The 71,875-nt window shown below is 44.0% G+C and overlaps 4 long non-coding RNA genes across 7 annotated transcripts; 2 read left to right on the top strand and 2 right to left on the bottom strand.

The window, feature by feature from the left end:
• The first annotated feature begins 26,541 nt into the window (after window positions 1-26,541).
• LOC113609572 (uncharacterized) lies at window positions 26,542-37,002 on the top strand. The gene is made up of 4 exons (XR_003428689.1): window positions 26,542-27,137; window positions 33,243-35,469; window positions 35,758-35,803; window positions 36,896-37,002. It is a non-coding gene; the product is annotated as an uncharacterized LOC113609572 (long non-coding RNA).
• LOC113609573 (uncharacterized) lies at window positions 28,131-33,137 on the bottom strand. 2 transcript variants are annotated; one of them, XR_003428690.1, is made up of 3 exons: window positions 32,394-33,137; window positions 31,396-31,506; window positions 28,131-28,462 (listed from the first exon to the last, which is right to left on the bottom strand). It is a non-coding gene; the product is annotated as an uncharacterized LOC113609573 (long non-coding RNA). The 2 variants fall into 2 exon arrangements; XR_003428691.1 differs by lacking the exon at window positions 28,131-28,462 and adding an exon at window positions 30,260-30,528.
• LOC113609571 (uncharacterized) lies at window positions 35,465-39,979 on the bottom strand. 3 transcript variants are annotated; one of them, XR_003428688.1, is made up of 4 exons: window positions 39,500-39,979; window positions 36,330-39,031; window positions 35,871-35,949; window positions 35,465-35,580 (listed from the first exon to the last, which is right to left on the bottom strand). It is a non-coding gene; the product is annotated as an uncharacterized LOC113609571 (long non-coding RNA). The 3 variants fall into 3 exon arrangements; XR_003428687.1 differs by having other exon boundaries at window positions 35,871-39,031; window positions 39,500-39,614; window positions 39,695-39,979; XR_003428686.1 differs by having other exon boundaries at window positions 35,871-39,031.
• A 28,440-nt stretch (window positions 39,980-68,419) lies between these two features.
• Window positions 68,420-71,395, top strand: LOC113609570 (uncharacterized). The gene is made up of 3 exons (XR_003428685.1): window positions 68,420-69,168; window positions 69,933-70,036; window positions 70,679-71,395. It is a non-coding gene; the product is annotated as an uncharacterized LOC113609570 (long non-coding RNA).
• Window positions 71,396-71,875: the final 480 nt, after the last annotated feature.

Below are 71,875 nucleotides of genomic sequence, written 5' to 3'. Positions count from 1 at the left end.
AAAAATAATAGTAATATGTACTCATGGTCAAAAATTTTAAACAGAAGTGTAAAGTGAGACCTAAAAGTGATCTGAACACTCATCACCTGCATTCCAGCTCCACTTCCTGGAAGTAAAAATTGCGCACAGTTTCTAATGTACATAGGAATGTCCTACACTCAAATTACATATATATATTAGTCTGTAAGCATATGTGCATATTTGGGATGTATTTACATTTTTGATACATAGTACCAAACTGGAAGATAGTCTTTCTTCTGTTGATGTTTAGTTTTTCTAAATAATAATGAACAATATCAGCTGAACACTATGTACATGCATTGCATGTTTTATATACGCATATATAAAAATTTATACATATATTGCATATACTCACCTATAAATGTCTGTCCCATTTATTTTGCACAAATGGAATTGTACAATATATACGCACAGGTGACCTGCTTCGCTGGCTGTCTTTAATGTCTACACTTTAGAGCCAACAGTTCTGTGCCTTTTTTTCTTTTTGGCCACACCCCCTCCGCACGTGGGATCTTAACCACTGCACCACCAGGGAAGTCCCCGGCCGTTCTTTCTTATAAGGCTGCATGATATTCAATAGGAGGGACATGCCACAATTTATTTAATGAGCCTCCTATTATGAAGCACTTAGGTTGCTTTCAGATTTGTGCTGCACACACACACACACACACACACACACACACACACACACACACACACACACACAAACAACATGCAAAGAAGCAAATGAAACAGGGAAACATCCTTGAGCTGGTGGTGGTGGTGAAGGTGGTGGTGATGGTGGTGGTGGTGCAGCTTCAAAGTAGCCCTGTTGGCCGGACCAATCGGAAGGCAGCAGGCAGTGGGACCCTTTGTTGACCCTTTAGTTTCTGGATCCTGGGACGCCCCAGATGGTTCCAGGGAGAGGCCAAGGCAGCCTGGGTGGTGGATTGATGGGCCTGAGGAAGCAGCTGTTGACCATCTGGTATGGAAACCCTCCTGTATTTTAACGTCAATACGCTTCTCCTGGTCTTCCTTGTTGGCTATTGTCCCTGTTTGAATATATCCACAGATTTCTAACCCTGGAACTCCTGGGTCAAATGGTACGAACACTTCACCTCAATTACGCTATTATCAGAATGTTCTTTGGAATCTTTTTTTGGGGGGGAATTAAAAAATAATATTAATAGATGATATTTATAAGAGCTAGGCACCCACTAAGCGCTTTATACATCTGATAGCCTGCAATCCTCCCAAGAACGCTGTGGGGCTGGTATTTTCACCACCCCCATTTTACAGGTGGGAAAACTGAGACTCCGAGGCTGACTTGAGTCACATAACAAGTCACAGGTGGTGCTGGGATTCAAACCTATTTCCATAGGGGCCTGCAGCAGCTGCTTGATTGACTTTCTATCAGTAAATCCTAATGAGACGTGAAGAGAATGAGAGGGATGCCCACAGTTCCCGCCTGAGGGGGTCACAAGCTCATGCACATATATGCACACATACGCATCCAGGTGACAAAGAGACAAAAGAACAAGACAGGTGTCAGGTTCCTATCAACAGCAATTTGTGGTGTTATGAGAGGAACTCCCAACAAGTGGCTACACGGACTTGACTTTTCCGAGCCTCAGGTTCTTCATCAGGAAATGGGAACCATAACCCAATCCAGCGGAGCTGCTGAAGGGAACTGAGTTAACCCACATGAATGCCTGTGGCCTGGCAGTTACTCTTAGGTCTGTGTGTGAGTCCAAGGGCCCCTTCAAACTTTCGAGAACACAGCTCTGTGATATCAGAACCAAAGGGGGAAGACTGTCCTTTAAGGGCTGACCATTCCTCCCAACAATGTCCTAGCCCTGCTCCCAAGTACACTAAAAATAAAAAATTTCCCCAATTCTATAAATGTCTGATTTACCATATGAAAATCGGAAAATATGATTAAGTTTTAAAAGACAAAAATAAAAATCACCTGCAGGGCTTCCCTGGTGGTGCAGTGGTTGAGAGTCCGCCTGCCAATGCAGGGGACACGGGTTCGTGCCCCGGTGCGGGAAGATCCCACATGCCGCGGAGCGGCTGGGCCCGTGAGCCACGGCCGCTGAGCCTGCGCGTCCAGAGCCTGTGCTCCGCAATGGGCGAGGTGACAACCGTGAGAGGCCCGCGTAGCACACACACACACCAAAGAATTACCTGCGATGCAGTCTACTGCTAACATTTGGCATTTATGTTGATATACGTTTATATTCACATACTTTAAACTGACCCCAAATATTCCATCACAATGTACTATGCCTCCCTCCAGTCTGGTCTTTGCACTGTGGCCTGTGTGGCTTTTCTGGGACACAACGGGGACCACTTCATGCCTTGGATGGAACCCTTTCAGTGGCTCTCACTGCTCTCGCTGTCCACGCTCTTTCACTGAAATATAAAGTCCGCACGTTCTGGAGGGTTTCTTTTCCCGCTGTCTTCTCTCTATATTCCCTTTCTCCCAGACTCAGTGTCTCTGCTTGTCACTGAAGAGCTGAGCCCACTTTCCCTGTTGAACCCAGTCATACAAGGGAAATCCAGTTTCACCTTCTTTGGGAATCCTTCCCAGCTCCCTTCCTGGGGGTCTGCCCCTGCTCCCCTAACCCTCGTCGTCCCAGTGATCCCTGATCACACTTCATTGTTCTGCCTGGTTATCTGTCCCCATCACAGTCTATGAAGGCAGCCAGCCATGTTTTGCGAACCAAACTATATCCCCAATGTCTAGCATGAGTGCTTGGCACTGATGTCCTCATTATGCACTTAGCAAAGTGATAAGCAAACCTGGGAAGCTTTCACTTAATACAGCAGGACAGACTGAGGGCAGCATGTGTATGTCTTCATACTCCATGACAAGGGGTGAGGTGGGGCAGTAAAGGAGGGACCCCCAGGTTATCTCTGACACCGGCTGTAGACACTCTCCCAGGAGTCACGCAATGCCCAACCTTACTGTGACTCACTCCCAGCATCGTGAGTGCTGGCTCCACCCCTGGAGTTCATGCCAAAAAAGATCTAGAGAAACAGGAATATTACTGATTAATGTTGCACTGCCCTCCCCATAAGGTACCCAGATCCTACAAGTGTTTCACCCAGTTGCTGGTGCACAGAAACCACAGTTTCAACCACATTGCTCTGCACACAGGTTTCTTCTTAAGTTCTCACCACTACTTTTAGCTTAACAGGTGTGCACACAGGTGTCTTGTTTTATTTTTCTAATATATGATGCCCCGTGGGACACTGACATCGGCACCAATGGACTCAGTAGGCAGAGACCATCAAGAAAGCTGTGCGTGTGAGAGCGTATGGGTGAGAGTGAGCAAAGGCATTCAAAGTGGTTGAGCGGATGTGTGTTCACTTCCAAAAGAGGGGACGAAGCCCCGAGACAAACCTGGTTTGGGAAAAGCTCCTCGGCATCTCCCGTGGGTGTCAGGGTGTTCTCATGTTTGAACATGGGAGTGAGCAAATGTGTTTGGAGGGACTGAAAAGGTAGAAAGAAGAGGCCGTATCAGAGCTGAGCTCTTGGAAAGAAGGACAGTACCGTTCTCACCACCCAGAGTTAACCGGCAATAGCATGGTGGTGTACTTTCTTTAGAATTGTTCTGTGTGTGCGTGTGTGTGTGTGTGCGCGTGCGTGCGCGCCATACCATGTTGTACACACCACTTTCCCACGGTTTAGTCAAGGACATTATGAGCATCTTTTCATGCCACTAAACATACTTTTATACCTTAGTTCTGAGGACTATCGAATATTCTATTTTCTATTTCATGACGGGACTATATTATTCCCTCATTGTGAAATATTTAGGCTTCTAACGGCAAAGCCCATTAACAACTCCTGGGAAATAAAAACACAATCTGGGTAATAAAATAAAGTCTAACCTTTTTTTTCCTTTTTCCTTTGTGCTTGGTCTAGTTTCACTGGCTGGCAGGAGACCACGTGCAGACGTCTTGCATCTGGAACTTCAGGTTTCCTACCGTGAAATGGCTGCTCAGGCGCCTTCAGTGGAGCTGCGCATGCGTAAGCACTGCACACGGCACTGCAATTCAAGATGGCGGCGGCGGGCCGTGTGCAGTGGCTGCGCAGGGCGCTTGGATCCAGAGCATCGCCAGCCGCACAGCTACGCTCATCCCGCGAGAACTCCGCCCCCTCCCCGCTGACACTATAAAGCAGTCCTGCGCACCGCCCGTTGGGAGAGTGTGTGCTCTGGAGCGAAGAGCCGGGCTGTTGTATCTTTTGTCAAAGAATGAAGCTTTCCTTTACTTCTGAATCCACCTCGGTCTCCTTCAATTGGCTCCAAGGACGGCAGGCCGGAGGACGCTTCTTCGCGCCCCACTCCAAAGGTGGGTAACAGGTTATTTTCTATTTGTCACTGTATTACAGTAAAGTTTGGCATTTAAAAATATCTGTTTATCAAATGGAATGGCGTTGGGGAAAGGCTTAGTGAATATTCAAGTTTTTTAATTTTTGCTATTTTCATTGTCCTCGTTGACTCATCGGGTGTGTTACTCTCTTGGCCCCGACCACATGGGAAGTGTTCTGAGGGCAAAGACTGATCCTCATTCCGCCCTTGAGGTCTCCAGACCCCAGCACAACACAGAGCATGTGGTGGGAGCCCAGGAGAAGTCAAGTGTGACTTGGTCACTGATAGGCGGCAGCTGACCACTGCAGAGACTTGAACACATACGTCACAGTTTGTAGTTTTTTTAATTAAGAAGTAGATCATTGAGAGAATTTTCTATTATGCATAGGTACATTTTAAAATGTGTATATATCGTAAACGTACAGCTCAATGGAATTTCACCCACTGAACAACAGGTCTGTGTGAACAGCCACCAGATAGAGACATAGAATATTCCAGCACCCCAGAAACTCTTCTCGTACCCCCCTTACGCTCCATGCATTAGTTTGTTTTGCTTTGTGGTCGTTGTAGGTGCCTTTTTTCCCCCTTTTCTTTTTCAGATTCAACCTTAGCAAATGGAATCTTGTCTATAGCCTTGGGAGAGCAAGCCCTCATTGTCTGTTGCTCTGGGCCCGTAAGGGGGGCTGTTGATGGAAATGCAGAAAGACAGCATTTTAATAACAAAAAATTAAGGCATTTAGAAGAGCTGATGAGATACAGTTGGAGGCTAAGAACATTTACAAGAATATCGTCCTACTAACCTCTTAATACAGACCTCCACGGGAGAAAATTTATACTCATTACCTGGTCCTGTGTTTAGTAGTCAATCATACATTCATTTCATCTTCATTCTTCATTCATTCCATCCAGCAAATATTTTGATTGATTGCCTGCTGCAGGTTTTAGACCAATTGTGTGTGCTGGAGAGAGAGCAGGAATCAGAATCAATAAAGCCCCTGCCCTCAGGGACAGACAAACAAATAAGCAAAGCATACTGCCTGTCAAATGGGTGTGGTGCTGCCTAGAGGGGACAGGGAACACCAGCAAGTGGCCCTGTTTTCTGCAGGCAGGCAGAGGAGGATCTCCTACGAGGAAAGCCTTTAGAAGAGCCATACATGGGAAGAGCATTCCAGGAAGAGGCCCCAGCAAGGGCAAAGGCTCCGAGCCTCGCTCGGGCTACCCGGCATATCTGAGGAGTGGGAATGAGACCCAAATGGCTGGAGCCAGAGGGCCAAGAGGAGGAGACTGGACGTGAGGTTAGGTTGTTTTCTTCTTTTGTTTTTGTGTTTTGTATTGGGTCTATTTTATGGCTGGGATTTCTCCTTCTACGGGGCGGGGAGGGGGCGGGAAATTTGACATCAGGATGTGTTAGGTATGCCTTAAATGTGAAAGCGCAAAGAGGAGTGACTGGGCTTCATTTTGGGAGGCATAAGTATGTTTCACCAGGTGGGTGGAGAAGCACAGTGTGGAGGGCCCCCTAGAGATTGTTGTTGTTTACTGGGGGAAATGGGAAGCCATGGGAGGGTTGGGAGCCTAAGATGTACGTGACCTAGACTAAAGATCACTCGGACTGCTATTGAGATATTTATAGGGGGCAAGAACGGAATCAGGAAAACAAGTTCGGAGGCTAGTCCAACACTCCAGAGCAGACAAGATTTTTTTCTCCCAGTTTCTATTGTTTAACAAACCACCCCAAAATTTGTGGCTTAAAACATCAGTAGTTTATTATTTCTCATGGTTCTGTGGGCTGCCTGGGCAGTTCTTTTGCTTCACAAGTATCAGCTGGGTCCTATTTTCCTCCATCTTTGCAGGCCTAGTTTTTTTTTGTTTTTTTTTTTAATGTTTGCCCATATGTATTTGACCTTGTTGGCTGTGGGGTGTTTTTATGTTTCCATGAATATTTCCAAGCTTTGTTCTGGAATGCAGTTAAAGGACCTGGAAATGGTTTGATTCTTTCAGGTCTCGCTTTTAAGATTTGTTTGGCAGGATCAAAGCAGCGTTCAGCGTCCAAGGCTAATTATTCTCTGCTACTGAGGCCAGACAGTGTTCTGCCCATTGCCCGGGAATTGTGAGGTTGTCCAGCTGGGCTGTGTGAGCTCCAGTGTGGCTTGCTCGAATCCGGGGTGGTTGTCTCCAAAGCCTCGAAGTTTCTTGAGTGTGTGCTGATCCATAGTCAGCTGAAGACCTCACGTGGGCCCTTGCCTGTCTCTGGAGTTCTCTCTCTCCACCCCACTCCTCCCTCTGGTACCCTGCCCTCTGAACTCAGCTGACTCAGTCTCCCCAGCCTCTCAGCTCCATCTCTTCAGCTCAGAGTCCATCTTGCTTCTCCTGGGTTCTCCCTCCCCAAACATATTGACTTTGAGATGCCTTTTAACCATCCCACTGGAGATTCCTTGAAATGTTTTCTGGAAGAATCCCTTCTGACACCCCAGACTTCTCGTGTTCAAGGTGAGTCAAAGACTCAGGTGCACCTCCTACGCAACCTAACATTGCCTATCAAGTGATTGCCTTGGCATTTGGAATCTGACTCTGGACTCAGTCTGGCAGCTGTAACTCCTTAGATTATTTCACGCACTAGGTCTTTGATATGGTTGACGAGCCTCAAAACTTTAGCTTTGCTTCTTCCCTGATCAGGTAAAGGAAAACAACACATTGGTGATTCTGGTTATCCCTTATTTTAAATATACACGGAAGAGACTTTGCTTTTGACTAATGGGCTGCAGTGCTCTTTGTTAGTAGTAGCAGCTAAAGTCCTGGCATTGGTGAATGACGTAGTCTTAAAAATATTAGTTAGAAAGTAAGGTATTCTTATAATAATATCACTCTCACTCGCCAGCTTCTGTATTAGCCAAGACTCTTGCTGGCAAGTCGTGGAAGTCCACCTCAGATTAGCTTAAGCAAAAGTCCTAGAAGAAATCCCCTTACATAAGTGGAATTTATAGGCTCCTATAGCTCAAAAGCTTAAGAGGTGGGAAGGCAGAGCCTGATTCAAACAGTCTTCAGACCCCTCTCCCTCTCTGTCTCTCTCCCTCTTAGTTCTCAATCTGGTGGGACCAAGTTTTTGTTGGCCTTAAGGTTTTGACCTGAGAGAGAAATAGAGAACACTCTTCCCAATATCTCCGGCAAAAGTCCCGTGGGCAAGGGGATCCCAGTTGGCCAGGCTTGGGTCCCCTGTCGGTCCTTGGTGCAGGGTCAGGAGGAGGTCAGGCCCACAGGGTGATAGGACCGGAGCAGCACTGATCTTCTGGGCCCTAGAATTCTTTGCTGTGGGGGCTGACCTTTGCATCCTAAGACATGTAACCACACCCTTGGCCTCTACCCACTAGATGCCAGTATTAACCTCCCTCCACCCACCGTGACCAGGAAAATAACTCCAGATATTGTCACATGTCCCCTGCTGGGCAGAATCACCCCCGTTGAGAACCAGTTCTATGGAGCGAGAGTAGTTTTCTACGGGAAGAGATGCCGGCTGGGAAAATAGGCCTGTGACCTATTCCAGTGTGTTTTCTGAGCAGAACAGAAGGAGGTGGACCAATTGTTGGGATCTGTTAATGTACAATGAACCACTGACGGGTACAGTTTAGTGCAGTGCTTTAATTCTTACAAAATAATTTTGTGACAGCGTACATAAAAATTGGGGGATACCTGTGAACGTGTTCGAGATGTTATAAGTGTTATAGCAGGACCAGAAAATTCTCTGGTGTCATGATAAAAACCAGAAACTAAGATTGATATACCAAGGTTAGTTTTTTTTTTTTTTTTTTTTTTTTGGGCTGTGCTGTGCAACTTTCAGGATCTTAGTTCCCTGACCAGGGATTGAACCTGGATCCCCACGAGTGGAAGCACGGAGTCCTAACCACTGGACAGCCAGGGAATTCCCGTACCAAGGTCTGTTTTGGCTCAATCTTGTACTAGGTGCATGATCTTTCTTAAATTATTTAATCTCCTTTAATCCTCGACTTTCTTCAATATACAAAATGATTAGTGATGTCAGACAAAACAATAATATATGTGAAAGTCCTGGGTAAATGGCATTCAAATTGGAGGTATTATTTAAACTTTTCAATTAATTGAACATGGACGCTACTTCGGTGACAGTATTCTGAGTTTTTAGAATAGTGCATTCAGGTGTGTTTGGGTTGTTTATTCTGTGACTGTGGAGCATGGTATTCTGTTTCTTATTCTCTCCTTTTCCTTCTCTCCCCTTTTTGGTTAACATAGCGATGTCAGTGTTATAAGAAAGAAGATGGTTATTTTTACTTTCTAGTATGTTCCAAGAGGCAAAAGAATTGCTCACCTGAGAATTATCAGTCTCTTCTGTTCCTCCTGTTTAAAAAAAAAATAATAAGAAAAAAAACATTTCCAGTTCATCTAGCTAACTGGTGGGTGAGAGTCCTAGGAATGATCCTGTCCTCAGGAAGGCAGACATTATGTTCCAACAGCGCATGGTGTATATGTTTTCAGCTTTCTGGCTCTGTTCCACCTTGGTAATAACCCACCCGGTTAATTCAGTGGGATTTAAGCTTCTTGTCTTTGTCTGAACAAATCAGAGATTGCCAGAAAACGTTTGAACAAATCGTGGAACCCAGTCATATTCAAGCATAGAATATATCCCAGAAACAAACAAATGACCTAATCCCATGTCAGATGCAGGGGCTAAATGATTCGTCTCCTAAAAGAGTCTTATAGTCAGTGTTTACTTCCCAAGTGAAAGAGAAAATTTGCGTCTTGATCTAAACCAGTTGTAGGAACATTCTCAGAGTGTCACCTTTTGGAGCAAACGTTGTTTGACTTTTGGATTAGATTTGTGATTTTTTACGCAAGACTGTCTTTAGAGTTTTGGGTTAAGAATGCTGTGTTTTCCTTTTCTGTTTGTAGAGACAGGCTTTCCTGGGTGACATCTCTTGTTGTTATCACTATTAGTGGATCATTTTTCATATTCTTGTTTCAAATCTAACAATTGCTGAAATGAACACATACATTTCTCAACCAGTGAAATATCTCCTAAAAGGTGCTTTCTTCTCAGCAGGAGGCTTTGGTAACTTCCGGAGAAATTCAGCATTCTTTAAGTCAGAGACGACACTAATAATCACGATTTACATGTGAACATATAAACTACAGGAAATCAGAGAGGGAGAAGAAAATTTTATTATGTGCTTGGCTAGGAGTCTTTGAATGTTTATAGTCTGGGAACGGATACTGCGCAAGTCTTTCTGGGATTGACATATATACACTAATATGTATAAAGTGGATAACTAATAAGAACCTGCTGTATAAAAAAATTAATTAAAAAAAAAAGTCTTTTCTGTTGTTAGGGAGGGCCCACGTTCCCACCCCACAGCCCCAATCCTCAGCCTTGGTTTTGGAGTCAAAACAGCACTCTTCTTACACTTGATAGTGTTAGGGGAGATGTTTTTTTTTCCCCTTGGCATATTTCTACAGCTGGAAACTAGGGAAGCAAGGAGGCTGATCAATCGCTTTCTAGCTAAGCACATTAATACTATCCTCTTGGCATCTTCCGACAGTTTGTTTTATTTTGTCGTAAGGACCTATTTCCTTTCTAATGAAATTTTGGTGCAACCTTCTTGTGTGAATGCTTCTTTCTGGGCCCTTTGGGGTTTCCTTTACCAGTATTGGTATTTCCACCAGAGAGCTAATATCTGTGGACTGCTGCAGGCACTTGAATCGTGTGTGAGTTAGAGATGAGAGGTATGCAAGCGTGTGGGGTGGGGGAAAGGAGGAGTCAACCTCTGCTCTTCCGAATATGTCCTCAAATACACGTAGCTCTCCTTTCATGGTATATGATGACTTGGTCATTCCAGCTGCTGTTAAGTTTTTTTTTAATTTTTATTTATTTATTTTATTTTTGGCTGTGTTGGGTCTTCGTTTCTGTGCGAGGGCTTTCTCTAGTTGTGGTGAGCGGGGGCCACTCTTCATTGCGGTGCGTGGGCCTCTCACTGTCATGGCCTCTCTTGTTGCGGAGCACAAGCTCCAGACGCACAGGCTCAGTAGTTGTGGCTCACGGGCCTAGTTGCTCCGTGGCATGTGGGACCTTCCCAGACCAGGGCTCGAACCCGTGTCCCCTGCATTGGCAGGGAGACTCTCAACCACTGCGCCACCAGGGAAGCCCTGCTGTTAAGTTTTGAAGGGCCAGTCAACAGAAATAATAATCAAATGATTCTTCTTCTTCAAGGGTGTCTGAGAACTCTGGCCAGAACCTAGTTTTTAAAAACATAACATATTAGTGATTAGGACAGAATTCTTTCCCAGGGCTCTTCTAGATAATGCCTCCCTAAATGATGGCTCAGATGTATGAGTCAGTCTCAGGAGCTGACCATTAAGCCACTGGCCAAGCTTCTATTTTTAAGAATCGCTAGGAAAAACTGGAAGCAATTTTAGAAAATAAAGGAAATACTCTTTGTCCTTTCTTTTTTTTTTTCCTTGTGGGGAATGAGAAGAGACAGAGTCTTTGATTCATGTACAGCCAAGATCTAGGAATAAAACAAATACAGTAGAACCCTTTCCTAAGTGGTAGGCACAGTTCTAATTCCCGCAATTTAGAGATCTGTTGTACATCAGGGTTTTAGTGTATGGGGCTTGTTGTCAACCACACAGTATGATCTGCGATATACCTAGGGTTCCCTGAATATGAAAGCAAAACTTTGCAATAATTTATTTTATTGGATTTGAACCCACTAAACATAGCTCTTGAGTTGTGTACACAGTCTCATTGTTCTAATAGTAAACATTGTGTCCATTGTCAAGTTTAATTAAAATGCAGTGAACCTGTGGCAACTGTGGACAATGGAATCCATGAACTGATAAATAGCTCTGAGATTGTACACACCTGACGTTTTAAGGGCTTTCTGATGATCAAAGTTCAAGCACATTTAATAGTTTCAGCAGTTGCACTGCTTCGATTTGTGTTTATTTTCATTTCCCCTGGGCAGAACTCTCTAATCTGGGCTTAACTTTTCATACCATACTTTTGAGAGGGGCTTAAATTACCCTATTCTCGTAATAGCAATACTCTTAATATGGAAGACTTTAAAAGTGTCTCTGCCCACTTAAAACAGAATTTCCACTACTGTGCATTTATTCTGTAGATACAGGAAACCCAATTATTGCTTGGAATCGAACTAGGCCTTGAGGAATGTGAAACTCTCGTTTTCTCCTCCGCCCCCTACCCATCATCAGACATGGGTTTTATTTTATCAGAATTAAATAAAAATGGATGATGTGAGTGCAAATAGCTACAGGGAAGGGAAAATCTATTTCTAAGATCTTTACTACTTGTGCCTAAATAAGATTGTTCTCTGATTATTTGCTGGCTGTTTATAAGAGAAAATCATTATTCCTGGCTCCTAAGTCTGGAAGTCATTCATACAAGGAGGCACAAAATATTTCAACCGTTTTTATTCCCTCAGTTTTCCTGTGAGTATTCATTCAATATTTTGGCTGATAATACAGTGAAAGAACAGGCTCTAGGCAGTTTTTCTAGAAACCAAGATTTATCTACTTCTTTGGATAATCAAATATTCCTTGCTCAGAATGTCCTTCCAAGAACAACCTTTATGAAATACTGCTAGAGCCCTCACCTCCCATCTCTCTCCGTTTTCTTGCCCTGCTTTACTTTTTCTTCAAAGCATTCATCAATACAGGTTATTTATTAACACCCGTATTTATCTGCTAGCTTATAAACCTCTAGAACAGCGCCACCCGACAGAAATCCAGTGCAAGCCACATAGGACATTAAAAACGTTCTAGGAAACACATTCTAAAGGTGAAAAGAAATAGGTGAAATTAATTATAATAGTGTTACCGACCCAGGCCCTTAGACTCTTTAATCAATAGAAATTGATGAGAGGCCAGATGAGAATTCCAGGCAAACCTTTATTGGGGCTCAGGCTACAGCACGAGGGAGTGAGAACAAGAAACAGGTGCCTCTGCACTCTCCCTGAGAGGAGCTGCTTAAGTCCTTAAATGGGGTAATGACGGAGGGGGGGCGGGTCTGTGGGGTGGGTAGGTGGCTAGCTTAGGTGGTCTGCCCACCCCCTCAGTGGTGCTGCATTCAGGGATCACACACAATCCCCTGTTTTTGCTCCCAGCACTGCAGAAATGGCAGTTGGTTTGTGGCCTTTTTGTATCCTGTTGTTCATAATTGCCCCAAATGCCCATTCTTGCAGTTATTTTAGTCCTTTATAGTTTCTTTGTATTCTGTTGCCCAGAGAGATGTTAGCCCAAGTGCAAGCACTCTGGTAGAGGGTCCCAGGTCCCAGCCTATCTCAACAGTATGTTTTATTAAACTTAATACATCCATAATATTATCACTTGAGCATCAAATCAGTGTAAAATGATTGCTAATGTGATTTCATTTTCATTTTTTGGACTAAGTCTTCAGAATCTGGTGTCTATTTTATACTCCCAGCACCTCTTAATCCCAACTGGCCACCTTTCAAGGGCCACATGTGACTTGTTGCTGCCATGTTGGACAGCATGGCTCTAGGATGTAATCTCCACATGGTTAGTGGCTTTGCTTTGTTCACTAGAGAAAATAAATACTAAGCACGTCCTAAGTGCATAGTAAATAGTCAGTGAAATAGCAAATGAATATTAAAATTATAATGACCACACTGTTTAGCCAAAGGTCTGTGTATTACATGTCATCTAGCATGCTGCAATGCCTCTAGTTTTCTCTTCTTCCTAACATTTCCCTCTTGCCTACTACTCTAAGAATATCAAAATGTAAGAAAGTCACTGTGATCATTTATTCTGCCATTGACCTACTTTTGCTGGGAAAAGCCAAAGGCTATATCCTGTGGTGACTCTTCCGCCCTCCCACCCCTCAGAACGGACCCATTCGAGTCTTGTTTCTGCTGTTGCCCCTCCTCTTAGTTCTGTGCTCCCTCCCTTTGATCAGTTCTCAAGCTCCCTAATCAGCAGTGGCTCATACCATTTTTTTAAAACATCATATATCCCTTAATATCTGGGCAACACCTCCTTCCCTTCTCTTCCTCCTGTCAAGTCCAGTAAATAAAGAATGCATTTGGCACCTTCCTTGTGCCAGATACCATGGAAGTAGGCACTGCACGTACACCTCAGGGCAGTGTAGACACTGGCCCTGCTTTTGAAGCACTTTCAGTCCAGTGGCTGAGAAAGACAAACAGTCATTACAGTGACGACACAGGAGAGTGTCATGGCAAAGGCACAGGCTCTGGGAAAAACAGGGTTCAAACCTTGGCACTGCCACTTACTAAGTATATGGGCTTGAGCTGATCACAGTATATCTCTATGCCTTAGTTTTCTCATCTGTAAAATGGAGCTAATAAAAGTGTGTACCACATAGTGTTGTTGTAAGGATTAAATTATAGGCAGGTCGGGTGGGGTGGGGAGAAAACAAATTATCTGCGGCATACCTTGTTTTTTTTACACTTTGCTTTATTGTGCTTCACAGATATTGCGTTTTTTACAAATTGAAGGTTTGGGGCAACCCTGTGTCGCGCAAGTCTGTTGTTGCCATTTTTCTAACGGCATCGGCTCACTTCATGTCTCTGTGTCACATTTTGGTAGTCCTTGCGCTATTTTTTTTTAATATAAATTTATTTTTATTTTTGGCAGCATTGGGTCTTCATTGCTGCGCACGGGTTTTCTCTAGTTTCGGCGAGCGGGGGCTACTGTTCGTTGCGGTGCGAGGGCTTCTCATTGCGGTGGCTTCTGTTGTGGAGCACGGGCTCTAGGCGCGCGGGCTTCAGTAGCTGTGGCTCGCGGACTCCAGAGTGCAGGCTCAGTAGCTGTGGCGCATGGGCTTAGCTGCTCCACGGCATGTGAGATCTTCCCGGACCAGGTCTTGAACCCGTGTCCCCTGCATTGGCAGGCAGATTCTTAACCACTGTGCCACCAGGGAAGCCTTCCTTGCACTATTTCAAACTTTTTTATTATTATACTTGTTACAGTGATCTGTGACCAGTGATCTTTGACGTTACTACTACGACTTGTTGAAGGCTCAGATGATGATTGGCATTTTTTTTAAGCAATGAAGTATTTTATTTTTTACGTATTTTTAAATTAGGGTATACGCATTGTTTTTTTAGACATAATGCTATTGCACGCTTAACAGTGTAAGCATAACTTTTACACGCACTGGGAAAACAAAAAATTCACATGACTCACTTATTGCCATATTTGTTTTATTCCAGCGATCTGGAACTGAATTGGCAATATTTCCAAGGTGCCTGTGTATATCACCATTATACTCTTGTAAAGAGATGACCTTGGATCATTGCCAACTGTGGTTAAGAGACATGCATATCTAATGTATATACACTTACTAGAAGAGTGTCTGGCATTAACATATTTCTAAGTGTTAGATATTTTTATTATTATCCATGTTGGAAGAAGATGGCCCTTTGGGAGAATTCAGGGGGCACAGCAGCCCAGATAGTGAAGGGTCAGGTGACATTTCCTGGAGGAAACCCCATCACCAGTGAAGCCTGATGAGGAGTTTAAGGGGGAGGAACAACATTTATAAAGACCTGGAAGCAAGAGCTCTTACGGCAGTTTGAGGAACTGAAAAAAGTTAAAACTGCCTAAAACGCAAGCCCAAAGGCCTCTGGGGACCAGGTAGAACATATGAAACTGTTGATATTCGACACTTTTCAAACTATAAAAATGGAGGTTATTTATGGTTTAGCCTTAGTATGGCTAATGTGAGCTGTGTAAAAAAACCAAAACAAAACAAAACAAGAGCGAGCTCCTTAATACACCGTGTGTCATGGGACATTGGGTCTCACTGGGACACTGGGTCTCACCAGGACACCTGCTGCCCTTCGGCTGGGAGGGCTTGTGAGGAAGAGAAGACCTGGGCCCAGGTGGCCTGAGTGCATGGCCGGCTGCAGGTGCCCTGTGGGACTGAATATACTCAGCTGTGCCCATTTTAAAAGTCCAAAGGGTGAATTTTATAGGTTTTTTTATTTTTAAAATGTTAGCCCAGATTTTGGGGAGTGGGGCACAGGAGGGACCAAAGCGTTTGTCAGCCAGACATGGCTGCTTAACTACTAGTTGGTAATCTGCAGCCTGAGTTTAGACCTGGGGGCTGGGGGGTGGGGGCAGGAATGAGGCTGGACTTACGAGTGCAAGATATTTTTTTTTAGGAGTGAAATACTGAATATATTCCCCACTTTCTCTGGCCCTGCCTGCTGCCATCACTGTTCAAAGTCATTTCCTTCTGAAGCCCTCCAGTATCTTCGCACCACACTTAGAATCACATTCAGACTCTACACCCCAGTTTATAACTCCACCCGATCTGCCCCGGCCACTCCCAACCCTGCATGGTGTTCCTACTACACTCAATTTTTTTATTCCTGAAACCCACCAAGCTCATTTTGCCCTCGGGGCTTTTGCACCAGCTATTCTGTCTGCTTGAAATACTTGTCTTTCAGATAGTCCTAAGCCTGGCTCTTTCATTCAGGGGTTGGCTCAAATGTCACATCCTCAGACAGGCTGTGTTGGAGGTCTCCAAAACCACTTCTGGATTTAAGGATTTGCTAGGAGGACTCCAGGAAGCAGCATGGCCATGATTTTTACAGAGAAAGGACACAAAGGAAAATGGGCAGTCAGCGAATATCCAGTGGATGGATGGATGGATGGAGGATTTTACCTGTCCTGTTGCTCAAGGGCAATGCTTGCTCCCCCATCTGTACTGTCCTAAGACTTCTCTTTCAGGCCCTTCCCTTTGGCCTGTAGATACCAACATGTGTACCCGACGTGTGCCCAGCTGAGAGGCTGATTTCATGAGTGAGAACAGTTGGATTTTATCCCGTCCCTGACCAGACTTCAACTTTGCAGACTGCAGTGTTTTCGGTTTATCTCGTAGCTGTGTCCTAGCATCCCCCTGCCCCTCAGCCTCCCTCTCCTCCCTCATCCCTTTGATCAATGGCATTATCCTTCTCTGGCTGAACTGTTTACACACACACACACACACACACACACACACACACACACACACATTTTATAAGCACTGAAGCAGTGAAAAAGCAGAACTCTGACCCATACTCTATATTTCATGGGAAACCTTTCCAAAGAGATTCAGCTGAAAGAGTTTCTAAGAAACTCCTTCCTCCCTCCCTTCCTTCCCTCCTTCCCTCCTTCCCTTTATCCACTTTTTTTTTCACTCTTTCATAAAACTCTGAGCCAGGCACTTTGTCAGGCATGGGAGACAGGTGTGAACAAGACAAACACCTGTGGTTTTTATCCTTAAAATCTGGCTTTTAGATGCTGCGGGCATGGACACTAGTAGGTAAGGAAACAGCAAGCAGCAATCATTTTGTAAAAGGTCCCAGAGGTGAGGAAGCCGCTGAGGTTATAACTGTTGGCTGCCCTACTCTGCACTGAAAGTAAGGCCACGGGTGCCAGGACTGGCCGTGTGAGGAAGTAAAAAAAAACACCACCTCTTTGCAGCTAAGAAACTTAAAGGAGCACCGCTGTGTCCAGCCCTGCTGGTTCAGCCTGTGTCTGGAGCTCAGTTTCTCCACCTGAGGATGGCGCTCTCCCAGGCTGTGTGGCTATGGGGTGTGTTTTCTACTTTTTTGAGTGGTTGCCCTAGAATTTGCAGTATACACTTACGTACCTGTGCATTTACTCACATTTATAATTGATCCAAGTCCACTGTACCACTTCACAGGTAACACCAGTACCTTCAAAAACAATCCTTATTCGTCCACCATCCCTTGCATCATCGCTGTCATTCTCTTCACTTAGGCATAAGCATACACACACACACACACACACACACACACACACACACACACACGTGCACGCGCAGGCATACATAACTGAATACATTGTTGCTATTATTATTTTGAACAAGCTGCATCTGTTAGATCAGTAAAGAATAAGGAAAATAAAGGTTTTTATTCCACCTTCACTTTTTCCTTCTCTGTTGCTCTTCTTTATGTAGATCCGAGTTTCTGATTTTTTTTCCTTCTCTCTAAAGAACTTCTTTTAGTATGTCTTAGAAGGCTGGTCTGCTGGCAGCAGATCTTCTCGGTTTTTCTTGGTCTCAGAACATCTTCATTTCTCCTTCACTTTTGAAGGATAATTTGCCTGGAACAGAATTCTCAGTCGGTCAGTTTTTTTCTCAATGCTTTAAGTATTTCCCTCCACTCCTTTTGTGTGTTGGTTTCTGGCAAGTCAGGTGTCATTATCTTTGCCCATCAGTAAGGCAGTTTCCCTTTCCTTCATGAGTTTTTCCTTTATTTTTGATTTTCTGCCATTTAAATATGATATGCCTAGATGTAGTTATACGATATGAAGAAATAAGATATAGCCTAGACCTAGGCATTTATCCTGCCTGGTGTCTCTGAGCTTCCTGGATCTGTGGTTTAGTGTCTGACATTCATTTAAGGGAAATTCCCAGTTATTAGTGCTTCAAATATTCTGTTGCTTGCTTTCTTCTCCTTCTGGTATTCCCCTTATACATATGTTATACCTTTTGTGGTTCTCCCACAGCCCTTGGAAATTCCATTCTGTTTTTTCTTTTTTCAGTCTTCATCGTCTATGCGTCTTGGCTTATGAGGATTCTATTGATACGTTGTCAAGCTCAAAGATGCTTTCCTCAGCTGTGTCCAGTCTACTAGCAAACCAATTAAAGACAATATTTCTGTTACAGTGCTTTTTATCTGTAGCATTTCCTTTTCATTCTTTCTTAGAATTTCTCTGACTCTCTGCTTACATTGCCCATCTGCTTCTACATGCTGTCTACCCAGTAGAGTCCTTAGCATCTTAATCATAGTTGTTTTAAATTCCCAGTCTGAGAATTCCAATATCGTTGCCACATCTGAGTCTGGTTCTGATGCTTGCTCTCTCTCCAAACTGTGTTTTTTGCTCTTTGGTATGCCTTATAATTTTTTGCTGATAGCCTGACATGATGTACCCAGTAACAGGAACTGCTATAGGTTTTTAGTAAGGTGGTGATGAGGTGGGAGGGGAGGGGAAGCGTTTTGTAGTCCTGTGTTTAGCTCTCAGTCTTTTAGCGAGACTGTGCCTCTGGACTGTGAACCCCCCGATGCTTCTCAGTTCGTCTTCCTCACCCCCTAAGGTGGGACAGGTGGCTAGAGTGGGCTGAAGCCGGGTATTTCCCTTCCTCCACGTGGAGAGCTATAGGGGCCTGGAGTTAGGTATTTTCCTTCTCCTAAATCAGTTAAGTTCTTATAAAATCCCAGCAGGTGAAGTCCTGGTTAAGTAGTTTCTCCTGAGGGCAGACCTTGTTAAGAGGTACAGAGTGGTCTGGCCTATTTCAGAATGCTTCCTTTTCCCCTCCCCTGCTGGAAGAATGAGGGGACTTTTCTCAGATATTCACTGTGAGTACCTGGTCCAGTAAAACAGTGTGGGGAACCCCCCCATGACTGGGTACCCCTGGAGTTTTTGACTCTCAGATCTGTCCACAGCAGCCTCCAGCAATTCATCAATTTCAGCACCGGTTTCCCTATGCTGGCACTGGCTCCCGCCAAGGTTGATGGTCCAATAAGTGGTGATTTTCTGTATTCAACTGTCTGTCTCCCCGATTTGGGGGCAGTGGTTTGCCCTGTGACCTCATTTCTTTTACTGATCTAAGAAGAGCTGTTAATTGTTTTCAGTTTGTTCAGCTTTTTGCCTGTTTCTATGATGGAGAGGTGACTTCTAAGCTTCTTACATGATGGACTAGAAACCGGAAGTCTGCCCACCAGTTTTAAGAACCAAAGAAGTGACGGATTGAGAATGTCAAGAATTTTTTTTTCGGGGTGGGGGGGATTTATTGGGTTAGAAATGGAAATTTTAGGCTTCTGTTGGAAGTTTCAAAGGTGCCTGAAAGAGAAAGTTTTGACCGATATTCTGGCCACGTGCAGGAAATGGTGATATTGCAAAGCACATGAGTCCGGGGACCAGCGAAAGGGGAGCTTGAAATCTGCTTCTCTCAACACCCTGTTGTGTGCCCCAGGTCAGTCACTTCCCTTTTCTGAGATTCCTTATCTAAAACTGGGTGTTGGGACATTTACCGGAAGCTTTTGAAGGGATTAGAGGTAATTTGTATAAAGTACATAGTAGAAGGTATATTTCCTGTTGTTTTGTACATAATAGAATAGAAACATTATAGATCATTATAGACATAAAGTTTTTTCTTCCTTTTACTATGGAAAAAAAAAACCTGAATGTTCACTTAGCTCTCCAAGGACACAGGAAGAGATTCAAGGTTAACACAGTGCAAACCAAACTAGAGAATGGTATGTGGAAAAGCGAATTTGAGCAACGTAGAAAACACAATTCATTATTCAGATCTGTCCGAAGATTCTGGGCACATGTGGCAAAGTGTAAGATGGTGAACTTTTCCCCTCGCAGCCTTGTCTTCACTGCGAAGTTTCTCCCTTGAGGGAGTCACTTTATGATATAGTAATTGAGTAGGAAGAGAGAAATCTCTTGCTAAAAGAAGTAAGTGACTGGGTAGCAAATCAGTTATCAGAAGCATCATTAAAAAAAAAAAGTCTACTAAGCACCAGGGTATTCTTTTGTGGCTGGGAGAGTAAACTTATATAAAGCACAAAGGTACCCCCTCCCACTTTGAAAAATCTCCAACTTCTGTTTCCTCTCCACTTTGAGGGAAGTGATACACTAAAATTAAGCGGTGGCTTCTCATCGCGGTTAGCAGCCTACACTTGGAGCCAGTCTGTCCTGGGTTTGCAGCCGGGCTGGCCACCGCATGTCCTCATGGAACCTGGGGTAAATTAACCGACTTCTCCAAGCCTCCATTTCTCACCTGTAAAATGGCAGTTGTTGCAAAAATGAAATGTTGATAATCCCTGAAAAGAACTTAGCTCAGTGCTTGTGAAGGTTAGTCATCATGATTTCTAGAAAAGGGCGGCTTCAGGACGTTTTTGGACTCAAAATCCTCTGCAAACAGTGACTCAGAAAGACTTTTGAAATTAAAGGAACAATTCAGAACAGGTTTTAAAAGTTGGGAAAAGATGGCAGTGGGGACGATCAGGAGTAATCTTGCCTGCCATCTGGAAGAGAAGCCAACATCCTCCTGTGGTTTTGCTTTCCTAGAATCACTTCTGCTTCTAGCCTGGAAGTGGACAAGGATGGAGAGAGATTGGAGATGAGCAAAATGAAAGCAAAGCAAAGTGTTCCATCTTCCAGAAGGGTCCCCAGAGTTACGCAGCTTCCCAGTTCTGGGTGGAACCCAGAAACTATTGCCTCTGAGCAGAGGGCTGGATGAGTCGATGCATGTGAAGCCCTTAACAACAGTGTCGGGCACCAGGTAAGCCCCGTTTCATACTGTGCTGCTGGGTTTGCTCCCCCTGACACCCACGTTCCCAAGGGGCACAGAGCTGCCCTCCAGGGGATCACACTGTTTCTCGATTTCTCAAAAATCATACTCTTTATAGATAAAGCACAGAAATATGCACAGTGCATGAACAGATGTATAGTGTATATGTGATATTAACTTATCGTGGGGTAATTACAAAAAACAGTCTAAAAATATTCCTTATGGGGGGATGCAAATGAGAAACATGTTAAAGAACACTGGCTAACCCTGATATAACGGGCTGGGGGGGACATGGACGGGGCAGGTACCCAATATAAGACTAAAAATGGCGGGATCTCAGATGGCAGGAAGGTGGTGGGGGATGGGAGGAGGGATTTCATGTGTGCAGGAAGCACGTTAAAGTGAGAAAGTTCCCCTGAGTGAGCAACATCCTCCTCCTTGCTGCTGCTCCTACTTCCTAGTTGGGAAGGCAGTATTGTGTAAGGAGGAGAGAAGGAACGTCTTGGGAATTCTGGCTCTGCCATTCATTTGCTGTGTGGTCTTGGGCAAACCACTGACCTCTCTGAGCCACATCTATAATGTGGGCCTAGCAATACGAGAGTCCAAGTGAAATACCTGAGGAACAGCAGATGTTTAGGAAATGTGATGTCATTTTTACACCGTCCTCTTTGTCCTGTAAAATGGCAGATGACCCAGGAGTGTTTGAAATTTTCAGGAAGGGAAGTCACTTCCTTTGAGGTGAACTCCTATCCATTGACATTTTATTCAAATTCTAGTCCCTCTGTCTTCTTTTTAACCCTCTCTTCCAAAGCTCTGGTTCTTAATTTTCTTTTGAAATTTCCAATAACACATGTATTAGGGATGCATTATTTGCCAAGTATCAAACACACATTATTTTATTTAATCCTCACAACAGTCCTATGAAGCCAGCACTTGATATGTTTTTTTTTTTAATTCAGCTATTCTAAATAGGTTTGTAGTGGTCTCTCATTTTGGTGACTAAAGATGTTGAACATTTTTTCATTTGCTTATTTGTCGTCAGTATATATTTTATTTGTGCCTGTTCAAATCTTTTGCCCACTTAAAAATATTGGGTGGTTTGTTTTCTTATTATTGTAGTTTGAAAGTTTTTAAACACATATTCTGGATACGAATCCTTTGTCAGATATATGATTGGCCAACATTTCCTTCTAGTGTGCGGCTCATCTTTTCATTTTCTCAACAGTGTCTTTCACAGAGCAAATGTTTTCAATTTCGATGATGTCCAGTGTATCAACATTTTTTTCTGTGGATGAAGGTTTTGGTGTTGTAGCTAATTATTTTAAACACCGTGAGCCAGTCAAAATGCATCTGTGGGCCACGTGCATCCTGCACAATGGGGTGGGATTTTTAGACTAGAAGGAACCTCAGGGGATGTGGAAGCCATGACAATGTGCTTCTCGGGTCTCCCGCAGCAGGGCCTGTAATTGACCGAGGGTCCGGATGCCCTGCTCTGAAATCCACCTTTGTGCCAAGACCACATTTCCCCCAGGTTTCTCCTTACCAGTGACTGCCTGCAACAGGGGTACTAAAGCAGGCTCGTTTCTGGGAAACACGTGGCTTTGCCAGAACTTTCTTAGAATTGTGCCACAGACTCAGACTACTCCTACCCACCTGTTGGTTCTTCTTTTCTCCTCTGAGGGGGTTAGACGAGCGTTGTGGTCTAACTCTTCTCCCAGCCTCCTCTGGCTCCTTTCTCGTGTTCCCATCCTATGGGTCCCCCCCATGAAAAGTCTTGTATGTCTTTTCCCAGCTTGGCATCTGCTAGTACTGTGCCTGGCAGGTCATATAAATGGCTAAAGTGGTTCAGGTGAGGCCTGAGGTGAGTTAAAACCCCACCCCTGTTTCACCAGGACAGCTTGTATCTAATTCTGATTGTTGCCAAGGAGAGAGTGAACCCAGGGCAGAACATCACTAGTTTTTAAGGAGAAAAACTACAAAAAATTATAATCCTTAATTCACCCCTCTCCTATGACAGAAGAAATTGAGGCAAGGAAGGGAAATGCCTTTTCTAAGATCACTCGTGTAGTAGGTGGCAGAATGTGGCCAGAATCCAGAGATACTAGATCCTGATCCAACTCTTTCCCTTCTTCCTGTTTATTGAGTAGGTGGGTCCGTATTCGTTATCTATGGCTGTGTAACAAATCTCTCTCACACACACACACACACACACACACAGACACACACACACACCTCTGCGCCAAATGGCAGCTTATAACAAGGCACACTTACTGTCTCACAGTTTCTGTGGATTGGAATCTGGACTCTGCTTAGCTGGGTCTCTCACAAGTCTGCATTCAAAGTGTCAGTTTAGGCCAGGGTCTCATCTGAAGGCTCAGTTGAAGAATCTGCCTCCAAGCTCATGTGGCTGTTGGTAGGACTCATTCCCTCAAGGGCTGTTGGACTGAGGACTACAGGTCTTTTCTTGCTGTCTGTCAAAGGCCACCCTCAGCTCCTTGCTGCGTGGAGCTTCCCAACATGACAGCTTGCTTCATCAGTGTACAAGCTGAGCAGGGACAGAGCGTCTGCTGGCAGAGGTGGAAGTCACAGTCCTCTGTAACCTAATCACGAAGTGCTATCCTCCCATGTTTATTGTATTCTATTTGGTAGACAGTCACTAGGCCAGCCTACACTCCAAGGGACATGAATACAGGGGGCCATGTTCGAATACTGCCTTGGAAATTAGGACACCCCCAGTTGTGTTGCATCTTTCCCCTGTAAACCAAGACACTACTTTCGTGGGGAGAGGTCGGGGATCTATTATATTAAAATGAAAACAAGTGCTGATGTAACTGCAGGACAAGATTGTGGAGGGAGAACTAGATCAATGTGGACAAGAAGGGAAGCGGTGGTAGGGGATAGAGCGGGGGTAGAAAAAGAACCTCCAAGCCAGGGCAGCAAAACCCTGTTTTCCCCACCAGACACCCTCACCGTGTTCTATCTTCATTTTGTTCTGTGCCATGGGCACGGAAAACGTTGTTAGCAAAATTCAGGACATTGCTTTTGCAGAGATCCTTTGCTCTCAGATTACTACATATTCCTTCTAGTACTGAGAGTGCTCATAATTGTCGAGGAGAAATACAAGGATCAAAACTGTCTCCTTTGTATATAGGGAGGAAGTATGGGACAATAATTAAAATAATGATAACCATTAATATTTGTCAAGGGCTAGCTGGACAGCCTGCCTGGAGCCCAGCAGCTTTGCCCCATTGAGTCCTCAGAACAGTTCTGTGAGGTTGTATTAATATTCTCTCCATTTTACAGAGGAAGAAACTGAGGCTTAGAGAGATTGGGAGAGTTACCTAATGTCACAGCTAGATGGGGCTAGAGCAGGAATTGACCCATGTTTTATTTCACTTCAATATCTACCACTAGAGTATTTCCCAAATTTTATTCATTCACGTATAAACTGTCAGAGTTGCTGCCATATCCAATATCATTTATTCTGCTCTCTCATACGGGATACATTTTACTACTCTCCCCCTAACTTGCAATGATGCAGGCTCTGGGCTATGGCAGAACTGAGTTTAACCCTGCTCCTATCACCTCTCTGAGCTGCAATTTTCTCATCTCTAAAAGAGGAGCACGGGCTCAACTTGTCTGACAGAGAAACAGATCATGGGAGTAAATTAGGAGGCACATTGTAGGTGCCCTAGAAATATTTTGTTGAAGGGACCCTCAAGGAATAGGATCTATTTTTATTAACTCTTCTAAAAGATATATACATGGTTAGTATATTTTCAACGTCATCATCAATATTAAGGAATTCCTCAGCACTTTCCATGACCTCCGAGAAATTTGCAATTAAGTGTTAAGATCGGCGTGTAGATTTAGTGTCCTGGAGTCGGAGGCAACATTAAATAGTCTTGTTACTCTATTTGGAGCACATACATTTGCTCTAGCGTTTTTGCTTACTTGAGGGAACCATAATGACAGTATAACATCGTGATTAAGGGTATGGATTTTAAGGTCAATCAGATCTGGTTTTGCTTTCTGATCTCTCCATCCACTGGCTTTGTGACCTTGGCTATCTAAACGTTCTCTGCTTCAGTTTCATTAAATCAGTTGGGAATGCTTTCAGCTGTAAGTAGCAACCACCATACCAAAAAGCCTACAGAGACTTAGGTTGTTTTTCCCCTCACTTAAAAGGAAGTCCAGAGCAGGAAGTTGTTATGTTTCAATGGCTCCAGAATGTCAGAGCTTTGCGATTCTCTCTTCATGCTTGCAGGATGCCTAACCGCTTTACTCACAAGTTAGGGAAAAGGAAGGCAAGTAGAACCAAGGACATCTTTTCCTTTTTGAGACAACAAACCTGCCCAGAAAACTCCCAGCGATCTCCTTCACCGGCCTGAACTGTGTCACATGGCCAAGTTGCAAGGGAGACCAGGGAAGGCTCCAGAATGGAGGTGGGTGAGGGAGAGGGGGCTGTGGTGGGGATTATGTCAGATAATGTATGTAACTGCAACAGGGAAATGGAGGCTTCATTCCAGTGTCCTGCAGTGAGGGAGCGTCACATCAGAGACAGGGCAAAAACCTGGTTTTCTACCAGACTGGAAGCTCCATGCAGGGAGGGTTTTCTGTCTTTCTCGTTTATTATTCTAGCTTGATGCCTAGAACACAGATAACCATATGGTGCTTCTCAGTAAATATTTGATAAATAAATGAATGGGTAATAATCTGATACATTTATTTGATTTACTGTCGTTCATCATCTCCTCAAACAACATTTATTCATTGCCCCTAAACAAACATCGGAATGTAAGAATCATGAAAACAGGACTTTTGGTGGTGTATTATTTATCTCTTGCTGTGTAACAAACTACCCCAAAACTCAGCAGCTGAAAATAACAAACATGTCTTATCTCACACCGTTTCTGAGGTCAGGAATCACTGAGATTCTGGACAGGTGGCTGTGGCTCAAGGTTTCTTGTAAGTAGTCACGATATAGTCAGGATGTTGGTCGAGGCCGCCAACATCTAAAGGCTTGACTGGAGTTGGAGGATCTGCTTCTCAGATGGAGCTCACAGGGCTGCTGGCTGGAGGCCTCAGTTCCTCCCCATGTGGACTTTTCCATAATGCTGCTTGAATATTCTGCCTTTTGAAGGGGGAGTGTCACAGAATATTTTCCCCCAATGTGTTTACACTTAAAAAATTTTTTTTATTGAAGTACGGTTGATGTACAGTGTTTCAGGTGTAGAGCAGAGTGATTCAGTTAGACATATATGTATTCTTTTTCAGATTCTTGTAGACATTTTAAAACCACCAGTGTCTGTTCCATTCAATGTTACATTTCTAGCATCTAGAGATGCCTGGCTCCTATAATAGATGCTTAATCAGAGCTGTTCCAGGTTGGTAGCCTTGAAGGTTATAAAATTGGGGGCTTTAAGAGAAAGGATGTAGAAAAGTTATGAAAAATGTTATAAAAGTTAGTATTTATTTAGAATAAAAGAATATACTACAAATTACCCAATTTTTAAAGCTGAAAATAGCACTGACATCACAAAACCCTCCAAATAACATCTTTATATTTTATTAACTACCTGACTTTCCCTGTAATGTGCGTTTCCTGTGTATTTTGGCTGCACGCTCTTGGATTACCTGTTAATATGACAGTGATCTTGGATTATCATTTTCTTTAGAGAGACTACTAGAAAGAAGATTTAATCTTTCCACCATCAGGATTGATCAAAATTTGTTGTTGTCAATTTAGAAAAGTTTCTTTTGGCTTTGCAACACATTACCTGGTTAGGTGATGTAAATTTTTAGGACTGTTGTGTCAGATTTGGGAAAACATCTGTCCAGTTGTTTATAATATGACCTGTAAGATTTTAGGCAATTTGAGCTTTCCAGGGCAGTGATGAATCTCAAATACGCTTTGAATGATGACACCCATTAACTAGTTTGTAACGATGGAGCGTTTCTTTTGCGTTATCTTTGTCAGTGCCAATACTTCTTCTTCCTGGGTGACCATTATCGTGTGCTCCTCTTCAGCAGACTGTAATGGTTAATTTTGTGTGTCAGCTTGACTGGATCATGGGTTGCCCAGATGTTGGTTAAATGTTATTTCTGGGAATGGCTGTGAAGGTGTTTCCTGATGAAATTAGCATTTGAATCAGTGGACTCTGTAAAGCAGTGCGCCCTCCCCAGTGTGGGTGGGCGTCATCCAGTCCATTGAGAGCCTGAATAGAACAAAAAAGCAGAGGAAGGAAGAATTCAGCCCTTCCTGACTCACTGCTCGAGTGGGGACATGGATTTTCTTACCCTAGGTACTCCTGTTTCTTAGGCCTTTGGACTCAGACTGGAACTACACCCCTGGGTCTCCTGGGCTGCCTGATTATAGACAGAAAATTGTGCAACTTCTCAGCCTCCGTAATGGCGTGAGTCAGTTTCCTAATAATCTCTTCCTATACTTACATATCCTATTCTGTTTTTCTGGAGAATCGTGATTAGTAGAATGATTTTAAAAACCCAGTTATTAGTTAAAAACCTAGTTATTAGTTTTATTCAAAATTATGTTTTACTGGTATCACTTATACTTTGATAGAGAACTCACCAGAGTTCCAAGCTCAAGGTGTATCAAATGTAAGTTCCCTGATATATGAGAAATGCACCACATTTGACTATCCTGTGTGTCTTCACACACATACTTGCTGTTTATGGAACTGTCACACTGAAATTTAAATTTCAGTGTCCATATATACAGTTCTATTGGAACTTAGACATGCTCATCCATTTACTTACCGTGTACAGCTGCTTTCATGCTGCAGCATCAGAGTTGAGTAATTGAGACGGAGCCCACAGAGCCGACAAAGCTTAAGGTATTTAGTATTTGGTGCTTTACAAAAAATCTGTTGACCAACCCCTGTCCTATGGAGATGAGCAAGAGACACACTCACCTTCTTGGCCTCCTGAAGCAATGGCCATTTTTCAGTCCCTAAAATATACCAGTCTGTGTACTGACTCAAGACTAACCTGTCCGTTCTTCTCTCTGGAGAACAATCTTCTCTCAGCCATTTTTGGTCTGATCATATTCATCCTTCAAGCAATTTCCCCTACCTAGAGAAGACTTCTCTGGCAACCTGTCTAAAACAGTTTCTATTATTCTTTTTTTTTTTTTTAAATTTTTGGCTGTGTTGGGTCTTTGTTGCTGCACGCGGGCTTTCTCTAGTTGTGGTGAACGGCGGCTACTCTTCGTTGCGGTGCGCCAGCTTCTTATTGCGGTGGCTTCTCTCATTGTGGAGCACGGGCTCTAGGCGCGTGGGCTTCAGTAGCTGTGCCTCGTGGGCTCTGTAGTTGTGGCTCGCGGGCTCTAGTGCGCAGGCTCAGTAGTTGTGGTGCACGGGCTTTGTTGCTCCGTGGCTTGTGGGATCTTCCTGGACCAGGGCTTGAACCGGTGTCCCCTGCATTGGCAGGCAGATTCTTAACCACTGTGCCACCAGGGAAGGCCAGTTTCTATTATTCTTAACCCTTGTTTCCTGTTCTTTTCAATCATAGTCCTGCCCATGGTTTGTAATTATTGACTTGACTTGTTCGTTAAGGTTGCTGCCCCTTTTACTCTGCAAATTCCCTGTCAACATCCCAGGGTGGGTAAGAGTGTGAGCTCTGAAACCAGACAGCCTAGGTTTGAATCCCAGCTTTGTCACTTACAAATTGTGGAAGCTTGGGTAAGTCACTTATCTTCTTGCTTCTTCCATTTTCTCATCTGCAACATAGGGATAATCATAGTAACTACACAGTAAACATAGTAAGTACTACATTCAGTTTTGAGGATTAAATAAGTTGTAGATAAAGCATTAAGAAGGAAGCAGCAAAGGAAGCCATAAACAAACGGAAAAGACAACCTACGGGCTGGGAGAATATATTCGCCAACAATGCGACCGACAAGGGCTTAATTTCCAAAATATACAAACAGCTCATACAACTCAATATCAAAACAAACAACCCAATCAAAAAATGGGCAGAAGACCTAAATAGACATTTCTCCAAAGAAGACATACCGATGGCCAACAGGCACATGAAAAGATGCTTAACATTGCTAATTATCAGAGAAATGCAAATCAAAGCCACAGTGAGGTATCACCTCACACGGTCAGTATGGCCACATCAAAAAGTCTACAAATAATAAATGCTAGAGAGGATGTGGAGAAAAGGGAACCCTCCTACACTGTTGGTAAGAATGTAAATTGGTGCAGCCACTGGAAAAGAGTTTGGAGGTTCCTTAAAAAAACTAAAAATAGAGTTACTATATGATCCAGCAGTCTCACTCCTAGGCATACATCAGAAAAAGATGAAGACTCTAATTCAAAAAGATAATGCACCCCAACGTTCATAGCAGTACTATTTGCAATAGCAAAGACATGGAAGCGACCAAAGTGTCCACTGACAGATGAATGGATAAAGAAGATGTGGCATATATATATATATACACACACACACACACACACACACACACAATGGATTATTCAGCTATCAAAAAGAATGAAATAATGCCATTTGCAGCAGTGTGGTGGACTTAGAGATTATCATACTAAGTGAAGTAAGTCAGAAAGACAAATACCATCTATCACGTATATGTGAAATCTAAAAAAAATGATATAAATGAACTTATTACGAAACAGAAATAGACTCACAGACATAAAAAAACAATCTTATGGTTGCCAAAGGGGAAAGGGAGGGGAAGAAGGATAAATTAGGAGTTTGGGATTAACAGATACGCACTACTATATATAAAATAAACAAGGACCTACTGTATAGCACAGGGAACTATATTCAACATCTTGTAATAACCTATAATGGAAAAGAATCTGAAAAATGTGTGTGTGTATATATATATATGTGTGTGTATATATATATTTCTGAATCACTTTGCTGTACACCTGAAACTAACACAACATTGTAAATCAATTATACTTCCAAAAAAATACTAGTAAAAAACCAAAAAACGAAACCCAGTACCTGGTAAGCAATTGATAAGGGTTAGCTATTAATACTTAGTACTGTATCTTCAGGGTTGAACACAAGAGTACAACCAGTATCTCTTTGAGTGAAAAATGTTTTTGGAATGAAGCATTTGTCGAAATGAAGGCTTTCATCTGGTGCCTCATACCTCTTTTATTTTTTAACCATATGCTGTTTCATTTAAACATTATGGACCTAAAGTTTCATTTAGTCCATGAAAGGCTATAACTGATCTTGATTTACATAACAAATCAGTAAGACAAGTGTTTGAAGCTTTTTTTTTTTTTTTTTTTTTTTTTTTTCTGGCGGTACGTTGGCCTCTCACTGTTGTGGCCTCTCCTGTTGCGGAGCACAGGCTCCGGACGCGCAGGCTCAGCGGCCATGGCTCATGGGCCCAGCCGCTCCGCGGCATGTGGGATCTTCCTGGACCGGGGCACGAACCCGTGTCCCCTGCATCAGCAGGTGGACTCTCAACCACTGCGCCACCAGGGAAGCCCTGAAGCATTTTTTTTTAATTACTTTTTTTGGGGGGGGTGGGTAATTTAGTATCTGTCACGGTATGCCCACGGACAGATTAAGACCTATAAGTATTATGAGGCCTACATCAGTCAGCTATTGCCATGCTAATGTCATGTAACAAATCACCCAAAGCTCAGTGGCTTAAAACAATAATTATTTAATCTCATAAAAGCATCTGCAAGTTGGCTGGTTTTCAGATGATCTAGACTGTCTGGGCTGGGCTTCAAGGTGTGGGTTGCATCAGGGTCTGCTCTAGGTGTCTCTCATCCTCCTTGAATGAACAGGCATGTTCTTCTCACAGCACCGTTGGACATGCAAAAAGAGTGAGACCCGCGGTGTAAACACATTCTAAGGCTTTGCTTGCATCCTGCTTGCTAACAGCCTATTACCAGCAAAGTTACATGACTGAGCCCAAATCAGTGGGTCAGGGAAGTATATTCCATCCAAAGCAGGCGTGGGAGAGGTGTATTTCCTGAACAGTGATACACGCTATCCCAAGACCCGTAACCAAATAAAAGCTAAAATAAAAATCAAACTAAGGGCTCCCCTGGTGGCGCAGTGGTTGAGAGTCCACCTGCCGATGCAGGGGACACGGGTTCGTGCCCCGGTCCGGGAAGATCCCACATGCCGTGGAGCGGCTGGGCCCGTGAGCCATGGCCGCTGAGCCTGAGCGTCCGGAGCCTGTTCTCCGCAACAGGAGAGGCCACAACAGTGAGAGGCCCGCGTACCGCAAAAAAAAAAAAAAAATCCAAACTAAAATGAAAAGTTATATTTTTCAAAGAGACAAAAACACGTACATGTTAAAAATAGCTTTTCTGAATTTTCTGGTTGTCTCCTTTGGCAGTCAAGAGGGATTGTAATGGTGTCCCTGCTTTTCTGGTCCTTTAAGTGTGTGTCTAGTCTTCATTTGGGGCCAGCCAGCACTGATGACTACTCCTTTTTGTATCCTAGTGCCCAGCACTTGGTGGGTATTTGACATAGTTTGTTGAACGCAATGTTGAATTCTATAAATGTATGGCAGTTGCATCAGTGCATGATCGCTCTATTGCTTTACAGAAATTCAGGAGCATTGTAGGTATTGCACGTTTCTACATCAAAGCTTTAAAAGTAGTTATGGGGTGTGGAGGTGCACACAGCTTCTAACACTGCTGTGCATACCTTGGAGGCCTCCAAGCAAGTCGTTGCCTCTGGGTTTCCTGTTTCTCTGTTTCCCCTGCAATGGAAAAGCGATTGCTTTCTCATCTGATGTTGCTCAAGGGAAATGCGTGCCTGGAAGATAATCAACAGAGAGGAGAGTGTAGACGAGTAAATAAATAGTTTAATGAATATAAGATAAAACATGAATTAGGGCTTCCCTGGTGGCACAGTGGTTAGGAATCTGCCTGCCAAATGCAGGGGACATGGGTTCAAGCCCTGGTCTGGGAAGATCCCACATGCTGCAGAGCAACTAAGCCTGCGCGCCACAGCTACTGAGCCTGCGCTCTAGAGCCCGCGAGCCACAACTACTGAGCCCGCATGCCTAGAGCCCTGCTCCGCAACAAGAGGAGCCACCGCAATGAGAAGCCCGTGCACCGCAACGAAGAGTAGCCCCCGCTGGCTGCAACTAGAGAAAGCCTGCGCGCAGCAACGAAGACCCAACGCAGCCAAAAAAAAAAAGAAAGCCATGAATTAAAGCCAGCTTTCAGAACCTCACATTTTCCTTTCATCTACTGTTTATTCAGTAATTGCACAATTACAACTTGCATAAATGATTTTATATACCTAGTAGTCTATAAATATCTCCAGTATATATATGTTTGTAGATAAGGAGGGCAGGGATGATCATGATTGAACAAACATGTTCTGACATAGAAATAACCTTGCAAATACTACGATGTTCAGCTTCTACCAATGCTAGTTTTTCCTGACCCGGGGAACTCAGTGTTATGAATTTTATTAACAACTACCTTTGAGAGTAGGTAGTTATTATGCCACACACTGGGGTGAGATATCTCTATATATTATTATTTTTAACCCATGTAACAGCACTGCCATGTTAGAACATATCCCTATAGTAAAGAAGGGAACACAGAGATGCAGTAAGTAGCTTGAGCCTGTATTTGAACTCTAACATGCTTCACTAGAAAATCAGGCTGTTTTGAAAGTTGACTACCCACCTGTGTACAGGGAGGGCCAGTTGAGGACAGGCAAGCGTGGCATATAGATATGCATATGACTGTCACGTCTTATTTCTTGCACCAGGATTAATGTAACAGAACACCCAGTGTGGGAAGCCACCGCAGGGCCATCCCCGCCATTCTGCTTTCCTTCAGTTATGTAGTGCAGAGCTTCTTAGTTAGATGACTAAGGTAGGCATGGTAAACACGTCACCCGGATTGTCAGATGCCTCTGGTTTGGAAATGTTCACTCAGAGCCATCAGTGAAGCCCAGAGATGACATCTTACAAGCTGGTGATAAAGCTTCAAGTAGCTTCCACTGTGAGAAGGGCTTAATTATGTGTGATTTTTCAAGCAGCGTCTGTAGATTATACAGATAAGATGTCTCCTTTCTGTCTGGCGTGTGCCTTGTACTAGCACCCTTATTGAATCGTGACTGTTGCCTCTCCTTGGTTGTGAATTAGGGCCCCAGGAGCCTCCAGTCAGGTTTAGCCATTGTCCTCACGAAGCTCATTATTGCTCTTTTGGTTGAAATTTGAAGGGAAGAACCACCATTAGGTAAGTATGCAATGTCAGGGAAGCAATTTGGTTTGAAAAGTCTCAGAAACGGCCTTTTTAAAAAAAAACAAACCCGTCTAGGGCATTTCTTTTTTGAAAAAATAAGTTGAGTATCTTTGTTTAAAAAAAAAAAAGAGGGTTTCTGCCTTTCCAGTTAAGAGCAATCTTTCAAAGGCATCCAAAAAGAAAAAAAGTTGGCTCTGTTTTCTGAATTGCTAGTTGGGAGAACAAAAGCAGCAAGGGAAAGTTTGACTTGACTTCCTCTGCAATTTGTTTATATCATCGGAGCAGAAAGAATCTCAGGGCTCAGCTCGCCACTTCCTGAATAAAGAGAGAAAAATGCCCAGAGTGCTGGATTCATTGAGAGGTGCAGAGCGATCAGCAGAAATCCTGACCGACTGAGGGGCCCAGAGGGCAAAGGAAGAACGTTTCTCCGTTCAGCTACAACCTAAGATAAGTGCGAGGTCCCCAGTCACCAAATACTCCCCCAGCCCTCCCAGTGGCCACAGGGAGGCCAGCTGGGAGGAAGGTACAGGCTTCCCTGGCTTGTTGCTATGGAGTCGGCGTCATCCAAGACAGTATTGTCAGTCAGTCCAATTCAAAGACAGCAGTGGCAGTAATGGAACTGCATTGAAATTACAAATATTTACTTGGGAAAAAAAAAGTCCAAATCAGATGTAACTGAGATGATAAGGTTCTGTTTACTTCTCTAGGTAGTAGCCGGGAAACAGCCAAACCAGTTAGGGTAGGAAATTTTCTTTTTTTGGTCAGGTATGTACTGAATCACTGGCAGCAAACTTCAGGGATTTTTAGGAGAGAAGATTTCTTTCTCTCTAGGTTCTCCTGGGCAGAGTGCCTGTACTCCTTCCCCTCCACACACTTTTTTAAAAGCAATTCGAGGCCAGCTGAGCTCATTTTGATTATTGCTGTTAGTTTCCTGCCACTTGTCTTTGTAGGCTGGAGTGAGGCCTCAGGATTTAGATGAGAAACATCGGGCTGCTCTCCTCTTCGAGAAACCTTACCTGTGTGGTTTCCTAGCTTGCCTTTTCATCACTTACTCGGTTGAGGTCTGCCATAGCTGGCCTGTTAAAGAGAAATTTGAAATCAGTGGGTGAAAGGGCTAAGAAAGAGAAAAATACAGTTGAGCAGTGAGTGTACTTGGCTGGGTACCCTTATGGGAGACTGATTTCATTGGCCTTTGGAACACTGGAGGGGATTGCAAAACATGCAGCTAGAACAGAGCGAGAATGCAGATAGAAGCGGGGGGCAGAATGGGGAGACAAAGAGGGGTTTCCCTTTCCTCAGACAGGGGGGATCATCCTTACTAAAGTGCGTTTCTTGGGGCAGCTCAGAAGCAGGAGAAGATGCCAGGCAATAAGGGCGGTGGCCATTTGAATAATGAATATATAACACGCAGTGATTTCAAACCTCACAGTTTGTTATTGGAAGTTTTTCTTCCCATTTGGAGGGCAGGTTTCCATCAATTCTCTTGTCTAATTCCTGCTTCCTGCCAAGCTGCTGCTGTTTTCAAGAAAACACTTGGGTCATCGTTTGAGAGCTTCAAAAACCTCAGTGTTCAATTAGCCTCCTTTTGAATCCCTTCTGACGGTTGGTTAAATATGGGTCCAAAGTCCTTTCTGTGAGTAGGGCTGATCCTGGGGTGAGGAAACTTAATTTTCTGAGTGTTAAGAAACAAAAATAATGTTTTAACAGCACCATTACTAGAACACTTGGAAATTGCACTCTTCTAGTCTGTTCTGTTCAATTCCATTTTATGGACTTCTGAACATTTCATAGTACAAAGGGCTATTATATAAAAAGGACATTTGGATATCCTTCTTAAAGGTTCCCTTGTACTTTCATAGCATGTTTACAAGGTTACTAAGTATGCTTTCTCATCACTGTATTTTAAATGGCTCGACTACTACTCCCACGTTTGAGAATCATTGAAACTGCCTGAATGGAACCGGGATATCCTTTGTTCCCCATTGATTCGGAAACAAAAGACGCAGGAAAAAAAGTTTATTTTGCTGCTGAATGCCATATGCAGATGAACGCATTGTCGATTAAATTAAACCAAGGATCTGAAGACTTTTTCAAGCCTTAGAAAGAATGTTCTTATAGTTATGGTACATGTTAGAATTTGCCCTCCAGTTTTCATTTATTCTGTTGTGCTTGTGTCTAACGTGGGGTTATTTAAGTCACACACCCAAGTCTTCAGGAATAATAAAGCGTAATCAATAGAGGAGAATCAGCATCAAAAAAGACCAAAGTTGCTGTGTTGTTTCTTAGGTGGGAAAATACCAGCTGGACATAAGTAGGCAGTGCCCTCCATTCATTTCCTCCCTTCTCCATCTTTTCCAGTTTCTCTAGACCGGAGATTCTCATTTTCGGCACTGTTGACATTTGGACTGGGTCATTCTGCGTTGCAGGGGGCTGTCCTGTGCGTTGTGGGGTGTCTACCAGCTTCCTGGGCCTAGACCCCAGATGCTGGAGGCACCCCCCACAGTCATGACAGGTAACCTCGGCTCCTGTAGCTGCCACGTGTCCCCTAGAAGGGGGGTGGGGAGGGCGTTCGGATCGCCTCAGGTTGAGAACCACTGTTATAGGGCAACCCACCCACAGAATCCTGTTTGAAGGAGGAAGAGAAGATTAACTTAGTGTTCAGCCAGCGATAGTGAAAATCACTGGTTACAAAGCAGTTATTTTAATCAATTCATAAAGTTAGATCTCAGAATATGAGAGAGAGAGCAAGAGAAGGAATCAAAGGACTCAGACAACGTAATAGCTGCCCTTCATTTTACAGGTGGGGACCACAGCAGGAAGTGCATCCCAGCTTATACAGCTAGATGGTGAGCTAAGGCTAGTTATTGTCAGCTTTTTTTCTTGTTATTTCAAGTAGTTCATGGATTCACTTACCTATCGTTGTGCCCCTCCTGCTGGGAAGCATCTCAGAGTAGACGGGAAACAATGCATCTCAGGATCCTTTTCCTTATGACTGTGAAGTAATTAATATTCACTAATTTAATTTTCAGTGGCTAGAAATGGGCATGTAGTACAGTAATACACATTTTATGAGATACTGTTAGAATAATAAAAATGTATCGGAATGACGATATGGCTAAAGAAGTTTAAAACACGTCTTAATAAAGATGTATCTCTGTTTCACTAGGATGTATAGTTCACATCAACTATTTTTTATTAAATATCGAACAAGAGAAGCAGTGCCCAGAACCACATAATCTGAGCCCTGTATGTACAATAATGAAGCTATCAGTGTTCATTTTGAGTATTTTTTTTTAAATTTTAAATGAAGTGTTTTGAACGCTGTGACAAATGGACAGAATGAATGGTGCAATGGTCAGTACACGTACTTACTGCCAAGATTTGCTGGTTTCCAGCTTTCCCATTTCAGAGCCTTTACTGGTCCTTTTGGCAGTCATTTATCTGCATGGCTCATTCCCTCCTTCCCTCATCCAGGCTGAAATGGCACCTTCTCAGGCCTCCCAGTCTTTCTTTCCAGTGATACAACTACAGAGTGTATTCTATATGATGAACAGAGGGCACCAGCCGTCACTTGCCCGCCAGCCCTGCTTTAATTTTTTATAGCACATATTATATATAAATATGTATTTGGTTTACTTATTTGTCTGTTTCCTCCAACTAGAATCTAGCCTGACTCCCTGATGGCTTTGTTTTATCTAGTAGTGCTCAGAACAATGCCTACCTAGTACACAGTAGGCGCTCAGTAAATATCTGTTGAATGAAAGTGTTGTCTGGGCAAACTGGGGGCGCGAGCAGGTGGTAACAATTTAGTGTGGGTTGATGCAGTCTTGCACTCTTGTAAATGACCTTTGTCTTCTCAAGTGTAATATTTAATATTTAATTGGCATGACAAGTTAAATATTGCAAGCGGTTAATCATTTGTTCATTTTAAATAACAGGTTGTTTTTTAATAGAAGTCTAATGAAGAAAATAATAATGGACTCCCAGCCTACTGATCAGAGAAGCCTACTGATATTTAAACAGCTAAACAAAAGTACATGCTTATAGTTAGAAACTTGAAATTGCATAGAAAAGTTACAGAATAAAAAGTAGAAGACATTCCCCTATCTATGTACAAAAAGAAACACTTGTAACCAATTTCTCATGAGTTGTTCCAGAAAATTTCTCTATGCCCATAGGTATACATTTACTAGCAAAATATACCTTAAATTGCTTTAAATGCGCACACACACATGCATACACACATACCAGAATGGTTTCTTTAACCCTTGCACAGTTTGTACTTAGATACTTATTTGCTCAACTATGTGTTGAACATCTCTCTTCCATCCAACTGTACCTGCCTGTCCACCATTCTATCCCCGGTGCCTGGCACACAGCAAGCGTCATTACCTGTTCGTTGAACAATTGGTTAAGCTGGTACACAGTCTTCAACAGCAGGTGCTATGCTTTTATTAATGTACCGTGTCGTGGCCAAAACACGATCCTTATGCCATTGGTGAAGTTCCTTAGGATTTGTATCCAATGAACATTTATAAATTTTTAAAAATTGTTAGCATTCTAGGTGTTTTCAAGTGAATTAGCTCATGCAGTCCTCAGGCAGATCTCCTAAAGTGATTATTTTCATTTCTGCTTTTCAGATGAGAAAGACTCAGATATCAAGACCGAACTATAGATGAAGATGTAATATTAGGAAAAAGTTCTAGGCCTCCATGCCCTATTTCTATTTCTTGGTAACTTCATTTTTTTTTCTTTTTACCAATCTCAGCAGTCAGAATGCTGTGACCGTTTGAGCTGAGCTTTAAATACCAAATATTTCTATATAGTCTCTCGTGTCACAAAGATACATTTCAAGTCTCTCTAATTAGCCCAGCAGATGAAACAAAGATCTGAAGACTCACTAAACACTAACAAAACAAACAAGCAAACAGAAAATTCCTCTAACACAAGAGAAACTTCGTGACAGTGTAAAAAATGAATCCCACCTGGCTTCTAAGAAGCAGGTCTGAGCAGCTCAGAATCAAAACACAGGAAGTAAGTTGTAAATGGCAGAATGAATAAAACAACTATTTTGGGGGTGAAACAGAAGTTGCTCTCTGCACTTTAGATGTCACCTTTCAAAGTGAGGAGGGAGCACGTGGGGTCAAAATGTTCACCCACGGGCTCCATTTTCAAAAAGAAACAGCCAGTATACAACTCGGTAAATAAGAAAAACATCGAACTACATGGCTAAAAATGGGTGAATTTTACAGCATGTAAATTATATCTCAAGGTGTTAAAGAAAAAAAAGGAAGAGCCAAATTAAGTTAAAAGTTGTTTTATCTTTGCCAGAGTGTGTGTGTGCGTGTGTGTGTGTGCGTGTCTGTGTGTACTGTGGTCTGTGCGTCCAGTATGTGGGGACTCAAAGGTTACTGTTTAATATTATGTAGAAAACATGTGCAGAGCCAAGGAGGTGAAAACAGTTCTCTCATAAAAAGACCACAGGGCTGGGGGGCTCCTGAGAAGTCAAAGTAGTTGAAAAGATGAACCTTTTGTCCTGGAGGTGCCATCACGTCCTCCTACTGGGGCGAAACCACAGAGCATAAAGCTTGCCTCCCGCTTGCCGCTTCCCTGTTGATTCTGTTCCCTCGTAATAGCAGCCTTGTTCCATCTGCCGGGATTCAGAGATTTATGGAGGCAGAGTGTGAGAGGAATTATTTCCAAAAGAAATAATCACAGGAACAGTGAGACGGGAGGAGGAGGAGAAGAGAGAGAGGGAGGGAGAGAAACAGAAACAGAAGAGAGTAATTCCCAGGACAGAATAAAATTGGCTGTCATGTCATTAAAGTGTTAAAACACTGCAAGCACTATAAACTGACGACGGTGCCTTATGAAGAGCCTTCTGTTGGGACTGGACGAGTAAAATGAAACGCAGAGGGGAAGGGGGTGGGGGGGGGGAGGACCTGCTCGGTGCCAGGGGCAGGGCTTCGCGGTTAAACCTCGGGCCGTGGTTTGATGCCCTTCTGACTCACGGAGACAAAGGCCACCTGCCAGCCTGGGGTCCGGCGAGACCTCACACTCCACGTGAGCACCTCCTGTGGGAAGAAGGAGAAAAAGACGCACGAGCAAACCTCAAAATTACGATAAAAGAAAACAAAGCCTTAGTCTAAAAAACCAAGTGAGGTTATTTTTCTGAGAATTACATAAGCAAATGCCCCACGCTTACCTCTGATTATTATCTCTTAATCATAGGTTTAAAAATGCCAGTAAAACTATGTCAGACTAGGACAGAGGTTACTTTGGGGAAAGAAGAATGATTAGGAGAGGACACGGGGACTTTCAGGGTGCTGATTTCCCGGATATGTGACAACTTTGGGAAAATTCATCAAGCTGGATAGTTCCAATTTGCGATTATGTATGTTTTACTAACATTAAAAAAATGCCAATATGATCTCCCTGTGCCTCCTTCCTCATTCATTTCAAAGTTGATGTGACCAAAGAGGGCTTGGATCCTCCTAGCTGTGTCGCCCCCACTTAGCTCATGGTAGCCTTCAACGACTTACCCCAAGACTGCAGCAGCATCCTGGATTCTTATTTCATCCTGCTGGCCCTGCCTCCAAAGCAGATTCCACATCTCTCTGATTTACTCCATCTCCAGTGGCCTTCCAAGGCGACGTCCTGTTTGGCTAGACGACGGTTAATGGACTGCCAATCAGGTTTCCTGCTCCCTCTAATGCTAATCCAGTCTCCAAAGTTACCTTTTTTAAAAATGGAAATCAGGTGACCACATCCTCCAAGTCAGCTTCCCATCACATGTAAAGTAAGACCCAGCTGTGGGTAAGCCTTCTGGAGTTGCTTTCCTTCTATTCCTCTAACTCACTAAGTTCATTCCTTCCTCCGGGACTTGGCTTTGCTGTCCCTGTCCTGGGTCTCAGCTCTCCCGTCACCTGCCCACCGAGGCCGCCCCCAGTCAACTATGACAGTCACCACTCCCCATCACATGACCATCACGACACCTGGCACTGTATGACAGGTTAGGTTGTCTCTTAGTTGTGGTGTTGACGGGATTTCTCCCTCACTAGGATATAGGTTCCCAGAGAGGCAAGGACTGTGTCTGTCCTGTCAGTATCTCCAGTTGGATGTTATAAAAATAGTCTGAAACATCACATGCGTGAAACCCAGCCTCTGGAATTCTCCCTCCCCACCATCACCACCTCTCTCCAACCTGCTTTCCTCATAGTACTCTGCTCGTGGCAACTGTTCATTCTGTGACTCAGGCCAGAAGTATTGGAGTCACCCCTGACACCCCTTTCTCCCCTCACATCCCACCTTCAATCCTTCAGCACTTCCTGGTGCTCTTACCTTCACAGAGCCTGACAACTCATCTGCCACGTGAGCCCCTGCCCTGGTGCAGGCAGAAAAAGGGTTCCTGGAGCTGCCTAACAACCCCCTACATCTCCCTGGGTCCCCCTTTCCATTTAGTCTCCAGAGTCAGGTTATTTGAATTTTTTTTTTTTTTTTTTTTTTAGCCGCTCCGCACGGTTTGTGGAATCTTTAGTTCCCTGACAAAGGATTGAACCCAGGCCCTTGGCAGTGAGAGTGGAGTCCTAACCACTGGACCACCAGGGAATTCCATCGAAAATAATTTTAATTCCCACATCTCTTCCCAGATGTGTCTTTCCAATGACTCCCCATCTCAGAGCAAAATCTAAACAAGTCCTTCGGTGACCTGCACGCATCTGCTCCCCTGACTGCCTCACCCACCCTCTTTCCCTTGCTTTCTCCACTGTGGCCACACTGACCAAGGACACACCCCCTCAGACCTTTGCACCTGCTGCTCTTTCCGGAATTATCCCCCAGGTGCCCCTCACTGTGTTCCCTCACTTGTCGGGGTCTCTGCCCAAGGAGGCTTTCTCCAGCATCTCTCTTCAAAATTGCCCCCATCCTGACCCTCCCTATCTCTCTCCTCTACTTATTTTTCTCCAAAGCACTTAAGGCTCCACAAACTTATCATATTTATGTATTCATTGATGGTCCCTTCCCCCTAAGTTCCATGAGGGTGGAGATTTTTGTTTCTTTGTCACGGCTGTGTCCTCATTGCCCACATTTGTGGGCAGACTGCCTGGCAGATAGTAAACACTTATAGGTTATTAATAATTAATTGAATGAGAAGTATTCATGCTAAATATTCTTTAGCATGAATATATAGTATTCATGCTGAAGATTTAAGTTCTCATATAGTGAGTGAATGAATGATAATAGAACATTGCCGAAGTCATTAAATCAACAAAGATACACAGAGTTTCAGTTGTGGGTCTGAAACCAATCTAACCTGTTCTACAGTAGTATATACAACAAACAAGATCTCTGGTCACCTGGAACTTGCAGTCTACTTGGGGAAAAAAAACTGATCCAACAACTGCAAAAAGCATCTCATTACAAACTTGGTATTGCTGGGAAGAAAGAGGACCTTCTGAGATCATAGCTCCATTAGAACTGGGAAGGCTTCTCAGAGGAGGTGACATTTGAGGTGAGATGAGAGAGTTTGGGTGTACAGGGAAGTGGGGGACTGGGGAGAGCATTTGTGGCAGAAGAAAATTCCAGTACAGAGCTCCCCTCCCCACCCCCAGACTTTTAATCCAACGCGTATGGATTAATCAATTACATCTGTTTCCAAGATCCTAGTGAGCCTTGGTATTTGGTTTCTGATATTAAGTTCATTTTTTAGCTGCCAGTATTAGTGATGGTTATGATTCTTTTCCTGATGGAGGTGGGAACCACCTCCAAACTCAGGAATCCGATTAAATATTGGAGACCTCAGAGTGTATACAGTGTGTGGCTGGATTTTTACATCATCCTTGTTTGTTTTCTTCTTTTTCCAGTCCTTCGACACTGGCTGGTCATTAAAATTTAGAGCTCACCCTGGGTTAAGTGGATGATTTCCTGGAAAACAGCTGGTTGAGCCTCCCCCTGTGTGCCTCTGAAATAAACATCCCCTTTGGAGAAAGGCTTTCTTTAGTGCCTCCCTGCTCAGCATCTTTTTTGCAATTTACATTCCTGTTTTGCATGACTTCTCAGAAGAAATCTAGAAGAATAATCACTAAAATAACAGCCAAAGGTTATTATGCACTTCATAGTGTTCCCAGCCCTGGGAGCTAGGTACTATTAGTATCCTATATTCAGAGATGATGACCTGAAGCTTGGAAGTTAATGTGTCCCGTATCAATCAATAACTACAAAATGGCAGAGGCAGGCTTTATGTCCAGACCAGATGACTGAAGAACTCGTGCTGTTAATCATCAAGCCACAAGGCCTCCTCGACCCCAAACTGGAAAGTCTCCTCTTAACTTCATTTTCCCCAGCTGTTAGGTGAAGGTGTGGAACCCAAGGTTCTAATTCTTCCAGTCCATGTGCAGACAGTGGGGTTGTATTTTCTTTTGCAAAGGCAACCAACTCTGGCTGACCTGTGCTGAGAAGAGTTTAAGGGACTGATACTGAGTCACTCACAGATGGGGAATTGAGAGCTAAGGAAGGAAAAAGAGAGGAAGGGAGGAAGACAGAGAGAGAACCAGAGCCGTCCCATGCATCTAGGGAGCAAGCAGACTTCTCAAAAGTATTCTTCTGGAGTAGGGGAGCTAGTTTGCTTTCCACCCTGCCTCACTCTGGTGAAGATCAACCGTCCCAGAATCTGCAGTGTGTTGACTTAACCTCGGCTGTGGATTCATCCCTCCGCTAGGAAAGGGTAGAGTGCCTGGACAGTCCCACCGGGGTGACGCATGAGGGGGTGCGTATTTCCTCAAAGAAAAATCAGGGCACTGTAACCCAGGCAATGGGAAATAGATGCTAGGCTTCTCAAAAAGAGCTGACCCCACTCTACAGTCAAAAGGTCAGAAGGGAAAACTTTTCAGTCTTGATGAAGCCTTTTGCTCCCACTTGGAGCAGCTCATCCTTATCTAAAGGGTGTCTAGTGCAAGGCCAGGCATACAGCAGGTGCTTAGCCAGTAAATGTGGGATAAGTAAGTGAACTGAAAGGAAACATCCCTGATGCTGAATCATTGTTCCCGTTTATAGACCAGACATCACACCTCTTTAAAACTAGCATCCTCTGGGATGGGCTTTTGGGGTAGGTCCCTTCCCAGCCAGAGTTCTTAACCAACTGAGAAATAAGACAGAAGAACGAGCAGGTTGTCTTTGTCCATTCGAGCTGCTGTAACAAAAATACCCCAGACTGGGTGGCTGGCAAACAACAGAAATGTCTTTCTCACAGTTTTGGAGGCTGGCATTCGGAGATCAGGGGGCATCATGGCCAGGCGAGGGCCTCTCCGAGTTGCTGTCTTCTCACTGTGTCCTCCAGTGGTGGAAGGGGCAAGGGAGCTCTCTGGATCTCTTTTTGTAAGGGCACTAATCCCACACGTGAGGGCCCCAACTTCATGACCTAATTACTTCCCAAAGACCCCCATCTCCTAATGCCATGACACCGGGGATTAGGTTTCAACATATGAATTTGTGGAGGGGGAGGAACACACAAACATTCAATCTATAGCACAGATGGGAGCCCAAACGTCACCTCTATTGCTGATAAATCTAGATATCTGTGGGCCACTGGACTTCCCCACACTGACCCCAGAATGAAATGAATCTTCCAATTCCAACACTGGATCAGAGAACAACTCCCCCTCCACAAGGAGACAGGGAGCAGAGGACAGCTTGATTCTTCCCCAATTTACCTACCAGATAAGTCTCTGCTCCTCTCCTGAAGGGGAGTGGGTGAAGGGCAGGGAGAGGCCAGGAGTTTTAGGAGCAAGGGGAGAAGCAGTCTTTCCCAGCTTCCTGACTGGGCACCAGGGGGCCCGGGGAAGGTACACAGAGATGTTGACCCCAGGCTGATAACAACCTACTCTGCAGCCGTGTTCATATTCTTTGTGGCTATCTACCAATTATGTTTTCACAGCTGAGACCAGAAATATTTCCATCACTCAGGACATGACACCAAAACACCTGGTTTTGAAATGTGGAAAATTTTGTCAAAGGACTGTGAAAGTTCTCTTAAAATAGAAACATTAGGGCTTCCCTGGTGGCGCAGTGGTTGAGAGTCCGCCTGCCGATGCGGGGGACACGGGTTCGTTCCCCGGTCCGGGAAGATACTGCATGCCACAGAGTGGCTGGGCCCGTGAGCCATGGCCACTGAGCCTGCACGTCCGGAGCCTGTGCTCCGCAACGGGAGAGGCCACAACAGTGAGAGGCCCATGTACCGCGAAAAAAAAAAGAAACATTAAAAGCCCCAGAAAGGAAGGTATAATAATTATTATCATCAACTCAGTTACAATCAAAGGGCAGTTTGCCTGACACTGAACGGACTCACAGGAGAACAGTGGCTAAACTTTGTGGTCTGAGACTCCCAAGTTTGAATTTCTGCTCTGCTCCGTATTAACTGTGTAAACTGAGGCTTGTTGATGCCCCTGGACCTCATATCTGCAGCTATAAAATAAGGATAGGGGCTTCCCTGGTGGCTCAGTGGTTGAGAGTCCGCCTGCTGATGCAGGGGACAGGGGTTCGTGACCCGGTCCAGGAGGATCCCACACGCCGTGGGGCGGCTGGGCCCGTAAGCCATGGCCGCTGAGCCTGTGCGTCTGGAGCCTGTGCTCCGCAACGGGAGAGGCCAGGGCAGTGAGAGGCCCACATACCAGAAAAAATAAAATAACGATAATAGCTTCCATTCCATGGGGTTTTTTTAGGGGGGAAGATTCTAGAGATAATGTATTTCAAATACACATACACCTGGCACAGAGTAAGCTCTTAATGAATCTCAGCTAATGCTCTTATTATGATTTTTTTCTCATTGGTGATGATGTTTAGAGTCCTCGTGTTGCCATGAAATATTCTTTCTATTCACTTGCATTATCCTCTGGTTGTTTGCTAATGTGCAGTAGAAACAACCCGGGAACAGGAGTCTGGGGGCCCAAGTTCAAATCCAAGTTCTGGTACTTTCTAGCTGCATCATAATTGACAAACTCACTAGAACTCTTTGAGCCTCAGTTTCCTCATCAGTCATGGGTGACATCATAGAAAAGCTTAATCTGAACTTGAAACATGAATTTTTCCTTCCTTGGAACATTTTTTCCTTCATCCCTTCGTCTATTAACAAGTGTCCAGCCAGGATCTCAGTTCATCTACGCATCTGCAGGGCAGCCCTTCCCCCACCCATTGCACATATGCATTTGCTCCACAAGTTTTTAATGAGCAGCTACACTGCGTGCCAGACACTGTTCTCGAAGCAGAGTTATGTGTTAGCAAGACGTGGTCGCGGCCTTTCAGAATCAGAGGAAAATGTCAAGGGACTCTTCTCTGTATTGTGTCTCCCGGGGTCAGCCCCTCTCCCTAGTGGAGCATTGCTCTGAGTTGTGGACACAATCAACATGATCCAGACCTAGAAACGTACACACTGTCACACCCTGGTCCACTCTCCCTGAACCAGGGGCCTTGTGAATCTCCTTATTGGATGCCAGCTGATGATGCATTAAATCCCCCCAACAAAATTCTCCCGGCCTCAGGCCTCCTCTCCACCCCAGAGTGAGATTATTCAGATTCTTTAACAAACTTCTTCCTCGGAGCAGCCCCGGGCCATGGTGATGTTATGGGAGCACCAAGGTCCTGACTCAATCAAGAGGCCTTTCCATAGGCAGACAGGTACAGAAAACAAAATAAGACAAAACCAACAGCAGTGGGTAGGTCACCTCCTTTCTCACTGTTCCTGCTGGGACACCATTGGCCAGCTTCCCTGGCCGGGCAGGCTGGAGAGCTGAGCTTGGACCACATGTGCCTGGGTACCCACATACTGCCTCTTAGTACCAGTGTGGCCTTGGGCAAGCAACTCACTCTCTTTAGGCCTCAGTTGCCTCATCTGTAAAATGGGGATGATGGCATTTACACCTAATATCATCATGAATGTTAATGGAGACAAAGTGTGAGAAGCATTTAGTGTCATGCTTGGGGCATAATTGCTCAATAAATATCGGCAACCATTCCTATTAGGACACGTCATTATTCTCACGTAGGAAAAAGACCAGTGCGGTTTGATAAAAATACATGACTCATAAAATGTATGGCCTGGAGTGAACCCTTCTCCGCCTCCCCCCATGGCTGACTCCTGTTCACTTTTGAGGTCATGGCTGTAACATCATCTCAGTTTTTCTCACCTTGGCTACACACTGGCAGCACCCGGGGAGCTTTTTACAGTTAGTGATGCCTGGTGCAGCCTCCAGAGGTTGATTTAACCGGGTACAGCCTGGACACGGGGATTTTTAAATGCTCCCCAGAAAATGCTCGAGTTCAGCCAAAGCTGAGAGTGACTGCTTTTAAAGGCAGTGGATCGTGGTAGCTGAAAGCCAGGCTGCTGGGGTTTGAATCCTGATTCTGCAACTCACTAGATGTGTGACTTTGGGCAAGTTGTCAAAACTTAGTGCCTCAGTTTCCTCACCTATAAAATGGGTATAATGATAATAACAGAACTTACCTCATAGTGTTGTAAAGATTAAGTAAATTGATATGTGATACATTTAGTGCAGTGCCTGACAGACTCAGAGAAAGACCTTTAATTATAATTCCTTTAATTTCTAAAAATGTGTATATTTTACCACAATAAAAAATTTACCATAGGGGCTTCCCTGGTGGTGCAGTGGTTGAGAATCTGCCTGCTAATGCAGGGGACACGGGTTCGAGCCCTGGTCTGGGAAGATCCCACATGCCGCGGAGCAACTAGGCCCGTGAGCCACAACTACTGAGCCTGCGCGTCTGGAGCCTGTGCTCCGCAATAAGAGAGGCCACGATAGTGAGTGGCCCCCGCTTGCCACAACTAGAGAAAGCCCTTGCACAGAAACAAAGACCGAACGCAGCCAAAAATATAAATAAATTAATTAAAAATAAATAAATACTCCTGTTCTCTGTTTAAAAAAAAAAAAAATTACCATTTAACCAGTGTTAAGTGTACAATTCAGTGGCATTCAGTATGTTTCCAGTGTTATACAACCATCACCACTGTCAGTTTCTAAAACTTTATCATCCCAAACAGGAACGCTATTAAATAACTCCTCCTTCCCCCCCAGCTCCTGGGTAACCTCTATTACACTTTTGGTCTCTCTGAAGTTGCCTGTTCTATATTACTGCAGATAAGTGGCATCATACAATATTTATCCTTTTGTGTCTGGCTTACTTCACTTAGCATAATGTTTTCCAGTTTCATCTATGTTGGAGCATGTATTAGAATTTCATTTTTCTTTTTATAGCCAAATAATTTTCCATTGCATTTATACATGTTTATTCATTCATCTGTTGATGGACATTTGGGTTGTTTCCACCTTCGGTTCTTGTGAATGGTGCTGCTATGAGCATGGGTGTACACGTTTCTGTTTGAGTTCCTGCTTTCCAATTCTTTGGGTATTTACCTGGGAGTGGAATTGCTGAATCATATGGTAATTCTGTCTAACTTTTACAGGTTTTCCACACGGCCTGCACCATTTTACATTCCCACCGGCAAGGCACCAAGGTTCTAATTTCTCCACATCTTCACCAACACTTTATTTTTAAACAAATAATAGCCATCCTAATGGGTGTGAAGTGGTATCTCATTGTGGTTTAGTTATAATTCCTTTTGATCTCATCCGATTACCCATCGCCTATTATTCTCTCACCCACAGCACACAGCTCTTTACTCTCAGGCTGGTGTCACAGCATGTCCTTCTGTTTGTTGAATGTCTGCCTTGCCGAGTAGCCCAGGACTTGGCAACCTATGGCTTGAGGCTGCAGGTCAAATCCGGCTGCTGTTTGTTTTCGTATAGCCCACAAGCTAAAAATGATCTTTACATTTTTGAATGGTTAAAAAAATAATCAAAAAAATAATAGTTCATGAAATGTAATAATTATACGATGTTCAAATTTCATTGTCTGTAAATAGTTTTACTGGCACACAGCTATGCCCTTGTGTTTACATGTTGTCTATAACTGCTTTTGCACTACAAAGGCAAAGTAGAGGAGTTGCAACAGGAACCATATGGCCTGTAAAGCCCAGAATATTCACTCTCTGGCCCTGTTTCTATGTATAGAAAAAGATTTGCTGAATCCTGCACTAGACCCTGAACTTAGGACAGTCATCCTGATGTCTCCACAGAACTGGCCGTGGAATTTGTTGATCCCATCTCCCGCGCTAACTCCAGACACACACAAAAATTTGAGATGGATCAGAGAGTTAAACGTAAATGCTAGTACTAGAAATCTTCTAGAAGAATACATTTAAAAAAACTTCTTTGTAAACTTGGGTTAGGCAAAGAATTCTTCGGACAAAATGAACGAATCATAAAATAAACTGGACATTAAAGTTTCTGCTTATTCAAAGATACTATAAAGAATACAGACAAGCCACAGATCGGGAGAAAATTTTTACACCTGTATGTGATAAAGAACTTGCATCTAGACTATACAAAGAATTCCTACAACTAATAAAAGACAAACATACATGTTTTAAAAATGGGCAAAAAACTCAGACACTTCACAAAAGATATAGGCATAGCCAATAAGCACGTGAAAAAGCACTTAACATCATTAGTCATCAGGGAAATGCAGTTTAAACCCACAATGAGATACAATTTCACACACATTAGAAGAGCCAAAAAAAAAAAAAAAAAAAAAGAACAAACCCACAAGGAGGAACAACTTAAACCTTTACTATGGTTCTGTTATTTAATGGCCAACGGAAGTACAAGGGCTTTGGGAACTGTCTGGCCGTTTCTTATAATTCTACTCCTCCTCAGTATTACTCAAGAGAAATGAAAACAAATGTCCATACAAAAGGCTTATACGTGAATGTTTACAGCATTTTTATTCAGAACAGCCACAAACTGGAAACCACCCAAATAGCATTAACAACAAAACAGATTTTTTTAAAATAAGATACATACATTGGATGTATCTACTCAGTAATAAAATGGAAAGAACTACTGATCTACGACACAGATGAATCAAAATTATGCAAAGTGGAAAAAAAAACAGACATATAGGAGCACATGCTGCCTGATGCCATCTATATGAAATTCTAAAAAAACTAATCTATAGCAACCAAAGCAGATGAATAGTTGCCTCTGGAGAGCGGCTGGTGGCTGGTATTGCCCAGGACAGGGCACAGGTAATGAACACATTCTATAATTTGGTTTGGGTGTATGTAAGTGTCAAAACTGAGAACAATTGAGATCTGTGCTTTGTCTGTAAAATTGACTGCCGTTTAAATAATGAGAGCGAACAGCTGAAGTTGAAAGTGAGAAAATCTCCCTTTACAGGTGGACCAGTCTCTAAGGGTCAGCCTCTCCTGCCCGTGATGAAGCCAGTCACATTTGCAAAGGAAAAGGAGAAACCGACGGTGCCCTGATGTCTGTCAGATGCCAGTGGCCCTACAACTCGTTTCCTGTTTTAACCAGAGCTCTGGTGTGAAGGAAATAACAGCGATCCCTCCTCCTCTGAGCCCTGGAACTAGGAGACTAGAAAGCCGTTTCCTGGTCTTGCAAAAAAAAAAACGACAGTTCCCTCCGCTCAGCTGGAAACGCCTTCCACCTGCTACCGCGTGGAAACTGCTGGTGGCTGGGGCCCGGGGGCATCCCTCCTCCGGCTGAGTAGCCGGAAGCCCACTCCCCCGTCAGGCTGTATAGACGCGCCCCACCCCCTTCCCAAGCACAAGGGTCCGAGCACGCAGGCAGGCGAGCTGGAGAAGCAGAAGCAGTGGCTGCCTATGGTTTTATTTTTAGAGGGCAAGTGAAACCAACCTGCCTCCGTGAAGCGAATTGCCCAGACCTCTGACTTCCTATAAATCTGAGGCCAGAGTCTGAATCTTTCCTTGCTGAATGCGTTTCCTAGGGCTGTAACAAATCACCTTAAAACAACTTAAAACAGGCTTCCCTGGTGGCGCAGTGGTTGAGAGTCCGCCTGCCGATGCAGAAGACACGGGTTCGTGCCCCCGTCCGGGAAGATCCCACATGCCGCGGAGCGGCTGGGCCTGTGAGCCATGGCCGCTGAGCCTGCGCGTCCGGAGCCTGTGCTCCGCAACGGGAGAGGCCACAACAGTGAGAGGCCCGCGTACCACCAAAAAAAACAAAACAACTTAAAACAATATAAACTTATCTGCAGTTCTGGAGGTCAGACGTCCAATCCAGGCCTCCTCGGGCTAAACTGAAGGTGTTGGCGGGGCCGCGTTCTTTCTGGAGGTTCCAGGGGGAGAATCTGATTCCTCGCCGCGTTCCTTGGCCCCTGGCTCCTTCCCGCACCTTCAAAGCCAGCAACGCCGATCCCGCCATGACTTGTTTCTAGGGCCTCCCTCTTCCACTTTTAAGGACCCTGTGATTACATTGACCCCACCTGGATAATCTCAGGCTACCCTTCCTACTTTCAGCTGACTCCCTACTGTCCGCTGATGAGCAAGCTTAGTTCCATCCGCGACCTTTATTGCCCATTGCCATTCAAAGTAACAAGAGCCACAGGTTCTGGGGATTAGGCTACGGACCTTTCTGGAGAGCCACTAGTCTTCCAACTACACCCCCTGATGTTCAAGTCCGACTTCAACTCCCAACCTCTTCCCTCTCTTAAAATGGACCTGGGTTGGTAGTTCAGTTCTGAGATTCACAAGTATGATAACTACAGCAACAGCAACAATTACAGCGACCATATGTTGAGAACATGATGTAAAGCAGGCACTGGGGACACAAGGTCTCATTTGATCCTTCTGGGACCCCTGTGGAGTAGATATCATCATCCCATTATAGATGGGGAAACTGAGGCCCAGGCAGTCTAAGTAGCAGCCCAAGGTCGCTCAGCTTTTAAGTGGCAGATCCAAGATTGGCACCTAGTTTGTCTGACTTCGGAGTCTGTGGTCTTAACAGCAGATGTCTTAATAGCAAACCTCTACGACATCTCCATGTCACCCTTTCTCTGAGCAAAGATTTTACATGAGGATTAAAGGTAATGTCTGTCCAGTGCTTAGCACATAGTAGAACCCATGACATGGATTCAGGACTATTCAAAGATCATCCTGTTGCCTCTTTATGCCTGTCCTGAACCTTCCTTCCATCCATCCATCCATCCATCCATCCATCCACCTGAGGCATCTTTTAAAGTGGATTCAATGTTGTGTAATAGTTAGGATCTAGGTTCCAAGTTCAGACTACCACCTGGGTTCAACTTCTAGTTTCAGCTGCTTCCCTTTGGGCCCACAGCACCTCTGTAAGTCTCAAATTCTTCCCCATTTATAAAAACTGGCATGTAATCATATCTACCTTATCAAGTTATCAGGGGGATTAGAAGCAATCATGCATTCATATCACACATGGTAAACTATCATGATTAAGTCACCTCCGTGTGTCCACTACTGAAGCACGTAGTGTAAGGAAAGAAAGTATGATCTTCGTTCACAAGGATCCCTCTCTCTCTTTCTTACACACATACGCGTGCCAGTTAAAGGTGTAAAATGGGAAATTAGGAAGGACTTAACATAGGAGACCAAGACAGTTGATAAGATGGTTCTAATTTGTGGTTAGGAAATCTGTCAAGGACAAGGTCAATGTGTAGTCAGAGAGAGGAAGGATTCACTAAGAAAGAACGTAGAACGCAGGGTGAATCACACAGGCCGTCATTGCCTGCAGCCCTCGAGAGGCCCCTTGACCATGTTGCTGGGCTGTTTTAATTACCAGATATGATGGACCACAGTCTCTGCCTTGTATAGGATTCAGTTAATACTTTTCTTTAGATCGATCTACTACTTATTACTGCACAACTAATATTAATATTAAAATAATATTGTATTAATTAGTACTTATTACTACTTAACTACATTTATATCAAAAGGAAACTTTGTCATCTTAGTAAATGGGAGACTGATTCGCTTGCCACAGGTAGAAACTGTGAAAATAAAAACATGACTATTAAAGGTAATAAATAATTTTGTCCATACATCCCCTAATGTCATTCTGTATCCCACCAGCCATCGACATAACATCCTTGGGGGTGCACTGTTCTTAGGGAAAACACTGAGGATTCTGCACCTTTAGGTGCTGTTGCCTGAATTTCTGCTTCTCAGTTTCTTGTCATTAGGATAGGATGTCAATAAAAATAGCCACCACTATAGAAAAATGACTGAGCTGAGCAGTGTACACCCCATAGCTCATTCAGTTCTCTCAAAGTCTCCATAATGATGGCTGTTAACTGAGGTTGGATCTATGAGGAAACCGAGGCACAGAGAGGGGAAGCGGCTTTGCCCCGTCACACAACTCGAGGCTGCAAGAACAGGAATGTGCCACCAAGTCCATCTGTTTACACACTTGGGACTCTCGTGCCTCTTTATGGGGCAGAGAGCAATCAGAGCAGCTAATGCTTAGGAGGATGTACTGGGGGAAGAGAGGGGAGGATATCTATGGTTGCCTAGCATGGGACCCTCTTCTTAACACTTTTTCTGTGTTAGCTCATCCCGTCCTCACAGTGGACCTGTGATGGTGGTCTTATTGTGGTTCCCATTTTACAAATGAGCACGTTGAGGCACAGAACCTTTAATGAACCTGCAACTAGTCAGTGGTGAACCTGGATTGGGACCCAAGGGGTCTTGGTCCTGAGCCTCTGTCCCCACAATTTTATCAAGGCATCGTATAAACGGCATGACTGTTTATGTCACTGCCTGTGACAGTTTCCACTTTGCAACTGAACATTTATCAGTCGGCCCCAGGTCTTATCTAGCCCCTGCCAAGTCCCCCCCCTTGCTTGATTTCCTGTTTAAGGTAGAATTCAGATGACCTTGGTCTTCTAAGAAATTAACTTCCTCCCAGGAAGGTGCTCATCCATTCATTCGACATGGAGGCTGCCTGCCAGGTGCTGTGTTCTGTGTCACAGAAGCAAGAAAGCAGCTCAGGTGGGAGACAATCATATACACCCAAGATCCACACCCAGCACCAGTGTTTGCCAGCTGTGGGACTTTGGTTTTGAAACCCACCGAGCATCTGTTTCCACATCTGTCAAATAAGATTACTACAACTGCCCATAACTTTTTCTTTTTTCCATAATTTACTTTTTGGAGAGGATTTTTGAGGTGAGTGTTTACTTAAAAATACCTCCTCGATTCGTTCTATTCTGTTGAGTAGAGGAGTATCTCGATGCTTTCCCTATGTTTTCGTTTGTTTGTTTTGCTGATTGTAAAAGTAATACAGGCCCATAGTCCTATGTCCCAAAACCTAGAAACCAGGTGTGTCGTGTAAGCCAGATTCTTTGCAGATTTTTAGATATGTTTTGTTTACACTGAATATCAAATAACACATTAATACTTATTCAAACAAATGTATGAATAATCATACCACCTGGGACCATTAAAGCCCTCAAGTAAAGTCAGAGGAGTCCAGATTTGCTGTCAAATGAGCTCTGTGGATTTTGGAATTGTGGGTGAGAGACTATGAACAGGACCTGCCATGGTGGAAAATTTGGAAAAATACAATGATAATCAAATGATGTAACAAAATAATCATATTAACAAGAGATAACTACTGAAATTTCCATGTCTCTTTTCTAATTAATTGAATTATTCAACAATATTATTGCACACCTTTTATATGTTTAGGCCAGTGGTTTTCTACCAGGGGTGATTTTGTCTGCAAAGGACATTTGGCAATATCTGGAGACATTTTGGTTGTCACAACTGGCTGGATGGAGGGGTACTACTGGCATCTAGTGAGTAGAGGCCAGGGATGCTGCCAACTGTCCTACAATGCTCAGGGCAGGCCCCACAATAAAGAATGATCCAGCCCCAAATATCAGAAGTGCTGTGACTGAGAAACCTGCTCTAGGTTCTGGGCACACAACCAACACAACAATAAAAATAAATCTATTTACTATGTATTTATAAAATATACATATATACACACAAATATAAGCGTTTTACACATTTGCTATTCTTCAGTATATAGTTTTTAACTTATTGTTTCATGAACATTTTACAATATTCACAAAAACTCTTTAAACATGGGATTTTCATGCCTATTAAGTGTTCCTTCAGAAAAATGTGAAATTGTTTTCTTAGCCATTCCTTTATATTAAAATTGATTTTTTCATTTTTCCTATTTTTTAAAATAATACCATGATGAATATCCCTACATCCACATCATTGGTGTCATCTCTGATAATTTCATTAGATTCTAAGGCTTGGGACTGATTCTAGAAGTGAGGTGATTGAGTTGAAGGGTATAAACTTTAAAAATGCCTCGATGTGCATGATGAAATTGCTTTGCAGAAAGGTTGTCTCAAATTTTACCTAGCGTAGGAGTTTACATTTAAAAATCAGGAGTGTTAAAGATTAAATAACAAACATAGCTAGTACAAGCTACCAACAACACAGCTAGCAAATTCTGGTGACCAGAAAAGTCTTTCAGAGAGAGGGAAATAGTATGCTGGGTTCAAATTCAACTTGCCATTTGAACCTGAATGGATTGGGTATGTTTCCTTTCAGTCAGTCTCCTGGTACTCATTGTATTTTAATCATCCCAGAATGCAAACAGATTGGATGCAGTTCAAAGACTGGGCAACAAAACACAATTAAGAAGCACCTGACTTATGGGAAAAGATGAAAAGGGCTCAAAGTCTGAGAGTTGTGTGGCAGAAAACCCTGGAAGGAGGTGATCACCATTTCCAAGCATTGAAATTCAGTAAATAAAAGGCTAGAAGAGGAACTTCTTGGGGGGGGGGGCGGTTCAAAAGGTAATGGGATATATTTGAACAATGAAATCTCGAGAGGAAACTTCCTTGTGGTTCTCTATAAGCATCATCCGTTGAGGAAATGATAGAATTCCTTTGAAAGAGTTAGTAGGTGAAACAGTCAGGGAGATGTAGGCCAAACAGACGGTGTGATTTTATTCTCCAGTGAGTGTTTCATGAGAACTTAATACAGTGGGTAAGCTGCTCCCTTCCCCTGGGTTGAGCAAGGATATACAGTCTCTGCTATAAAACGCGGTGGAACAGGAACCTTTGATTTGAAGGGAAGAGAATTCACGTTTCATCTGAAGCTAAACTACAACAACAATAACATCATTTAAAGTACGGGGTTGGCGGGCTTCCCTGGTGGCGCAGTGGTTGAAAATCTGCCTGCCAATGCAGGGGACACGGGTTCGAACCCTGGTCTTGGAGGATCCCACATGCCGCGGAGCAACTGGGCCCGTGAGCCACAACTACTGAGTCTGCGCGTCTGGAGCCTGTGCCCCGCAACGAGAGGCCGCGATAGTGAAAGGCCCGCGCACCGCGATGAAGAGTGGCCCCTGCTTGCCGCAACTAGAGAAAAGCCCTCGCACAAAACGAAGACCCAACACAGCCATAAATAAATAAATAAATAAAGTAGGGGTTGGCAAATTTCCCGCAAAGAGACAGATTGCAAATATTTTTGGCTGTGTGGGTCTGTGTCAAAGGCTGAACTCTGCCTTGGTAGGCTGGAAGCAGTCATAGACAATATGTAAATAATGTGCACGGCTGTGTTTCAATAAAACTTTATTTATAAAAACAGACAGGGCTCAGGAAGCCTGGCTTGCTGACCCCTGATCTAGAGACTTGGGAAAGAGACCATGTAAAAGAGTAAGGAGGTTCTGAGAGATCTGGGTTCAAATCTCATCTGTACCACTTATTGGTTGTGTGACCCCAGGCAAGTTAATTAACCTCTCTGAACATCGCTTTTCTTGACTCTAAATGGACTAATTGGAGTCCCCACCTTATGAGTTTGTTCTCCGAATCAAATAGAACAACACTTGAGTAATGTTTCACATACTTATAGTATAAATACTATAATAAAAGAAAGGTAATAAAAAAGGATGCAGGTGTTGTTATAATTCTTATCTCATTGTATGTGGGTTTGTGTAACTGTTTTCTCCACTAAGTTTCTTTCTCCTGAAGTTCAAGGACCACATCTTATTTGAGCGTTCCAGTGCCTGTTGCCTTGGCACACAGTGGGTTTCTAGAAGCAGATGTGGATTTGGGTGCCCACGGTTTAGCCAGAGAAGGCGGCCGGAAGAAGGCAAGGGAGGGAAGCAGGACAGGGCAGGGGGAGGAGTTAAGCAGAGCTTTTTCTTAGCTGGAGTCTAAGCCCAATCCCACGGGGATCTAAAGTATACATGGCACCACAGTGTCACCTGGGGGCCAAGGGGCTGGCCCGTCACACCCTGGATGTGGGCTGCCCCGCGAAGGGGGAGGGACCATCTCCTAGGTGAGCTGGCGCCTGTTGTGCTGACGCTGCCGTCAGCATCACTGCAGCCGGGAAGGTGCTCTGCCCGTGAGCGAGACCTGAGGGAACACCGACAACCTTTCACACAGTGCCCAGTGATTGCTGGTTACGTAAATTATATTCTGAGGTGTGCTTTAACCACCCATGAAACACGGCTGCTTATAGGAAGAGGGAAAAGGGCAGGGTCGGGGTGACTAAGTCATCATCTGTCACTACAAGGATAAATTGTTTAGCTTAGAGGCTGAACCCAGGGATGGTGAGGACCTTGAGGATGATGTTCTCATTCTGCAGGGACAGGAAGTGGCTTCTTTCCCAGTGGCCTGTGGCATTTCCTTTGCCCAGAGGAGTGAGTGGTATCATCCAGATGATCCAACCCTGCGCTTGGCACGAACGGCAATGACATCACAGTTAACACCTGCCCAGGGTTCTGGCGTCTAGTGGGAGTGGGTGTCCTAGCTCTGACACTGTAGCTAGGTCACCCTGAGCCAGTTACTTGGCATTCCTAAGCCTCAGTTTCCTCATCTATAAAATGGGGATAAATAATATTTCCTTTAGAGGAAAACATAGGCAGAACATTCTATGACATAAATCACAGCAAGATCCCTTTTGACCCACCTCCTAGAAAAATGGAAATAAAAACAAAAATAAACAAATGGGACCTAATGAAACTTAAAAGCTTTTGCACAGCAAAGGAAACCATAAAAAAGACAAAAAGACAATCCTCAGAATGGGAGAAAATATTTGCAAATGAAGCCACTGACAAAGGATTAATCTCCAAAATTTACAAGCAGCTCATGCAGCTCAATATCAAAAAAACAAACAACCCAATCCAAAAATGGGCAGAAGACCTAAAGAGACATTTCTCCACAGAAGATATACAGACTGCCAGCAAACACATGAAAGGATGCTCAACATCATTAATCATTAGAGAAATGCAAATCAAAACTACTATGAGCTATCATCTCACACCAGTCAGAATGGCCATCATCAAAAAATCTACAAACAATAAATGCTGGAGAGGGTGTGGAGAAAAGGGAACCCTCTTGCACTGTTGGTGGGAATGTAAATTGATACAGCTACTGTGGAGAACAGTATGGAGGTTCCTTAAAAAACTAAAAATAGAGCTACCATACGACCCAGCAATCCCCACTACTGGGCATATACTCAGAGAAAACCATAATTCAAAAAGAGTCATGTACCACAATGTTCGCTGCAGCTCTATTTACAATAGCCAGGACATGGAAGCAACCTAAGTGTCCATCAACAGATGAATGGATAAAGAAGATGTGGCACATGTATACAATGGAATATTACTCTGCCATAAAAAGAAACAAAATTGAGTTATTTGTAGTGAGGTGGATGGACCTAGAGTCTGTCATACAGAGTGAAGTAAGTCAGAAAGAGAAAAACAAATACCGTATGCTAACACATATATATGGAATCCAAAAAAAAAATTGTTATGAAGAACCTAGGGGCAGGACAGGAATAAAGCTGCAGACCTACTAGAGAATGGACTTGAGGACATGGGGAGGGGGAGGGGTAAACTGGGACAAAGTGAGAGAGTGGCATGGACATATATACACTACCAAATGTAAAATCGATAGCTAGTGGGAAGCAGCCGCATAGCACAGGGAGATCAGCTCGGTGCTTTGTGACCACCTAGAGGGGTGGGATAGGGAGGGTGGGAGGGAAGGAGACGCAAGAGGGAAGAGATATAGGGATATATGTATATGTATAGCTGATTTGCTTTGTTATAAAGCAGAAACTAACACACCATTGTAAAGCAATTATACTCCAATAAATATGTAAATAATAATAATAATATTTCCTAATTCATAGGTTTTTTTGTGAGGATTAGAGTTAATTCTTATAATATTTTGTAAGCATCAAGTGTCTGGCACCTAAGGAACGTTTAATATATGGTAAAAAAATTTTTTTCTTTTCTTTGTTGTGGTGGTATTTTTTGTTTGTTTTTGTTTTGTTTTATTTTGAGAAATAGTATTGTCCAGCTCATCGTTTCTCCGTTGTTATTTGCACATTACTATGGATTTTTGCCATATCTGTTACCACCTGCACTTATTTTTTATTTAATATATATTAACTGACTCTAAAAAAAAAAAATCCTTAAACACTATAAACTTGCAAATAAGACCAGTGCAATAATGGTTCAGATAAACTAGTGCCTGCCACATGGTAAGTTTGCTATAAATGAGAGCCACTGTCACCATCAACAACGATGTTGAATGACTGTCAGTTTTGCCCCGTTTCATTCCTGCCTTTTAGAATCAACTCTCTTTCGTTCCCTCCACTGAAAGAGGTCACACCTTCGATCCTGCGTGAGCTCATCGACATGTTCTTATAGTGGCTGTCTTTGTTAGGAATTCTCTGCATAATATCAGGGGATTTTTTTTTTTTCCTGTTAAATAACTTGGACTCTGACAGATTACAGGGAAGTGGTTACTCAGAGCAGAGTGCCCGCGACAGATTAGAGGGAGAAGTGGAAATTCCCTTCTTTGCCTAAAATAACTGGAACTGGACCATGACAGTATAAGCTTTGTCCAGACTTGATATCCTTTCCAAGTGAATTTGGTACAGAAATACTCACCAACATATGGTGGTAGTTCTCACTGACAGGCTAGAAGAAGTTTAGCCCTTCTGTGTTTGCAGCTAAAAGGGCCATTGTTAAGGAGCAAGGAGTCCCAGAGGGGTGAAATGTAAATAGGTGGACATGGTAATACTGGATTCACCTGACTTCTCTCTGCCCCTTACCCACTCTTTTTCTTTCCTATCACACACAAAAAATCGCATTCCAGAAAGAGACCTGCTCCCCATTTATTTCATTGTTTTTATGGCAAGTCTGTTCATGACAGCCTCCCGGACACTCCCAAGCAGATTCTGAGGAAACGAGAGTAGGAAATGCACAGATTCTTACAGTGGAGCAGGGTTCAGAGTGGCTAAGTCAGGACGAGTATCTGTGAGTTCAGCTTCCGTAGCAGCTTTAATCCCATGCCTTGAGCTGGGTCAGAAGGTCCATAATTCGAACGAGGACAGGTGTTCAGCCAGGGTCCGACTCAGGATGAAAAGATCTGGGATTTGGTTTGGATGAATATCCTAACCCTGAACGATGATTCTGACTATTGTAAACTTAAAAAAAAAATAGACTGGGCAGGATCTCAAGAAGTACTTCACTCTGTTGTCTTGTTGTTTTTTTTTTAATTTTATTATCATTTACAAAAATGTATTAAAGCCTAAGTGTGGGGAGGCAGGAATGAAAGTGGGAAGTCATACATCAGCTTTTTATTTAGGCTGCAAGAAATTCTGTTATTGCCGGTTATGTTAGCCAATGCTAATGTTTTCTCAAGCCCTGAAGTCTACTGCACATGATTTATTAAGATGAAACGCCATGTCAGGGAAAATTTCCTTCTAAAGGAAGGAGGCAGAGTGGAAAGGTCATTTTGACTCATTTTCCTGGCTGAGAGCTTGGTCTGTGGGCTCTGTGGACTCAGCCCCGGCAGCAGGGCCTCCCCGCCCACGGTTTCAGGAGGGAAGCGCTCAGGGCCGGCTTTGGCACCGTCCGCAAAAGGAAGCGCAATGCTTCTGGTAGCTAGCAGAGTGGCAGGTGGGACTTCAGAGCTCACTCAGCCTTTTCTGTCTCTGTCCTCTTTTCTCACATCCTTCCATCAATGCAGAGACGTTGCATCGTTCTGCTCATTGAATATATGCATTACTCAAACTCTGTGATCCAATGTGGCCAGGGATGGTCACAGGTGAGAGAGCAAACAGTAATGTTTGTGACACTGGTGATGGTGGTTCCAGCTCTCAAGGGAGCTTGAGGTGGGAGGACATGCCTGTTCTTCCTGTAGGAAGGGAGAGCTCTCTTGTTCTTTGGTGTGTAAACCTGGTTTACAGATTCACAATGTTTTCTTAGACCATGGTTCCTAAAGGTAAGCCAGCTATTGTGTCTGGTGTCCAAAGACATAAGTCATCTCTCTACTCCAGCGTAAACTTACATGAATGCCTAGGGAGACCTAGGAGAGCATCGGCGGGTCAGTCTGGTTTGTAATGGTAAACAACTGGTTACACACGAAATGGCCAGTTAAGAGAGAATGTATTCTGGACTGGGTACGTGCCTCAAGTATATGGTCAGTGAGGTTCTTACCTGGGACTTTTGTTAGAGGTATTGGGAAAGGTGCGTGTATGCATGTGTGTTTCCTTTGGACTCACCAGCCATGAGGATCATCTAGGCCTAAAGCTACAGATGATAACTTTATATTCATATGGAGAGAGTCTACCTGAAAATAACGCCAACACAGAGGAAAAGAGAGCCAAGAAAGGGAGAATGGCCCACTCCTGCTGCTAACTGCCTTAGACACCTGGATCCAGCTATGCCTGAAGTCGACAGTACATTTGGATGCGTCAGTTACATACAATGATAAATTCCTTTTTATTCTTAAAGCAGATGGAGTTATGCTGCTTCCACTTGCAACGGCAGTAGTCTTGCTATTACATCATCCTCCTTCTGATCTGAACTCTAAATGGATATGTAAATATTTACCTTGACTAATGACCAAATTTTGCAACAGAGAAAATCCACTAATCCAAGAATCAAGTGCTAGGGCTTATCTATATGCAAGGATGGACTTTCATTTTAAGAAACTGGGCAGCTTCAACCGTAGAAAATTTGTCTAAGGGGAAGCAAAAAACTATTCTAATTGCTACTGAATAGTCATTTTAGGCATAATTTGGGACCAGTCAATGCTATCAAACGTTGATATCTGTGATAAGCACAAAGGACTTCTTTAACAATCAGTTTTCATCCCAGAAGTATAAAGTCACCCTTTGGGTCACTGGTTGGCTAATAGTTCTTTTTGCCACTTTGGGTCGGCTATTCAAACAGATTTTGAGTTTATGACAAACACACTCCTAGATATCTGTCCCTTATGATCGTCTATGTAATGCCCTCTGGCACGTGGGATGTTGCCTTTTAATCTAGTGGCTTGAGCATAGCCAGGTGCCCATTTCCCTTGGCTGCTCGCTGAGTGAGTGCTGATTTCACCATCAGGGCCTAAGCCTTTGACTTGTTTTTCTTGCAGAGATAATGTTTCATGCCAAGTCATCCACAGAACAGCATGCAACCAGGGATGAGGCTGTGTAGAGATGCAAAAGGGAAATTGTGTAAAAGCCAGTTGCAGAAACACTACCTCCTGTTAGAGCTTGTGCCTGAGAAGACTGTCTCTCTTTCTCAGCCTTCCAGAGAGCTGTGTACCCCCAGGGAGTGAGTATGATGGGGAGTCTAAGAATGTGGACACTACACAGGTATGGGACCCAGGACCACAGAGAGTCTGGGAGAGGACCAGGCTGTGCCTACTTGATGAGACTTCTAGCATCTCAAGAAATAAAAATAAAGAATTGCGGAAACAAGGGTTACCAAAAATTATGAAATATTTTCAGTGTCTACACTGAATAAAATAAGAACTTGAATACATACACTGATTACTGTTCACTGCAATGACGTTGGGCTGTATACAGGATTATAGGATTTATAAGACACCATATCTTAGAATGAACTATATAAGCAGCATGATCTGTGGATGGGACACAAGTATAAAGGTGAAGCCCTATTACTACATCCCTGTGAAGGCCTGCAATATTTTTGGAGATGACATCAGAAGATCACTATAAGGCCTGGGTCAAATGTCCCCTAGACCCCTCACTGCCAGCCCTACTACATGACATTCAAATTAATTTTTAAAAATGATTAAATTGTGTCTTGTGCCTCTTGCTTTCTTAGACCTGGACATGAGGGCATTGTGAAGAAGCAGAACCATCACCTGATGGGGACCCAAAAGAATTCAATGCTTGCTCTATGGCTTTGCCCCAACCAGCTGTGTGACCTTGGGGAAGTCACTTAACCTCTCTGGATTTCCCCATCTATAAAAATGCAAGCGTTGGATGAGGGCCTTACAAGTTCCTTCTCAAACTTTATGATTATACCAGTTCCATGTGAAGAGTCTAAGTACTAGGGGTAGCATAGTGGGGAAGAAAAAACCAACACTCCACACAGATTCAGCCCTTGTCTGTGGAGTGGGGGATGAGGATAGGGAGGGGTGTGTGTGTGTGTATGTGTGTGTGTGTGTGTGTGTGTGTGTGTGTGTGTGTGTGTGTTGACAGTCAACAAAAATGATACTATACAATGTCAGAGAGGGCAAATGCCATGAAGAACACAGCAGTAAAAGGAGATGGAGAGAGGTCAGGGAAGGCCTCTCTGAAGAGATGACCATTAATGCTTTCCAACTGATTTGATATTCTTTTAGCAAGACTCTAAGAAAGGATGTGCCATAGAGGTGGGTGGAGGACTCAGTGGGCAGAGGGGCCATTGAAGGATCTAATGACACAGGAAATGACTCCTTGGTGACTCAAGAATAGAAGGGAAACAAGAGAAAGGAGAGCAGTGATGATCAGAACTGGATTCCCGTAGCACTTCTGAGTGTGCCGTCAGGCAGGGTTGGATTTGAATCCCAAATCCAACCACTTACCAACTGTGTGACCTTCTATCCCCCGCACTGGTCTGATCTTCAGCCTCATCTGTAAGAGGGAAGTAAGAAGAAGCCCTGCCCTGTGAGGGTGAAATGGAATAAAGTCTCCAAAGAGCTGAGCCCAGGACCGGACACAGTAATAAATGCCCAACCTATAATTAGTGTAGTGCTTGCTAATACTTACTGAGCATCTGCCAGGTCATACTTAATATGGATGACTTCCTCTTGCCCTCCCCCAAACAAGCCTAGGAGGCAGGCATTGCAATGATCCCATTTTACAGATGAGGAGGTCAAGGTCAGTGACTGGGCCAAGGCATGAACATTAGTCATCATTATTATTTGTCCTCTGGCAACACCAGAGGAGGTTATGGTGACCCAGCAGCTTAACAAGAACGTCAGCGTCGACAGGCAACAGCTGCTGAGGCTAGCACTCTTCCGCAGGTGGAAAGTGAATAAATATCACATCTGACAGAAATACATTTTTTTTTCATCCAACATGCTTGTATTTTATTGAGGTATAATTTACATACAACGCAATGCACCCATGTTAAGTCTGGTTTTGAATTCTGACAAGGCATACAGCCCTATAACCATCACTACAACCTTGGCAATGCCTGGTTTGCTCTCTGTCTCTATAGCTTTGCCTTCTCTAGAATTTCATATAAATGGATCATATACTTCTTTCCCTGAACATGTTTTTGAGATTCACCTGTGTTCTTGAGCATATTAGTAATTCCTTCCTTGATGTTGCTGTGTGATAGTCCCTCACAGGAATGTATAACAATTTGTTTATTCATTCGTCAGTGGATGGACATTTGGGTTATTTCCAGTTTGGGGCTATTATAAATAGAGCTGTCATGAATGACTGAACACGAGTTTTCGTGTAGACGTGTGCTTTTATTTTTCTTCGGTAACGCCTTGGAGTGGGATTGCTGGGTCGCATGCTAAGTGTATGTTTCACTTTATAAGAACTACCAAACTGTTTGACAACGTGGCTGCACCATTTTGCATTCCCATCAGCCCTGTGTGGAAGTTCCAATTGCTCCAGATGCTGGCTGACAGCTGGTATTATCAATCTTTAAAATTTTAGCCTAGAATGCGGGTGTGTGGTAATATCTCATTGTGATTTTAATGTGCATTTCCCTAATGACGGATGATATTGAATATCTGTACATGTGCTTATTTGATATTCTTTCTTCTCTGGTCAAGTGTCTGCTTAAACATTTTCCCCATTGAAAAAAATTGTCTTCTTATTACTTATATATCTAGAATACAGGTATTCTTGATCTATTCTACTGCAGAGTCAAGCCTTTCATCAGCTATATGCTTTGCAAATATTTTCCCCATTTGTAACTTGATTTTTCATTTTGTCAATAGGGTCTTGAAGATCAAAAGTTTTTAATTTTTATGAGGACTAATGTATCCATTTTTTTTCTTTTATATAGATGATCTTGTGTCCTAAGAAATATTTGCCTAACCCAAGGCCATAAAGATTTTTCTCCTGTGTTCTTTTAAAAGTTTTATAAGTTTCTCTCTCATATTTAGGTCTATTAGCTCTTTGGTCCATTTCAAATGAATATTTCATGTATACTGTGAGAAAAGGGTCAAGGTTCATTATTTTTTGTTATGGATATCCAATTGTTCAGCATCATTTGTCGAAAAGATTACCATTTTCCCGTTAAGTTGATGCCTTTTTTATAAAATCAACTGATCCTATTTGTGTGGGTATATTTCTGGATGTTCCACTGATCTACAAATCTCTCCTTACATCAGTAAAAACTCTCTCTTGGTTACTGTAGCTTTATAGTAAGTCTTGAATTCAGGTACTTGAAGGCTTCCAATTTTGTTCTTCTTTTCAACGTTCATTCATGGAGTGCCAGCTGTGTATCCAGTTCTGCTCGTTTATTCACTGATTCATTCAAGAAAAATTCTAGAGTGTCTATTATGCCAGGCTCGGCTTTAGGTGCTGGGATACAGTGGTGATAAAAATATACACACTCCTTGCCCTCATGGAATTTACAATCTATTGGAGGTTGGGGTTGGGGAGTTGGAGTGATAGAAATATATGTAGATTATATTTGTCAGATATATACTGTGTGTGTGTGGTCAGAGAGTAATAAGTGCTATGAAGAAAAATAAAGGAAGGAGGAGAATGTGGAGGGAAGGGCTCTCTGAGGAGGTGAGGGTAACCCCAAAAGAAGGGTGGGGTCATGGAGCATAGTCTCTTTATAAAGAGCAGAAGCGAAAAGAAGTGCCCAGAGACTGAGCAGAGTGGGAGATGTTTAGATAAGGTTTCTGCACTATATTTGTACGGAGTTTTAAAAGAAATCCACTTGGTGGTCATTTCTATGATAAATAGAGAGAGCTGGACAACAGTTGAGACTGACATGATCTTGGAAGATGAAGACAGTTATGTGAAGCACTGGATAAGAGTTTTCCAGGAGAGGGAACAGCAGATGCAAAGACCCTGAGTTAAGAAAGGGCTTGGCGTGTTCGAGAACCAGAAAGCAGGCTAACGAGGGGGAGTCTGAGATGAAGCCCAATAAATGAAAGAGACCAGGGAATTTCCTGGCGGTCTGGTAGTTAGAACTCCACGCTTCCACTGCCGGGGACCTGGGTTCTATCCCTGGTCAGGGAACTAAGATCCGGAAGCCACGTGGTACAGCCAAATTAAAAAAAAGAGAGAGACCAAATGCTTACAGGGCTTCGTGAGCCAGAGGTTAAGAGTTTGGATTTTATTCTAAGGGGGCAATGTATACCACCGGGACGCTCTAAGTAGAGGGAGTGTTTCTGTGTGTACTGCAGTGTAACTTAGTGGGTCCTGAGAAACCATTGGGGTGTGGCTGTACCATCCGGCAGCTTCCTGTAAACCCCCTAATCTGGGAGAGTTTATGAAAATATTCAGGAATGCACCTCACATTTTGACTGTTGAATTATCTTGGGTGCAAACAGGAACGCTTCATTTTATTAGTATGAGGTATGAGCTTTGATGTATGGGGGTTGGGGTGTGTGTGCGTGTGTTTGGAATTCTTAATCTTCATGAGTTATGAAGTATATTTCTACATTTCAACTAAACGAACACTGTTTATTCTTTATAGCCTTTCTCTGTCTCCAGCTTTTAAAACACTGTTTACTTGAAAATAATTTCAAACTTACCCACCAAGTTGCAAATATAGAAATAATACAGATTACCTGTATACCCTGTATCATATTTACCTATTAATTTTTAAATAATTTTTTAAAAAATTATTTTATATATTTATTTTTGGCTGCATTGGGTCTTCGTTGCTGTGTGCGGGCCTTCTCTAGTTGCGACGAGCGGGGGCTACTCTTCGTTGCATTGAGTGGGCTTCTCATTGCAGTGGCTTCTCTTGTTGCGGAGCACAGGCTCTAGGCGCACAGGCTTCAGTAGTTGTGGCTCGCGGGCTCCAGAGCGCAGGTTCAGCGGCCGTGGCTCACGGGCTTAGTTGCTCCGTGGCATGTGAGATCTTCCCTGACCAGGGCTCGAACCCATGTCCCCTGCATCGGGGACATGCATCTTAACCACTGTGCCACCGGGGAAGCCCCTAATATTATTAATATTTTACTCCATTTACTTGATTGTTCGGTTTCTCTCTCTCTCTCTCTCTCCGCCCCCCGCCACACACACACAAACTTTCTTCCTGAACCATCTGTGGCTGTTACATTCATCATGGCCCTTTTCTCCTGAATATTCCAAGTATGTATTTGCTAAGAATGGGGATAATCTCTCACACAGCCACAGTAGATTTAACAACTTCATACATTTATCCTGATACAACTCTTTAATTTATCATCCCTATTCCAGTTTCATCAGTTAGCCTGTGCTGTTGCTTTTGACATTCCCCCCCGCCAGTACAGAGTCCTGTCTAGGGGCAGGGTTCGCATTTAATTGTCATGTTCTTTTAGCCTCCTTGGATCCAGAAAGTTTCCACAGTTTTTCTTTGTTTTTTGTGAGATTAGCATTTTTGAAAACCACCATCCTTCCCCTGACTGCTACCCCATTATAACAGAATGTTCCTCAAGTTGTGTTTGTCTGATTAGGTATAGGTTATGCATTCTTGGCTGGAATGCAGAGCAGAGAAGATGCTCTTTCCTCAGGATATTATCTCTGGAGGCACATGATGTCCACCCGTCTGTCATTGATAATATTAAATACCCACAACCTTTTATCCGACATTTGTGGATGACATGAGGTGGAGGAAGGGGGAAGAGAGTTGAAAAACAAGGAGGCATATGACTCAGCATTAGTTAAGTTTCTGAGTCATCTGTGTTGCTGATTTAACCACTCCAGGTAAGGTTTTGTATAATCACAAGGGACACACACACACACACTCTCACACACCCAAGCTCTGTTCCACTTTGCATTTTTTTAGCTACCACCAAAGTCCGGTTTCAGCACATGGGACACTGGAAGAAATAATGTGGAGAGATTTTAAAATTCTGCATTGCAGCATTCCATATAATCATTACTTCCTAATAATTCCTTGGGTCTTAAAGGAGGTGGTCCCATGGCTGAGAGTTTGTGGGCACCAGCCAAGCGTGTGTATTAGCTTCAAGCAGTGGTTTTCAGCCCCACACATTATGTTCTCCTGGGTGCATTTAATAACCAGTGCTGGGCAGACCTCACCCCAGATCAACTGAATCAGAACCCGTGAAGGTGGGGCTCAGGGATGGAAGAGTTTTAAGACAAAGAACCCCCAAGATAAAGAACCACCGGCTTAAAGGTATGATTCTGGAGCTTCAATGATCCCCTAAGGTCTTTAACTTTGGGTCAAGTGCTCCCTTTAATAGCTAAAGTGTATTGAGGCCTTACTGCATGTGATGGACATCCATATATTTTGTTTACAGAGTATCCACTTTCCCTTCTTTGAGTAAAAAGCTCCCTCATTTTCCTTTGACTAACACCACCCCAACTTGCAGCTCATGTGGGTTTTGGGGGCCTTACCCTGAATCCTGTCTTCAGGGATGGACATTAGTACCTAGGCTTGGCAAATTGATCTGTTCACGAATGGTCTAAGTTAGTTAGATGAGACCTGAGCCAAGACTTTTGCTGGAATTATTGGCAAAGAGGTGTTTTATTTCCACTGGGGCTTATAGCTGAGAGAATGTTAATGTGAAGTTACCAGAGTTACTTGGTCCAAGAGTACCAAGTTACTCTTGGATAGGTCCCCTATCCAAGGGGGGACCTCGGAAAGGGGACCCGTCCAAGAGTGAGGCCAACATAGAAGAAAGCAGAAAAAGAGATGAACTTGGTGGATATTGGTTTGAGCCTCAGTCCTGGATCCAGCCATGCCTGAAGCTATCAGCTCTTAGATCTTTAAGTTATGTGAGCCAATAAATTCCTATTTTGCTTAAGGCAGTTTGAGTTGAGGTTTAAGAAGCAGGTAAGACAAATCTCAGCTATGAGGACCCCATAACTTGACCTAAGGTGGAAAGTAATCAGAGGCAGGAAAGCCTTAGAGAGGGAGGAGAGTCCAAACACTGGTCCTCTGGCCTGTGGCTGTGGGGTGTCACAATCACCCAGCTTCCCTGGGCTCCGGCTTCCTTCTCAGTGGGGCAGGGGTTGGGGGGTTGGGATAATAAAATTCAAGAAGGCATCTGGGGACTTCCCTGGTGATCCAGTGGTCAAGACTTCATGCTTCCACTGCAGGGGGAGCAGTTTCGATCCCTGGTTGGGGAACTAAGATCCCACTTGCCACATGTAGTGCCCCCCCCCCCCAAAAAAAAGGCATTTGGAGAGTTGGTGGAGCAGGAGATGTGGATGTTTCTGAAATGAAAACCGTGCTTCCTTTGGCCTCTACTTCATCTGCTCTGTTTGGGGGTATGTGCGAGCAGGACACGGCAGGAGATCTGGGCTCCTATTCAGAAGGCCACTTTCTCTGCCTCCCCTGTCCCTGTCCCTCTCCTGTCACCCAGCTTAGGCAGAAGCCATCACGCCATCATCCTTTCCCCTGTTGCATGGTGTACGTCCTCCACCCTAGCCCTCACCCTCCTGGCCTGCTGTGTTGTTGTCAGTTTAGATGACCCATAATCTGACAGTAGAGCCCATCTCCCCAGCCCCAGATGAACTCCAAAAGAAAAATGTACTAAACCATAAAATAGAATTCTATTTCCTGACACGACACGCAACACTGTATGCTACAATTATTTCCTTTTGAGATGTTCTCTTTCTTTCTTGGGGGGGGGGTGAACCCCTTCTTCGCTAGAGCCGCGACCATGTGATCGGTTGCCCACTGAGAAAACTTGAGCTGATTGTGCATGAGCACAGGCCAAAGCACCTGCCCGCTAGTCAGCCCACCAGCCCCGGAGGTGGGTACCACCCAGTGATCCCTGGTTTCCAGATGAAGAATGGAGACGCAGAGAGGAGGTGATTTGTCCACGGTCACAGAGCTACTCAGCTCTGCAGGTAGGATGTGATGCCCGGTCTAGGTCTAGCTCTCTTAATCTCCCGTGTGTTTGTCTGTCTCTCTCATCTATTAATCTATCTATCTATCTGTTTCATCTGTTGTCTCTAATCAATTGTCTATCTAGTTATCTATCTATGCATCCATTTATCTATCATCTATTTATCTCCTATCTATCAGTTCTCTCTCCGTCATCTATCAATGTATCTTTGTCTCTTACACCTGACTTTGAGCTTACCCAGGCCTGGTGGTACGTTTTCTGTAGAGTGACCTTATTTGTCACCCAAGCAAGCACACTTGGGGAACAGAAGGACGTGCCCTTAGCACTGAGGCGAACACGGGCGCTGCCCCAGGCACCCTCACCATGCCAGGTGGGGCAGTGACCGGGTATTTCTTTCTAAACCTAGCTCATCATAAGGGCTCCATAAAGGTGTGTTGAGTGTGTTTTATCAACAGTATGGGAGGGGTGGTAAGTAAAGAGCATTTGTTCTATTCAAAGAGAAACTGAATCACAAAGCCCTGACTTACAAAGTCACAGAGAGGAAGTCGCAGGTGAGGCAGGGCCAAACCTCTCCCGCAGGACTCCTCGGTTCAGGGGACACAAGGCTCCCTCCGTCAAGCACCTGTGCTCAGAAGCCAAGCTCTAGCCTCCTGGAGGGAGCTCGTGGCAAAGAAATAATAAACTAGCACTCGCTGCAGTTCACTGAATCCATGCCATGAGCCTTCCCGAAGCCCTTTACCTGCACCGTCCTACTTATTCCTTAAGGAAGGCGCAATTATTCCAAAAAAGGACACTGAGGATGCCGCCGACAAATTGCCCAGCAACTAGAGCCCAGGAGCCCAGCTGCAGGCTTGTCTTCTTCCCAGAAGGTACAACAGAGTAGTCCTGGGGGTTTGCCACGAGAAGCCCTTTCAAAAAGTTGTCTGGGAATCTTGAAAAGAGCAGTGAACGTCCATTTAGAAAGGAGCTTTTGAACCTCCTATGTTCGAGGTACCAAAACAGGAAAAAAATAACCCAAACCCAAACTTGCCTCAGCACCTCACCCCTTAGATACAGAAAAATAAATCACAAACTATGCTAAGTAATGAATTACGAACACTGCCCAGAGCAGACATCAGATCAGCTGGGACTCCAGCCCCCTTCCGTGGGGAGAGCGGAAGACGCCAGCAGAGAATGCTGCCGGAAGAATAAGGAGAGAGATGGGGGGTGGGGGGGACGGAGAGAGAACGAAACAGAAACTGGAAAAGAGGGAGTGGGGGGGAGAAACAGAGATTGAGAGGGATATTGGTGGAGGAGAGAGAGGGAGAGAGAGAAATGGGGGAGGAGGAGATAGAGACAGGAGTAGAAAAAGAGATTGAAAGAGAGGGAGATGCTAGATGACAGACGGACAGATAGATACTGAAATGCGGCCTGATGGTGCAGGGAGGGGCAGCTAAGCAACTTGTATACGGGTCCACCTCCGGTCCCTGCAGCCACCCCTTTCCAGTTCCCACCATTTTGTTCCCTGGCAGGGGTGTGAGATGCAAGACTGTTTCCAGGGCGCCCCCAAAGGGCAAAGCCAGCATCAGCGGGGAGCTCCTGGGGGCGGCCCGCTAGCCCCCCAGGCCTGGCCCAAGGGGCGGCACGGATTGAAGGGAAGACGGTTTGGACCTCCTTCCTTAGTTCTGCAAAATGGTGTCTGCGCCACGGACACGGGGGCTGCGGTGTTGCGTCCGCGGGGGCGAGTGTGCGGTTCCCTACGAGCCGCCTGCCGCCCCAACGGCTCTCATCTCCACGTTTGGATGACATGTCCTTAAAGTGACCTATATTATCTGGCACCTCGGATTGCTACTCACAAAAAAAGTAACACTGGAAGAAAAAAAAAATCCCCAACGATTGTGTAAATATTCCTTACAGAGAAGAGTAAACTCAGGTGCCCTCTGCTGGGCGAGACAGGTAGGGGCCAAGGCCAGGAGGGAAGGCAGCTGGGGGCGGGGCCTGAGTGCGGAGGTCCCTGGCATAGAGGCGGGGCCTGGCGGCCGCGGTGGGCAAAGCCTGCCTCCCCATCTCCCATTCTTGTGTGACCCACCGGCAGCCTTCAGGGCAAATGGGGCCAAGCTGAGGTCTTTGGGGCATGGGGAACGAAAAACCAAAACCGAAACTGCTTACGAGCAGATCATTCACTTTGGGAGAACTGACAATTTCTTCACTGGGATTTTCTTTTTTCCAATAAATATTGTTGGATTTGACAGGTGCGAGAGAATCAGGAAAAAAGGCAAGGGGCTTGCTGACACTGCCAACTTTTTCATCAAAGCAAAGGGCTTGGGGTCTCAGCGCAGCGAAGTCCTGCCAAAGACTGGCGTAGGGAGGCTGCCAGGAGGTGGTGGCCAAGTTCATTTCCATTCTTAAATTATTATTTATGCCTTGAGAATAAAAGAAGGTGCTATTACTGATTACAGCTGGTCAATAGGTGTAATCCAGGAGTGTCCCAGGCAAGTCAGACTCTCTAGCCCAGCATTGTCCAACAAGAACGTTCCATGATGATAAAAATGTTCTAGATCTGTGCTGCCCAACAGGGTAACATCAGCCCCACGTGGCTATTGAGCATTTGAGATGTGGCCAAGGCAACCCAGGAGACAAATTTGTAGCTTCCTTTACCTTTTGTTAATTTAAATGTATTGATTTTTTTAATTTTATTTTTCCGCATGCGGGATCTTAGTTCCCAGACC

The sequence above is a fragment of the Aethalodelphis obliquidens genome, unplaced genomic scaffold (assembly GCF_003676395.1).
Source record: "Aethalodelphis obliquidens isolate GAN/ISIS:26980383/991018 unplaced genomic scaffold, ASM367639v1 scaffold57, whole genome shotgun sequence".
Lineage (NCBI taxonomy): Eukaryota > Metazoa > Chordata > Mammalia > Artiodactyla > Delphinidae > Aethalodelphis > Aethalodelphis obliquidens.
This window is presented reverse-complemented; position numbering and strand designations above follow the sequence as displayed.